This window comes from Bidens hawaiensis, unplaced genomic scaffold, assembly GCF_021521415.1.
Source record: "Bidens hawaiensis isolate Kalapana, Puna unplaced genomic scaffold, B.hawaiensis_p1.1 tig00027779_1, whole genome shotgun sequence".
NCBI lineage: Eukaryota > Viridiplantae > Streptophyta > Magnoliopsida > Asterales > Asteraceae > Bidens > Bidens hawaiensis.
In genome coordinates this window covers 151,363-223,451 of record NW_027494506.1, presented here as the reverse complement: position 1 = coordinate 223,451, position 72,089 = coordinate 151,363, and positions in this window count along the sequence as shown.

Here is a 72,089-nt window from a genome sequence, read left to right as displayed (position 1 = left end):
GATACTTGAAGGGAAGACCAGACTTAGGAATTTGGTATCCAAAGAACCACTCTTTTGATCTGATTGCATATACAGACAATGATTATGATGGCTGCAACATGAACAGAAAGTCAACCTCAGGAGGATGCCAATTTTTGGGCGAAAGGATAGTGTCATGGCAATGCAAAAAGCAGACTACAGTCTCAATCTCTACTGCTGAAGCTGAATATGTTGCCGCATCTGCCTGCTGTGCACAAGTTCTATGGATTCAAAATCAGTTGCTGGACTATGGTTTGAATTTTCTGAACACCCCTATTCTTATTGACAATACTGCTGCATATTTTACTGTTAAGAATCCAGTTCAACATTCTAAAACTAAGCACATTGAAATCAGACATCACTTCATCAGAGATTGTAGTGAAAAAGGTTTGATTGAAATGCAAAGAGTGGATACAGGTGACAATTTGGCTGACCTATTCACCAAACCACTTGATAGAACCAGGTTTAACTTTCTTCCGAAAGCCCTGGGAATGATCAACTCTAATGAAATCTGATTAAGGATGTGTGCCAAGCTGTGTGTCTCTCTGTGTTAACTGATTATGTTGTTAGAGATTACACATATTGAATGTTTAGTGAATATGCTTGGTTATGTTTCTTAATTATGTTACTTGAGTATGCTACTAAATATGTTAACTGCTTTGTGCTTTGACTGATTATGTGTGAAAAAATTTGAAATGATTAAATGAATTTATATGTTTGCATGTTTATCAGTTAATGTGCATTTGTGATGTCAGGATAAGTGTTCTTGTTATGAATTACTTGTTGAAGTAAGCTTATTTGATATCATTGCTTAATTGCTTGAATATGTACTTTATCTGATCTTCTGATATTATTAAGATAAGTTGGAATTTAATTGTTAGTACTGTCTACTTGTCTTGATGATTTCATGTTTGATTAAGATTTGAATATGTTACAACTGTTTGTGTCAAAATGTGTTTTTATGTCAAAATTAAATGTTGAAATGAAGATTTCTAACGAATTTTACATAAATACTCTATTTTGGTCAAAACATGAGCAAGTTGTTTAATGGTGTTGAGATATGATAATATTATTCTGTTCAAGCTTTAAAGAAGCCAAAAAGAAGGAGTTTTAAAGAAAAGACTCAAGTAGTTGTTTTTGCTGAAAATTATGTCATTTGCCCAGTTGGAAGGACATGCACCTGTGTATACAGATTCAAAGGATAGCCATTGACCTGAAAACTGAATGCATTTGGGGCAATTATGACTTGTTTCTTATTCCTTCACTTAAAACTATGTCAATAGCTCTGACTTTGAAAGGACATATATTCACATGTATGTTTGGTCCTGTTAACCACTTCTGGTCAAACAGGATAACCATTAACCTGACAATGAAGAGATATTAGGGTGATTGAATATTAAACTGTGTTTATATGGGAAATGATAGTACATTGACTACTTAACCAATCATATGGATTTAATAGGCTAAAAGGACCATAGTATAGTCATTAACATGTATGGTTGCTTTCCCAAGGTGATGTAAAATCTAAGGTGATATAAACATAATGAATATGCTGATCTTTATGTGGAGATACATAGTTGTCTTTGCATGTCTCAAGATAAATCTCTCCGAATGATAGGCAAAAAAGTGATTACTCAGTCATACACGAGCCTGTTGTTATTTGGTCAACCAAAAATGAAACATCTTTAAATATGACAAAGAACATGTGTTAGAAAAGTTGAGAAAATATCAAAAACAAGGGGAAGAATGAATAAATCAACCAAAAGTTGATAAGTGTTTTAAATATTTTATCAAACAAGAGGGTTACAACTAAGAACTACAAAGATGTTGGCAAAATCAGTCTCATCTTGAATGAAAGGCCTGTTATTTAACTGTAAGTCCAACGTTCAACCTCTATATATGTTTGAATCTCAAAATATACAAAAATACAATAAGTTCTGTCATACAAAAACAATTTTTGACCAGATACAGGAGGTTGGAGTCAAACTGGGGCGATCTGGGGAAAGCCAAATAAGCTTTGAGAAGAGATATGAGGCATCATAGCACAGTGTTGACCATTAATGCATTATACTTAAATTGAACCTTAATCATATCACCAAAGAAACTAAATTCATGCTAAGTTTATACCTGCTGTTAACCTATCTATGTTGTCATAATAATGCTGAGAATGAAGTATTGAGAAAGCTACTTAGTCAATATGATCCCATTCTTGAGATATTTTCAGAAAATGGAAGAAACTGTTTTGAAAAGAAATATAACTGAAATTTGATCTCTAAATGCACCATTTGCTCTTAAACTATGATCTTTAATGAAAAATATATTTTGACAAGTGGTTTAAGTCAAAAAGTGTTGCATCTTGCCTTTAATTGGCTGAATATGTAAGTTCGGGTAAGGTTTGATGTTTTATAACCTTTCCGGGCACAAAACAGTTGAATATGTTTGAATATGTTACTTCGGGTAAGGTTTGATGATTTATGACCTTTCCGGGCAAGCTTAGTCATTTTTGACTAAGTTTATGATTTTCGGGCATGCTTTGAAGTATTTACACTTTCCGGGTAGAGTACACTGTTGTACTCATTTCCCGAGCAAGCTTAAATTCTTGAGATGATTATCTGGTATAGCTAGCTTTTTAACAAGATATTCTTGTTTCGGGCAAGGTTTCATTTTATATGCTGATTGTGAGTTCAAGCAAACTTTGTGAACTTATGTTAGTACACTGAGTAAGCTTTGTGATTTATGTGAATATGCTGTTAGGAAAGGTTTGTTAATCTTTCTAGGCACACTTAGATATTATTATTTAAGTTTGTCATTTTTGGGTATGGTTTGACATGTTGAAATTCCCTCGAGTAAGGGCATACCTGATGATTGAATGTGTTTATCCTAGCAAGCTTAGTGCTAACATAGGATTTTCGGACAAGCTCTTTGAAATTTTAAACTATAGCACACTTAAATGTTTATGTGTTTTAATTTCATTCCGAGCATGCTCTGTGATATGTGTGTTTATGATTTCTTTGAAATAACAAGTGTTTTCGGGCAAACTTTGTTTTTCGGGTACACTTTATATTTCGGGTACACTTTTGTTCCCTCAATATACTTGGTAATTTCAAAACTTAACTTTCCGAGTACACTGTCTGCTAGAAATCCTTTTCCGGGCACACTTTGTACTATATGAAGGTTATTCGGGTATACTTTGCATTAGAAAGGTGTTCGGACACACTATTCTCTTGAATGGTTGCTCGGGCACACTATGTTTTCAAGTATGCTTGATTGAATATGTTATTTAGTATGATAAAATTGATTATGATTCTTATTAGGGTTTATGCTAAATAAGTTTTAATTTGAAATTGAGAAATCTATATGGGTGTCTTGATTGATTCCTAGTAAGGATGTTTATTTGATGTTTATACTTAATTATTTATCTTGTGATTAAATTCTCAAGAAATCTAGTATTTCGGGTAAGCTTTCTTCATTATGTCTTAACTTTAAATTAATTAGCTTGATCGAGCAAGGTTTATAAATAGAAGGATTCGGGCAAACTTTGTGTAACACCCCGTGACCGCAGCGGAAACGTAAACGGGATGCGACAGACACCTCTGATATCAACCACATTGTTTATAAAGAAAACTGAATGCATTAATATACTTCAAAATTACATTATCTCATCTTTCATTACCGTCTAGGTGATACACACATCATACAATACGATTTATAATTCTATCTGTTATAATGTATCCTAACGTCCAGCACGCAAACCTTACACACATCAAGCACTTAGCACGTAATCAATCACTTTATCTTAGTTGTACCTGAAAAACATGTGAGAAAACGGGTCAACTACGAATAGTTGGTGAGTTTCACAATTTTAGTAAACCATGATAAATCCATATCATAATATAATATTATCTGGGGACACTGTTAACCCATAAATACATTTAATAACCTCCGGGGACACTGTTAACCCAGAACTTCCAATAACCTCTGGGGACACTGTTAACCCAGAACACTTCCACTAACCTCTGGGGACACTGTTAACCCAGAAACTTTCAATAACCTCTGGGGACACTGTTAACCCAGAACACTGTTGCGGGACCTTACAATATTAACAACTCAAACAATTACCATTTTAATACATTACCGTACGATTCCCGTACAATAAACATTATATAAATACATTCGTTTCCATGCGTTCAGCATGTACTTAATCATTTTGATAGAAACATGCTTTCCGCCCCGGGAAAATATTTAAAACATTTCAGTAAAAAGGGGCTCGTTAAACTCACCTTAGCACATGCAAGCAGGTAACAACAATCATTATCAATTAACACGTCCAATCTGTAATATGATCCCTACGATCGTTATTATACAATTATTGTTTATATAATCTTTAACCTTATCAATCGGTACATCTGGGGACACTGTTAACCCAGGACTGTACCTGTTCCGGGGGCAATCTTAACCCAGAAATACTTCTCCGGACTCAGATTGTGATGTCGTTTAGAGTTCCATGGTCACAATTTCTATTAGTCGTTTTCTCGTTTTGCGTGCCTAGCACGAATATCCGTTTTATGTTTCAAAAATGAGTTTGGTCACACACGACTCGAAAATAGTGGTTGTCTGATAATTTAATTCAAAATGTGAAATTATAGCTCGGTTTAGACGTCCCGATTGGCCGCGGGACCCGTTTCCGTCTTTGGCGTACCGGAAACTGTTAAATCGGTTAAAAATACCAAAATCATTCGACTTATTTTCAGATGATTCATTTTTACTTGTTTAACTCAATTATATGAAAATAGTCCATTTTTAAGGTTTTTATACACCAGTCAGCTCGCTTAAGCGAACTTCACCGGTTTACGCGTTTTAACTTTAAAAGTTTGATAATTAGCACGATTAATTATCCGTTTACTCTCGGATCTTGAAATTTTGCACAAATCACTTTTTAATAGTGGGGAATTTTATAAAAATATTTCCAGAATTAATCCTTATATTTAAAATTTATTTATCTATTTTTAAACACCATTTAAACACTAAATATGTCGTAAATACCAAACGACCTTAGAAAAATCCCAAATTTTTCCTGGATATCCCCTGCCATCCACATAGTCCCCTGTAATTTTTCCAGAACCCAAATCTTCTTTTACATGCCCTTTTTCCAAAACCGAGCTAGAAATCCCTAGAACTCGTTTAACCAAAAAGCCTACTTAGACTTCTCCAACGGACCTAAAATTTTGTGTGTGACTTATAAATGATATGAAAAGCTTATCTGAAATTTTCCAGAATTTTTCATGATATTTAACTATTTTTCACCATTTTTGGCCAAAACCGAGCATTAAATTCACCAAATATTCATCCTTTATCCAAAAATTACCAAAATTTCACAGAACTCATATTTTCATGTGTTTAACACCTCTGTAAAATTTCATGACCTAACTCTAAAGCATAAACAATCTGTCCAAATTTCCCATAACCGAACATAACCGAATATACCTTTCGTTTTCCGCCACTACAAGCTACAAACTCATCTTTCCGCCTTATCTACCACTAAATACAGAGCCTACAAACAACATACCACAATACCAAGCAAGTTACACTCACGATCAAGCCATTTCTTTCATGGTTACGGTTATGATACTAAAACAAAGATTTAACCGTAAAAATTCGTTTTTGATTCGTTTAACTCCTTTCTTGGACCAAGATCCCTTGTATAACCCGTATACATCACTTGATCATGCAAGAATCGGTTTTCATCTTTGAAACCTCATTTTCTTGCAAACAAACTCAAGAAACGAAGATGGAAACGTATATAATTCGATCTTTACCTTGGTTTTTCTTGTTAAAAGTCTCGGTTTTTGATCAAGGAGTTGAGAGGATTTGATGAAGTTTGTGGATTGTTGATTGAAAAAAGAAAAAAAAAGAAAGTAAAGGCCATGGAGGCCGATCGGTCTACATGTGGGGGTGGGGTGGGACCCACAAGTTTATTTTTGGCCACTCATTTGGATATCCGCAATCCGGATAATGTTTTGGATAAACTGGTTCAGTTCGTTTTTCGTTTAAATGTTTAAGTCGGCTTAAAACGAGGCTAAAACGGTCTTTTTCGTCTTAAAAATGAAATTTATATTAAACCGATTTAAAAACTTAAACCATGACATTTATTAACTTAAAACGTCATATTATTAGTTATTACGCATCTTTTTCGGCTTGATCGATCGTCTCTTGCTCGGTTTGGTATTAAAGGTTTCGTTTAACGTACCGACGTACTATTAAATCGAAATCCTTTTTCTGTGCTTTAATCCACTTACCCCGAAGCTTTAATACTTCGTAACATCACTAAATATCATATATCTCATCTATAGTTGAACCCTCGATTCATTCGGGTTTCAATAACTATCGATCGTTTGATCGCATATTCAATACGGTGAATTATATATTCACATACAATCAATACAATGAACCATGTATTCTCGTATAATTACCATGGTAACTCATGTACCCGACATTACATATGACGTAACTAACGTCTACCGGTTAGGGTATACCTGGTTTCGTCGGAATCGTTACATTCTCCCCCCGTTAAGAAATTTCGTCCTCGAAATTTTACACGCCCACAATCTCCCTTCGAGAGAAAGGTGGGGGGTTTTTCCTTCAGAATTCACCCTCGCGTTACCAAGTATAATCTGGTCCTCGCTGTGAATTTCCACTTAATCTTAATTAATAACGCTTGGTATGTCCAAACTGTTTAGTTTTCCCGTCTACTATATTTACGGAATTAATTATGATATCAAGCATGTCCTCTATGAGTACCTCTATTACTAGTACTCTCGTTGCCTCATCGCTTAGGCACTTTTCAATCCGTATACATGGCAAAATATCATGTATAGTACTTAGCCCCTGGAGTACTTTAATTGATAGACTAAATGACCAACCATGGAGATAGTTCTCATGGGGTCCAATATATTAAGAAGCTATTTTCGGTTTTGCCAAACCTCATATCACCTCTCTCTAAGGTGATGCCTTAAAATGCCTTGTCACCTCTATTTAGTGACAATGGTTTCCTTTGAACGTTGACATAAATCCTTTGCCAATCCTCGCGCTACTTTCGACTTCTCTTAAACATTATAAACCCGATTGGTTGTTTCTCGGATCAATTCAAATCTTATGGCTCGATCGACGCTCATTTTCAATTTAACTAATTGGTGATAACTACTTCACCCATAGAAAGCTTCAAGCTCTCGATGCTTCCTTCCCCTCCTTCCAATAATGAAAGTAGGATGACTATTTCAATCTGAGATCATTGAAAATGGTACTCCACGACGAGTTACCATTTCAACATCATGAATTTGGGCGAGAATTCATTGTGGCAATCGTCATAGATTGGGATGAAATGCGAGGACTGGTTAATCGATCCACGATTACATAATTTACCTCATGCCCTTGATATATCATGGGAATTTGCGTCCCGAAATCCATTGTAATTTATTCCCACTATCATTGGCGAATTTTTCTGTCGTTGTGGCGTTCCCTAGGGTTTTCGGTGTGCAGCCTTATCTCTTGCATAACTCAGTATTCACCAACACACGTGACCATATCTTTCTCCAAACTCCACCATTAATAAAAATCCTTTCAGATACCCGTATCATCAATAGTCAAATCCGATCCCGGGTGTATGGATTATTTCGATCTATGCGCTTCGTCAATGATTAATTCACGAAGGTCATGGAGAGTCGGGATCCAAACCCAATTTTTGAAGTAGAGAATTTCGTCCACGCGTTGTTCGAAATTCTTCTCATTGCCGTAAAGTTCCTTCTTTTCCAATTGTCCCTCTTTCAACGCCTCACGTTGAGCGACTCGACTCAGATCCGAAAAGTTCGACTGGACTATCATCCCCAACGCCCTCATTCGCAATGGCTTAACCCGATCTTTCCTACTCAAGGCCTCGGTTACGACGTTAGCCTTGCCGGGTGGTAACGGATGTCACAGTCATAATTGTTTAAAAACTCAACCCATCTTCGTTGCCTCATATTTAGTTCTTTCTGATCGAATATGTGATGCAAACTTTTATGATCGGTGAAGATGGTGCACTTCGTATCGTAGAGACAATGTCTCCACATTTTAAGTGCATAGATAACCGCTCCCAGTTCTAAGTCATGAGTAGTGTAATTTTACTCGTGTACTTTTAACTGTCGGGAAGCATAGGCTATAACCTTAATATACTGCGTCAACACGCATCCTAAACCTTTACGCGATGCGTCACAATACGCGAGAAAACCATCGTCTCCATCGGGGAGACTTAAAATCGGCGCTTGACACAATTTTAATGGTTCCTATCTTATTTGGATCTTTGTGAAATCTTTGTTACTTTACAACATGACCTAGGGATTATACCTTCTTTATTCAAAATCACATTTCGAAAACTTCACGTACAACTCCTCTTGCTTTAACACTTCCTCAATTTTCCTTAACCGTCGTTCGTGCTCTTCTTTACGTTGCGAATATATCAAAATATCATCAATGAATGCCATGACACGTTTGTCAAAATAAAGTTTACAGACTCGGTTCATGAGGTCCATGAATACTGCCGGCGCATTTGTTAGCCCGAAAGGAATAACTAAGAATTCATAATGGCCGTAACGAGTCCGAAACGCTGTTGTTGCAACGTCCTCCTCTTGGATTTTTTTTTATTTGGTGATAACTATATCTAAGATCAATTTTCTAAAAATAAATCGCCCCTTGCAGTTGGTTAAATAGATCATTTACTTCGAAGAAGTGAATACCTATTCTTGATCGTCATTTTATTCAATTCTCCCTAATCAATACATATCCTAACACTTCAGTCCTTCATTTCCCAAATAACACTGATGCACCCCATGGTGACTAACTAGGTCGTATGAAACCTTATCCAATAATTCTTGCATTTTAGTTGGTGCAAGTCGGTAAGATGCTTTAGCAACAGGGCCAGCTTGAGGTATTAAATCGATTCTAAATTCGACCTGTCGGGTTGGCGGTAATCCAGGAAGTTCTTCCGGGAAAACTTGTGGAAATTCGCGTACCATAGGGATATCTTCTATATGTTTTCTTTTAAATACTTTGGCAATCGCGTTTGTTAAATACACCACGTCTTCTTGTCGTAAATATTATAACATCTCAAGATGAGATTAGAGTGGTAACATAATACCGTACACTTTTCTCTGTATCAAATCGCTTCATCGTCCGAAGGAGATCTTCTAATCATCTTCTTTTCATATTTGATTTCAGCTTCATGTTGAGTTAGCCAATCCATGCTAACTATTACGTCAAAACTTCTTTAATTTACTGGTCGTAGGTCAATAAGGAAAGGTTAATCGTTCAGAATAATTGGACAATTCCGAACAATTTAGTTAACCATTAGGGATTTACCGTTAGTGATTCTACAGTATAGGGTTCTATAGTTTCACTAATCGGTATCTTTCCAAAGGGTAGGAGATTAACAGGAATTAACTACTATCGACGACCGTAAAAATATCACTGGTGCCTATTGATTTGAAATTACAACATACTTAATACCACCTTTGGATCATGACGTGCTTCATTCGAATTACTCCCATAAGTACGGCTCCTTGCTTGATCAGAGGTTGATGCTTGTCATGAGGTTCGTCTTCCAATGACACCTTGGTTCAACCTTGGGCAATTTCTCTTGAAACATTCTGTATTGCCACATTCATAGCAAGTACCACTGTTTGGCATCCTTTGATTTCTTTGGATGGATTGTTATTGAAGCTGTTGGGTTCGGAGTGGTTGTACACGAATGGGTTGGGGTCGCCGGTTCACATGGCTTCAATTGGTTCTACAATTGGGGCATTACGTCCATCTTTACCACACCTGTGGCCTACCATCACTCGACATTCTTCTTTCTGCCGATAACCATATTTTCCACATTTAGGGAAGGACCTTTATCATTTCTCTTCTTCAACACTCGACGTCTCACCTAACGTCCTTCCAGTCCGCTTCCCATAGAGTCAAATATATCAATGCTGGCTTGTGACACAACCCTTCCGAAGGTTGTATGTTTTACAGGATTTACTATACTCGTTATCGATGGAGTTAGTCCCCGATATAGCGCTCACTTCGCTTAGTTTCAGGAGTAATTAGCCATGTTATCAGACATGACAATTCCTTCAAACGATTAGCGTGTTCTAAGTGATCAGCACACAACATTTCTATCTTCCATAGCTCAGTTTCCAACTCTGAACTCAATTACTCGAATAAAAGTGCTCTAGCACAAGAATTTTAAATTCTGACCATATCATCTGAGTAAGAATTTTCTAACTATAATTTTGTACCATCGTGTTCCATCACGATACAACATAATCTACCAACATATCTGTAGCATATTTCACTACACAATGTTCTAGACTTTTACCAAAATCCTTAACCATTTCGATCTTTTCTATCCACTCGCTAATCTATTCCTCCCTTTACTATCAGTAAACTATTAATAATTTCCTTAACACAACCAACAAACATATCATTCATACCGGATCTAATTCATTACGACTACTATTCATGTTTAGTTTATAACTAATACTTGTAGTCATAATAGCATCCGGTGGGACATTATCACTCTTAGTAATACCACTAAGAATTGAAATATTCCTATTCATGTGATTGCTCGATCTATAATTCTGCGATCACATTCGCATCAACACTAGCAGTGATCTGTGATACGACATTCAGTATCATCATCTGCTATCTTTGAGCAATCAACTGAATCATATCAATCTCCATCATTGGAGTTACTCTTTTTATGTCATTCTGCCGTACTCATCCCGTACGCAGTAATCAATACTAAACTCACCGTATAGCTTGTCACCAGCTCAATCATAACAGCAGGTACACATACACACCAAATATTATCATACATATTACACATATCAGTATCTAATATATATGTCCCACAAATATAATAACATATGGACTCAACCTGATGTCGGTTAACGTTCAAATATGTTTCATAACCCTTGTCACCAACTGACGTATAGATCTTTCTCAACAAAGATTAATGTTTAACAGGCTTGATTTCAATATCCTTCTGCATGTCATCATAACCGATACATGCTCACAGTGAGCACCAAACGATTACATACCACGGAGTTATAATATCCGTGTCCATTCGTACATTCGGCATACACGGTATACCACCTACGAACGAATAACCAACTATGCTCTAATGATTCCAACACTTCTTTGTGTATGGTTAATCATTCTATTCGAGTATACATGGGTATAGGCATCTAACGGATGTAAGGTTAACATAGGGAGTTGCAAGGTTCAAGGTAATCGCGCAACATGGGTTGCCTTCAAATATTATTAATTACTATTATGGGAATCTCTATCACTTGCTCAGTCAGTGTCCTCAGGCGTTCTAGGTTCGTTGAAATCGGTAATTCTCGATCTGGAGGTGGTATGACTCATATGTTTGAGAGTGAGAAATACATATATATTTCTATATATTATTTTTATTTGCTGATTCATTATCAAATTTATTTTTACTATTATTTTATTTATTTATTTACCTTAATGGAATAAGAATAGGTTCAGGTACGGATCCGTCCGTACGTGAGGGTCGACGGTTCGGGTGAACATCTGGGGTTATTAGGATATACGGTACCGGTGTTGGTAGGGTAAGGGATTCATCAATTTTGGTTGGGAGTGACGGTTACTAGATATTTCTGGTTAATGTCAAACGGGAGATCTAACTTGGTACTATCATGATTATGACCCGATAAGTCAAACTCCTCATCAACCGATGCTCTTAGAAATTTTGGCATCCTCGGTACTTTTATTATTTCATCCCCCGGTTCCTTATCCGGGTCCCATTTCTCAATACATGTACCCACAAAATATGCACGTATCTATATATATACACATTAGCACACATAAATAATATTATATACTTTACACATATGTTGCCATTTTTACCTATTAGTGTACCCCGTGACTTCCCCTGAATTCCCTCGTGCGGACAAGTCTGTTATTATGTTCCGGACCATAACAACTCACTTGTCCATCAAGTTCATCCAGACCTCGTCACTATAAATTATTAGTTGATATTCAGATCCTATAATACTTGAGCTACTGGTTATATTTTAGGCATCTTTTAAAGACATCCTAATTCTTTTAAAACCAATGGCTCTGATACCAAGTTCTGTAACACCCCGTGACCGCAGCGAAAACGTAAACGGGATGCGACAGACACCTCTGATATCAACCACATTGTTTATAAAGAAAACTGAATGCATTAATATACTTCAAAATTACATTATCTCATCTTTCATTACCGTCTAGGTGATACACACATCATACAATACGATTCATAATTCTATCTGTTATAATGTATCATAACGTCCAGCACACAAACCTTACACACATCAAGCACTTAGCACGTAATCAATCACTTTATCTTAGTTGTACCTGAAAAACATGTGAGAAAACGGGTCAACTACGAATAGTTGGTGAGTTTCACAATTTTAGTAAACCATGATAAATCCATATCATAATATAATATTATCTGGGGACACTGTTAACCCATAAATACATTTAATAACCTCTGGGGACACTGTTAACCCAGAACTTCCAATAACCTCTGGGGACACTGTTAACCCAGAACACTTCCACTAACCTCTGGGGACACTGTTAACCCAGAAACTTTCAATAACCTCTGGGGACACTGTTAACCCAGAACACTGTTGCGGGACCTTACAATATTAACAACTCAAACAATTACCATTTTAATACATTACCGTACGATTCCCGTACAATAAACATTATATAAATACATTCGTTTCCATGCGTTCAGCATGTACTTAATCATTTTGATAGAAACATGCTTTCCGCCCCGGGAAAATATTTAAAACATTTCAGTAAAAAGGGGCTCGTGAAACTCACCTTAGCACATGCAAGCAGGTAACAACAATCATTATCAATTAACACGTCCAATCTGTAATATGATCCCTACGATCGTTATTATACAATTATTGTTTATATAATCTTTAACCTTATCAATCGGTACATCTGGGGACACTGTTAACCCAGGACTGTACCTGTTCCGGGGGCAATCTTAACCCAGAAATACTTCTCCGGACTCAGATTGTGATGTCGTTTAGAGTTCCATGGTCACAATTTCTATTAGTCGTTTTCTCGTTTTGAGTGCCTAGCACGAATATCCGTTTTATGTTTCAAAAATGAGTTTGGTCACACACGACTCGAAAATAGTGGTTTCTGATAATTTAATTCAAAATGTGAAATTATAGCTCGGTTTAGACGTCCCGATTGGCCGCGGGACCCGTTTCCGTCTTTGGCGTACCGGAAACTGTTAAATCGGTTAAAAATACCAAAATAATTCGACTTATTTTCGGATGATTCATTTTTACTTGTTTAACTCAATTATATGAAAATAGTCCATTTTTAAGGTTTTTATACACCAGTCAGCTCGCTTAAGCGAACTTCACCGGTTTACGCGTTTTAACTTTAAAAGTTTGATAATTAGCACGATTAATTATCCGTTTACTCTCGGATCTTGAAATTTTGCACAAATCACTTTTTAATAGTGGGGAATTTTATAAAAATATTTCCAGAATTAATTCTTATATTTAAAATTTATTTATCTATTTTTAAACACCATTTAAACACTAAATATGTCGTAAATACCAAACGACCTTAGAAAAATCCCAAATTTTTCCTGGATGTCCCCTGCCATCCACATAGTCCCCTGTAATTTTTCCAGAACCAAAATCGTCTTTTACATGCCCTTTTTCCAAAACCGATCTAGAAATCCTTAGAACTCGTTTAACCAAAAACCCTACTTAGACTTCTCCAACGGACCTAAAATTTTGTGTGTGACTTATACATGATATGAAAAGCTTATCTGAAATTTTCCAGAAGTTTTCATGATATTTAACTATTTTTCACCATTTTTGGCCAAAACCGAGCATTAAATTCACCAAATATTCATCCTTTATCCAAAAATTACCAAAAATTCACAGAACTCATATTTTCATGTGTTTAACACCTCTGTAAAATTTCATGACCTAACTCTAAAGCATCAACAATCTGTCCTAATTTCCCATAACCGAACAAAACCGAATATACCTTTCGTTTTCCGCCACTACAAGCTACAAACTCATCTTTCCGCCTTATCTACCACTAAATACAGAGCCTACAAACAACATACCACAATACCAAGCAAGTTACAGTCACGATCAAGCCATTTCTTTCATGGTTACGGTTATGATACTAAAACAAAGATTTAACCGTAAAAACTCCTTTCTTGGACCAAGATCCCTTGTATAACCCGTATACATCACTTGATCATGCAAGAATCGGTTTTCATCTTTGAAACCTCATTTTCTTGTAAACAAACTCAAGAAACGAAGATGGAAACGTATATAATTCGATCTTTACCTTGGTTTTTCTTGTTAAAAGTCTCGGTTTTTGATCAAGGAGTTGAGAGGATTTGATGAAGTTTGTGGATTGTTGATTGAAAAAGGAAAAAAAAAAGAAAGTAAAGGCCATGGAGGCCGATCGGTCTACATGTGGGGGTGGGGTGGGACCCACAAGTTTATTTTTGGCCACTCATTTGGATATCCGCAATCCGGATAATGTTTTGGATAAACTGGTTCAGTTCGTTTTTCGTTTAAATGTTTAAGTCGGCTTAAAACGAGGCTAAAACGGTCTTTTTCGTCTTAAAAATGAAATTTATATTAAACCGATTTAAAAACTTAAACCATGACATTTATTAACTTAAAACGTCATATTATTAGTTATTACGCATCTTTTTCGGCTTGATCGATCGTCTCTTGCTCGGTTTGGTATTAAAGGTTTCGTTTAACGTACCGACGTACTATTAAATCGAAATCCTTTTTCTGTGCTTTAATCCACTTACCCCGAAGCTTTAATACTTCGTAACATCACTAAATATCATATATCTCGTCTATAGTTGAACCCTCGATTCATTCGGGTTTCAATAACTATCGATCGTTTGATCGCATATTCAATACGGTGAATTATATATTCACATACAATCAATACAATGAACCATGTATTCTCGTATAATTACCATGGTAACTCATGTACCCGACATTACATATGACGTAACTAACGTCTACCGGTTAGGGTATACCTGGTTTCGTCGGAATCGTTACACTTTGTATATTCAAAAATGAAAATTTTCCAAGCAAAGTTTGACCGGGTAAGCTTTGTAAGTGGATGTATACCGAGTAGACTTTGAAAAGAATAATTCCAAGTAAGGTTTTACTACCTCAAAAGATAAATATTGTTTTTAATATATCAAGTGGATAATGTTACTGTATGACAACTAATAATTCACAAAAAGACAAAGAGCATTTAAAACCCACTTTCAAAAGGTATATAACAGGGAGTTAAGCAAAATTTTCAACATTACTTTTCCCTCTCTCTCCTTCCACTTCTTACTCGCAAAGAAACCTAACCGACTTATTGCATTTTGCTTCAATCCAAACCCTAACTTGTATCAGCCCTCTAATTCCGACTCGGTAAGCAACATTAATGTGTTTTCCGGTCACGATTAGACTAGAATGGGTTTTGATTATGTATCTTATTACTAATACTCTGTTTATGTGTTTAGGTTATAAATTTGTCGAAGAACAGGTTCTTGATGAAATATCTCACTTTCTTCTTCATTTTTATACATTGAAATTATCTAAAGTACTTAACTTTATGACTAATTTCATTTTGAATATGTTTGATTGTATTGTTCAGATATGGCAGAAGAAGAAGAAGTTCAACCTAAGTATTCTTTTGAGAAGAAACACAATATGTGTGCACTTCTGCAAGTCACACCTGACAATGAGCCGGTGGAACCAATGATACATGGATGGCTTTATCAAATGTCAGCTTTGCTTTCACTGAAAGTCCTGTTATCTACAGAAATCATTCATTGGATTTCTGGAGATCTTCAAGACTAGTTGATGACGTTAATGGTCGGAGAATTGAAGCAACAGTTGCAAGACAAGAGATACAACTGAAAGAATGATTAGACTTTGCTTGCAGTTGCGCGATGATGATCATAACCATATAAACTTTAATACTGATCACCTGATGAGAATTTTTGAACAGACGATGGGATATCAGGGGACAGTACATGAGGGGCAATTTCAAAAGGGAATGTTCCCTATGTTGTACAGATTTTTATACACCATGTGATACAAGGGTTTGCTCCACGGAAGGGGTCATAGACTCTAATGAGTCGTGATCTAGCTAATGCCACAATTGGTATTGTATATGATCTGCTTTTTAACTTTTCAAAGATGATATTTGAAGGCATGGTGGGAAATTTAAAGAAGGCTGAGGTAGATAGATTTTTGCAGTATCCAAGGTTTCTACAGATAATTTTTAATCAAGTATTGCAAGATCTACCCACTATTGGCATAACCCACCTACTCCATAACCCTGACACTTACAAGAGAATTAAGAATCCGGGTGTGGCCAATCGATTCAATGCTGAAGTTCCTTTTGAGATTTTACCATGGTTGTTAGACCATAATTTAGATGTGATGCCTGTGCCTGAGGTAAGCTCAGAGGAGGAAGAAGTTGATGATGTTGAGAGTGATGATGATGACTAATGATGGAGATGATGATGATGTGAATGGAGATGATGGAGGAGCTGGGGTAGCTATGGACATTGTTGCACCTGATCAGGGGGAGCAACTTGAGCAAATTGATCAGCCTATTCCAACACCACCACAGTCACCGCCACACCTTGACCGACCAATTATACCACCAACACCACAAACATCACCAACATTTAGCCCAAGTCATTCTGATCCATTCATTTCAAGCCCACCTCATACACAATCACCACCACCATCCTTATTCCAAAATCACACCACAGAACAACCTGAGTTTGAACATTTCACCACATCACCGCCTTCAACACCACCCACTGACACTTACCTTCTAACCTTGTTGAAAGAAAATGCTAAGTTGATAAAAAGAAATGAGGAGGTGACAGATGAGAATGTGATGTTGTTAGAGAAGTTGGTGCAAGCAAACTTAAGAATTCAAGCCCTGGTGCAGGAGGTTGAGAAGACCACAGCTTCCCCAAAACAGGGGGAGAATGAATCTATACCAACTGTCTCTGGTGTAAATGTTGAAGAAACTAGAACAGTTGTTGTGACTGCAGACAGTTTAAAATTGATTATGACTGAGTATGATGATGAAGAGGAAAGTAGTGAGGAGAGGAGGATTGAGGATGAAGAGTATGATGGTGACAGATCAGATATTGGTGAACAAGACTATGATTACAATGAAGAAAGAATTGATGAGGAGAATGTTGAGAGAGTGGATGAGACTGAAAAGACATATGTTGAGGAAAATGTAGAGAATATAGTTGCAACTGATATGGCTACTGATGTTTTAACTGACATGATTGGAGTTGAGACAACTGAAGTGTTAAATGAAGGAGATACTGCTGTTGAGGAGCCCATCACTCAAATTGAACAACCAGAAAGCTCCAAGAGGGCAGAGTATGATCCTTAGTTAGAGGCTCTAGAAAAAGAAATTGATGACTATGAACAGTCTGAGGATGAAGAGGATGTAAGGAGGAGGATTGAAAAAGGTAAGGCAAAAGTTAGTGTAGAAGAGCCTGTTGAGGCATATCAAGAAAAAGATGTGTTGTTTACATATGATGATACTGCTGATGCTAATGCTCTGAGAGAACAAGAGAACATCTTAAGAGAAACAAGGGATAGGGAAATTCTAGCCCAGTCCATGACTCCTGAAGAAATTGCAGAACAGGAGATCTTGATCAAACAAGCCAAACTTGAAAAAGAAATTTCTGATGATGTGGCTGATCAAGAAGTAATTGAAGCCTTGATTAAGCTGATAGAGCAAGAGGAGGCTGAAAAATCATTGGCTATGGTGGTTAGCAAGTTTCAATCTGAAAGTCAACAATCAGAAACTGCTGAACCAACCTATCTAAATACTGGTCTGATTATTGAAGAAGAAATTGGTGAGTCCATTGCTTCAATGGCTGTCAAGAAATGGACGGAGCAAGTAAAAGAAGATCTGAAGAAGAATCCTACTGACAGCTGGTCAGAAAGGGTGAATGTTCCTGAGCCTCATGAAGAATTTACTGAGAAAGTCAATAGGTTTGCCAAGACCTACATGAGGTGAAAGAGGACATATGAGCAGTCTGAACATGAAAGAGCTGATAAAAGGGGCATGTGGGAGGATAAGAACAAGTATTTTGTTGAAACACCAGAAGATGAAGCTAGTCCTATAAGGGCTGTCCCACTACAAACCTTGCAACCAGGTGAAAGAGTTCAACGTGTCCTTGATGTGCCAAACAAAAGTGAACCAGATCATCCATCTTCTGATGAACCAAAGATTGATGCAGTGAATGATTTAACTGAAGGAGAGGATGAGTCTGAGGATTCAGATGATAATGATGATGACCCTGAGAATAATCAAGATAAAACTGTCAAAGCTGCTAATGTTGGGTCCCCACAAGTTGTGATGACTGATGAACAGAGGGCAAACATTGAGTTGAGAATGAGAGAGGCTAAGAAGAGTCATCCTTTGGTTGTAAAATTGAGAAAAAATGGAATAAGTTTTGACTCATTGGCTGACCTTGATGATGATCAATTGCAGAAAAGACTTGATAAAGAGAGAGATGCCCTGAAGAAAAAGATGGAAGAGAAAAATAGAGAGAGTCAAAAATTCAGGGATTATCTCAGAAGGCACAACTATTCTGAAAAAAATCTGTCTCATTTTAACTTTGACCAACTTCAAGATTTATACAACAGTGAGAGAGAAAAGGTTATTGAAAAATGTATAAAAGAGAATGAGAAACTTGAAAAGACAGAAGCTTTGAAGAAAAAGTTTGGAGGAATGTGTGGATACCTGCTGGAGAGAGGTATGAAGCCTGAAATTGTTGAGCATCTGTTAAGAGAATCAGTGGTAGACCAGTATAATAAATTGAAGAGAAAAGAAAAGCTGAAAAGAGCTCAAACTGAAAGGTCTACCAAACAGGCTGAAGAAACTGATGAACCTCATGCTAAGTAAAGAAGAATTCAAACCTTGAGGGAGAAGACAAAAGAACAAGTCAGATCAGTTGAAACCCCTACTGCTCAAGAAGTAAAGCCTGAACCTGAAGATGAACCATTTGTTCCTTGGGAGAATGAAGAGATGATCAACATTCTGAGGAACATAATGATCAATCAAAGAGGAATGAGTGAAGTAGACTTTAATGTCTTGGAAAAGGAGGATCTGAAAAACCTTTTCTATCTTCAAAGACTGAATGGGAAAAAGCTTTAAGAGAAGGTGAGAACCCGAGATACTATGCAGATGGAAGATTTGTGCCTGCTGGGTTGGCAAAAACTCCTGGAATGACAAAAATGTTACTACAACTTAAAGAACATGGAGTAGGTGTTGTTGAACTTGCCAATCTTCCAACTGAAATGGTAGAGGCCATCTACATAAAGTTTTTCAACTTAAGGCCTGGTAAACCAAAGAAGTCTATTCCTTTCAATCCTCCAATTTCAAGAAGATTTCCACAAGGTGGAAGAGGTCAAGGAGGAAGAGGTGAATCAAGCAGTTCTGCACAACAAAGAGCCAGACCGCAATCTGATGTGAATCTACCAAGATAAATGTACTTTGATTCTGTTACTGAGTCATTGAAGGTGATTATGTAAAGCAGACAATTGAGAGAGATTGTTATTAGGAGTAACTTCCGTGAATACAATGAAGAACAACTGAAAAGGATGGTGACTCTTAGATTGTATGATTATCGGAACAGAAACAAATTGGCAGGTAGACAGATGAATGATCTGTCAAAATTCTTGTATAAAGAAGCTGACAAATGGTTCCCATTCTTAAAAGAAAAGATAAGCTGGAGAATGATTCGGCTCCACAAGTCAAAGAGGACAGAAAAATTGAAGAGAATGGACATTGCTGAAAGAGACTTTGTGATGAATGTCAAAGATAGGAATCCCCTATCAAATATGAACACATGCATAAGTCTTGAAAGAAGAATGACACGGCCCAACTACACAGTGCAAAGAAATGGTATCATTGCTGCACTAGAATACAAAGAAAATGCCGGTCACTATGTACTGAAAAATTCTGATGGAAAGGTTCTGGCCATAATCAAGAAAGATGCAGATTTGACCTACTTGCATAATGAAGACTTGATGGATATAAGAGATTTGGTGATTCCAGAAGGGCACATTCACTACCAAATTCTCAATATCTTTAGGGAAAGAGCTGCATCTGTAATAGCAAAGAGAAGACAAGCTGCCTACAATGAATGGAAAAGACAAAATTTCTAGAATAGGTTTTCTTATGTAATGTCTAAGGACAGTTTTTGAATATGTAATTTGTTTATGTTATTTGAATATGTAATTTGACTTTTGATTTGATGTGTATTTTGACTAAGTGTAAGTAACCTTAGAAATATTTTGGGTCAGCTGAGGTGTTCCAATCTTGGGGGAGATTGTTGAGTCAAACAATTGACCTAAGGGGGAGATTATTGAGTCAAAGATTTGACCAAAATGAAGTACATGGAATATTGGAATCTTCTCAACCTCCTCAGAATTCGCTAAGTATGGATCCGGGCACACCTTAGACTTCCGAGCAAGCTTTTACTTAGCCGGGTACGATACTTTGTCTGTCGGGCAAGGTTTACTTCAAGTAGTCTTCTTTAGTGAATAACCGAGCAGGGTTTGCAAATTAGTTCATTGTCGGGCAAGGTTCACTAGTTTATGTAAATCCGAGCAAGGTTCACTTTATCAAGCAAGTCTGTTCTTCATAGCCAAGTAAGGTTCACTCCCGAGTAAGCTTTTGGCTAACCAAGTCCATGAAGCCAAGTGATTGGAAGACCTGGCAAGGTATTCTTTAATAATTATGGTCCGAGAAGCTTGATGTATAAATGGAATATCTCTAAGTAACATCGGGCAAAATTAAACTCAAGAAAGGAACAGTACTCCCGAGTACGCTTTACTAATAAGATATTGTATAGCAAGGAGTTGATTGGACCATCGAAGAACAAGGTTGCTCGTAAGGGTTTGTCGGGCAAAGTCTGGCAAAGTCAAGAAGACTGAAGTCTACCCGGTGAGTATTTTACTTGGTAAAATACTCTTCAAGTAAAGTCTACCCGGAAACTGATCCCGAGCACACTTCTATGTTACCAAGTCTAAGGCAGGCAAAGCACACAGTCTACTCGGAGAAGTTTACTTATCCAGAGCCTACCCGGAAGACTTGTTTTACACTTAGAATATTTTCTAATTATGTAATTTGAATATGTATGTACGTTTGGGATTTCTTGAAGAAATGACAGCTGTCCTATGGTGGCAGGCCTATAAATAGAATGTTTTAGGGCACGCCGCCTAGGACGGATTTTGAGCCTTTACACTTTTCGGATAAGAAAGAATATTTCTTGAAAGTGACGGCTGTCCTATCATTCGTACGGATATAACCCTCCTTCAAGAAACCCTAAATTGATTATCCTATTTGTATGAGGAATGTTATATAAATGGAAATCTTTTGAGTGAATCTTGTTTTTGTTGGTTATCATTGAATAATTATTAGGCAACCATATGTTTGTTATTGATTCCGCCTTTAACAAACGGACATCTTTCTAAATATAGCAACCCGTCATTAACTCCCTTGTCGACACATCAATCTGTGTGAGTTATGACATGATTTGAATAAGATCTAGCTGAAATCGAGGGACCAGACAAACAACCTGTCCCACGTCAATCTCATCCGCATTCACCATACTCCTTACCACCCCCGTGTTATCCATAAATAGTACAGTATTAGCCTTTATGGACTCGATTGGTTTGACATTCGATGAGTCTTGATAAACGACTATCTGTTTATGCACATCACCAGCAGCCCCACTTGTTCCCGCACAAGAGGATGAACCGTGAGCTTGTTTCGGCTCACAACCTCCATTACCTGAGGCATCAGGATCTTCATTGTCATTCTTCAGCTTCATTAATACATCTTCTTAGCACGTAAGCTGTAGAATAAGATCCTCTTGCTCCTTTATTTTCACCCCCTGAGCCGTGACAATCTCACGCAACTACTTCGTTTCCTTCTGATAGTAGGAGACGACCCCATCAGACGCCGTTGATTTAGCATCATTTTCTCTTGAGCTTGGCGATCAGCAGCCATTTGATTCTTATAAAGATGAATCAAACTCAAGAGCATGTTCATTTGATTTTCCTGGGGCTTATATGGAGGGATCGGATGCAAAGGGCCTTGAGGACGATTAAGCCTCATGAACGAAATGTCCATAGACTGTGTTGGCATCATAGTCGGTGTTGGTGAAACCACTGATGTAGCAGCAGTAGGACTTGGTATAGTAGATAGAATAGATTAAGGAATCATACCAAGCCTAGGATCCGAGGTAAGTATGGCCATCAATGTCAATTCTAGGGTGCTAGTAGTAGGCGGCACCGCCGGACATTGAGGAGCAACCGACCTTGGAACTTGAGGACCAAAAGATACACTAGCACCTTCAGTCACACAACGTTTAGATGGCTCTCCACTAGCCGCCTCTTTCCCCTTTCGTTTCGTTGAGCAGCTTGAGCAATAACTGCATCAACTTCAGCACGTCGTTGGTTATCATCCCCACCTTCATCACCATCGTCACAATCATCACCGCGGTTCCCACCTGGACCCTCTTCACGCTCGGAATCCGAATCATCATGGATCCAACGATCATTAGAAGGACATTCGTATACTGGATTAGATAGACTAATCAAGCGATCATTAGAAGGATATTCGTATGCTGGACATTCGTATATATCCCTCAAACTCGAGTAACCGACATAATTCTCAGAGAAAGAGTGCAAAAACGTTATTATTATATAAAAAAATTTGTTTTTAATTTTTTTGTCTAATACTAAGTAAAATATATTCCCATACCCACACTTAGAACGAAATCGTCCTCGATGAGAACAAGGAAAAGAAATAAAATAAAAATAAAACTTAAAGTAATCTAAGGTAAAACAGAGAACGGGTTACTCCCCTGGTTCATATGCAGAATCTTCACCAGTTGTGTATCAATCGAGCGACCGCATAGCATTTCATTCGCGGTCGCAACCTCGGGAGAACAAGTTCCTAAACGCCATCCAGAGCTAGTATGCAAAAAGTGTAACTTGTACTAAGCAAAATCGCTCGCATATAACGGCGTACAAAACTTGAAGACAAGTAAGTAATAAACATATTTTTGTAGTTTTATGATTTTAAATGTTTTTTGGATTTTTATATAATATAGAATACTCCCTAAAATCGGTCGACTCGAATGGAGATTGAGTACAAGTGGATTTTAGTAAGGAGATATTCTAAACAGAAAATAAAATTAAAGAAACAAAACTCTAAAGCTCGTGCTGCCTCTAGAGAGCGCTTAGTTTAATGGGTCCTCATCCTGACCCCAAATCTCAATTTTATCAGGTAGCTTCTCCTTTATCCGTTTCCACTCAACCCATTTCATTTTATTCGTTTACTATTAGTTGGGAAAAACTCACCAGAAAAATTTAAAGAGATTTTGAAAAAATAAAACGGGTCGGACCACCTAGACTTATACTTACCCGGACCAAACTTTATACGAGTCGTGTAATGAAGGAGGATGTCATCTTTGATGTGTGTCAACTTTTTATGTTGTTTCGTATGTCGTATTCTCACCTTCAAGTTCGTTTTATCTAAGTATATATGTGCCCTCTTCTGTGATGTCTCTCTGAGAATTAATCTTTCTATTCCTTCAATGTCACCACCCGGGTCAAATTGCATATCATCTACTTCCATAGAGGTACCCTCCACAAGCTCTTCATGACAACCCACAATATCCAAGACAACCACATTCGCCTCTTTTAATCAGTTCAGACTTTTGATGTTCTCCTTCTAAATCCTAAATCATATCATTCTCACAAGACAAGTGTGATACATCAAATGGATCTAAATAATCAATATAATTAGAAGCATTTAAAGGGTTAGAGATCTCATATTTATCATCATACTTAATTGAGCTAGTAAAAGAATACTTACATGTTTCATGGCCGGATGGATCCCCACCTTCTTCATCCAATGAGGACAAATGCTCCTCCTCTATATCTTCCCCTACTCTTGAATCCTCAATCTCACTTAGGGGTTCGATAAGCGTTTGACTCAGAGGTGGAACATATACCGAGTCATTCACAATAGCATGCAGTACATTGTCTATAATTGCCTCCAATTCTGGGGTGGGCTCTGATATATTTCCTAATGAATCTATATACCCTAAGAAGTTCCCCATCAGATCATATGCGAAACGGTATGGAGGTTCTACCCAAAGTGATTCGAAGTCAGCCTTTCATGCCTCGGTTTCTATCCTCCTTCGCTCATAAGCATCATGTACCCAGTGATCTTCGCCACACACTTTGCACCATGGCATTCCAACCTGTCGTCGGAACATATTTCCTGTAAAGAACACTCAAAAAAAAAGGATCACAGACACCAGATAAAAATAGAATAAAATACTAAAAATAAAATTAAGCTAAAACTAAACTAATTAAAATAACTAATCTAATCTAAATATACAAAAATACAATAGGTAAATCCCAACTTGGGTCGTTCTCAGTGTGCCTCAAACCGTGTCCCCGGCAATGGCGACAAAAACTTGATATGTGTCTAATGAATGCTCTTTCTAAGGAACTCACAACTAAGCTTTAAATTTATAAAACGAAACTCCTAATGAATCCACACACAACCGGCAAGTGTACCGATCACAAGTAGTATAGACCTAAGAAGTCCGAGTATCGAACACAAGGACACGTGAGAACACCTGATAACTAAACCCTAACCAAGACCTTCCTAAATATAATATTTTTTTAATTTGATTTTTTATAATTAAACTTACTTGACCTAATTTACTTTGACTAAATTAATTAAAATAACTTAAAGAAACTAGATGAGACACTTAATGAAACCTATAAGCTTAACTGATAATGGAGAAAACGTCTACCTAGGTAAGAATCATATTGATGGTCTAACAAGCTAATGGATTGAATGATCTCACGACACCGGTATCTAAGGATGACACAACTAAGGTTCGCTTAAGAAAGCTAGATCACCTCTCGGTCTCACTAACAAACCCTAACTTACACTTAATTGATTTTAAGAACAAACCGGGAAACCAATTGCTAAAGTGTTCTAATGTCGACTCTCCTCTCGGACTCACCAAAACACGACCCTAATGGAAACAAACACTACGCAACCAAGGATAGAGGAAAAATTTGGTTTAACTTAAACTAGACCAACTAATCGCTCAAAAACCCAAACCTGACAAGAACCGAACCCGCTCTCACGCGATCCTAATCCTAACAAGTAAAAGCTATGAGACGACCTTACTTCCTATCACCTTTGGGTCTCTAAGAAGGTGCCTACCCGCTGAATTCAATCAATCAACACACCCAACTAAACCCTAGGGTTGTACACCCCGGAAACAATCTCTAAACACAAAGTAAAGAATCAAACAAGCAACAATCAATCAAAACTAATTAAACCAATCGAAGCAAGAGGTTTATGAGTATAATTAATAAAATCACAGCCACTAAACACAACCTAATTCAATATTAAACCAAACTCTCAATAGCAATTCATGTCATAATGACCAAACAATCCATAAGACTCACTAAAATCTAACAATAATCATCTATCCTAGGTAGAACAAAGAAGATTAGCCACTCATGATTTTTGGACAGCCGATATAACTCAATGTAAACACCATATTAGTCATCACAAACATAGGTAAAGTCATTCAACAATCAATGATAATCAATAACAACTCAACCTCTAACTTAATTCCAAAAAATTCAAACTTTAAAGTTTAAAATAACAAGAGTATGAACCTTGAACAATAGAACAAAGTTTATGGAATGTTTACTACCAATTGGGGCTGAGTTTTATGATGAATATACCACCCTAGCTGCTATCCAAAACCTCCCTTATGGTTCTTCTTCTTCCTTCTGGCTCAACAAATGCTAACGAATTAATGTAATTCATTAAGAATAACCCATTCATTATCCATAAATAACGAATTAAAGTTATTAACATTTTCTTTTATTTAATTTTTTTAAATTAAATAATAAAATAAATAAATGAATGAATGAATGAATAAATTAATAAATAAATAATCAATAAACAAACGAAATCCCGTATCTCGATAACCTTATACTTTACAAACCATACCCGATATGGTAAGATGAAATACCTTAACGTGTGTTACGCTCAAAACACATGATATAAAAGAATTAACTAATATGTAAAAGAAAATAATAAAATATTTTTTGAAATTTTTCATTGTTGTTTCAAAATATTGACAGTTTAACATCCGAAAAGAAAACATAAAGCAGAAAATAATTTTTTTTTTGTGTTTTTGTATGTTTTTCAAAAGGAGTACATGTTTTTGTATATTTTGTGAGTTTAAGCATATAATCATATTGACCAAATTTCTCTTTCATCACAGTTTTATATTTCAGCGATATTATGACTAGTGTTAAGTCGGTCCTTGATATTGTTGTCCACTTAAATCTTACAACAAACTTTCAAGCATTTTTGTGATATGATTAAATGTTCAATTAGAGCACAGAATATCAGAAACTATCAGCCTCTAATCTCGGTTATAGTTTAATTTGATTTTTACCGTATCACCCAAACTTGACTTAAACCATTATATTGTCGATCAAAATTGAATTTATAGAAATTATTGAGCAATGCACCAAGTTTCTTTTACACCGAGTGAGTATACACGAGTCCATATGTAGGCTTACGTACATTGTATCCTTGGGGTCTGGTTCTCAATGATATTGAGATGCGCGCAAGGGAGGAACAAATGTATGACGAACAACAGATTTTGATCAAGTCAGTTGTTTAGTTTGTACGATGTAGAGCGGTGATTAAGTTTAATGACTTTGGGTTAGATCTAAAAGCGATTGAAATATTCATGCATATGAATACCCAGATGATTAAGCCGCATAAAGACTCATAGTGTCTAGAACCCTAACGCTTGTTATTTGCTTTATTTTATTTTTGGTGATCAGACAAATATAAGGCTTGAGTATGATAAACTATTACATTTCTGCCATCCTCACCGAGATTTTTTCGTTGAAATTGTTCGTTTGGAAATTTCCCGAAAAGCTAATCATAGGTTCCTCTCTCCATCGGAACAATAGGGCCGTTATGCTCATTACTAAACTTGTTGAAGAGATGAAATATAACCAAGGTATATCTTTTTGATCAGAGGTTGAATCGATCATCAGAAGAAGAATTAGGCCAAAAATTAGGATACATTCTGGGAAAATCAAACTTCCATCGAAGAGAAGCAAATGAAAGGCTTTCATAAAAATTCTCGTAGAATCGAGAATAACACCTCTTTCAATTTGGCATTTCTTTATGTTTATATCACATACTTTACTTTAATGGCTTGTTTAAGACCTATCAATGCACCAATGCAATTAAGTACTCAGTCTTTTAAGCTTATTTCTTTCTGGATATGAGACCAGATGATCAATGTACTATCATTTTCTCTTTTAGCTTCAAAACTCATTTTTGAGGAGCATAAAAATAAATTCAATCTCCACAGTCACTTTCAGTCTATAGATTAATGGATATCCTATCAATCTACAAGTAGATAACATGACCAAAATGCAAGCATGTTCCACAAACTTAAATAATGTAACATCCCGAAATTTCAAGATAATATTAACTATATTACTTAATAATAGAGGGAAAGTTTACTCGGGTTATCAGGAAATAAATAAAAGAATAGGAGTTGGTATGGGTCGGGCTAGTGTCGGGTAATGGACGTTGGTTATGGTTTGGATTAATTGAGATGGGTTAAATGGGAATGGGATTTCAGGGATATAAATACCCCCAAAATCCCAAAATATCTTCATTTTCACCAAACTCCCTAACACACTCAAAACACACACATTCTAACCGATCAAGATTCGAAGCCGAGACCCGAGATTTTGTTGATAGATCTGAGTTGGTAAGGTAAGAACAATCCAACAAAGCTAATATTACTGAAAATGGTTAGGATTGGATGGGTTAACCGGACCCGAAACCCAAACTGCCCAAATCGGACCGCTAAAACGTCGATTTTAGGCCGATTTGATGGTTGGGATTTGTAGGCGCCGATCATACGATTTCGTGGGTACCAAAATCGAGTTATTTGGCTAAGAAACGAAGGATTTATGGGCAAACAGATCTGCAGCGCGATAACTTCGCCTGCAAGATTAAGTTCGCCTGATGAACTGCGCCTTCAAGCGTAACTTCGCCTTCAAGCGTAACTTCGCCTACGGCCAAGTTCCCCTAAGGATAACTTCGCCTGAAGCCAAGTTCGCCTAAGGATAACTTCGCCTGAAGACCAAGTTCGCCTAAGGATAACTTCGCCTGAAGACCAAGTTCGCCTAAGGATAACTTCGCCTGAAGCCAAGTTCGCCTAAGGTTTAACTTCGCCTGAAGCCAAGTTCGCCTAAGGTTTAACTTCGCCTGAAGCCAAGTTCGCCTAAGGTTTAACTTCGCCTAAAGCCAAGTTCGCCCGAGGTTTAACTTCGCCTAAAGTGAAGTTCGTTTAGAAAATAAATTAAAAACCTAATGGAAAATGTGTTAAGACAGTTAATGTGTTAAGCCAAGTTCGCTCTACCCCAGCCAGGGGCTCTGCCCCTTGGACCCTGCTAGGGGATGCCGCCCCTAGACCCCGCTGCCAGGGGCGCTACCCCCGGACCCCCGTTCGTTGTGGGTAGTAATTAAGACTAGAAAGATGTTATAAGTAGTGATAGTTAAATTGATATGTATACTTGTTATACAGTCAGCCGTGCACAACTGAAGATAGGGATTACGATCAACGGAGAACGTAACCGTGTTCAGGTGAGTTTCTAGCCCCATTTATGTGTTATGTTTTCGAGGCTGTGTGCATACTCAATATGTTTGTTAATACGCTTATCCTAAGAGATAAGTGTATGCCTTATATGGATAATGTGAAATGTATGAACGATTGCTTGATGGTACGTGAACGATCTTCGGATATTGCACGTACTGTCAGGTCGCAGCATTAAGAATAAGGTAAGTATGTTATGTAAGTTTATGCGTATGACCATGATAGAGATAATAGAAGAAAGAAAATAACGTATGGTTGTATGGTTGCGAAAAGGGAACCGAGCCCTAATAATACTCGAGGAATGTAGGGCGTAATGCTCTTTATAACGTAAGATATGAAGGTAAGATAATATTAAAGACAGTAAGAAAGTATGAACGAAAGGATATAATTTTATGTGTATGCCTTATATGGATAATGTGAAATATATGAATGATTGCTTGATGGTACGTGAACGATCTTCGGATATTGCACGTATCGTCAAGGGAAGTGACTAGCTCCTTACATGGATATTAAATAATAACTTATAGATAGTGTTCCTTACGTGGATAGTAAAATGTTCCTTTTATGGAAAGTATAATGTTCCTTTTATGGAAAGCATAGTGTCCCTTTTATGGAAAGCATAGTGTTCCTTCTATGGAAAGTATAGTGTTCCTTTAATGGAAAGTATAGTGTTCCTTCTATGGAAAGTATAGGGTTCCTTCTATGGAAAGTATAGGGTTCCTTCTATGGATAGTAAAGTGTTCCTTCTATGGAAAGTATACAGAGTGTTCCTCCTATGGAAATTCTATATAGTATGGTAATGGTAGAGGTTCTTTTAATAGATATTACGTGATGATCCTCCTATGGACATTTATACGAGGTTAAGGTAGAAATATGTGTCTTCGGATACGTTAAGAAATATATGAGAATAAAATTGTATGTTGCCTGATTAACTAGAACTCACTCAGCATAGCTGACTTTTAGTATGCACGCAGGTGAGCTGATTATAGAGTTAGCATGAGGATGACACACGGCATGGATTGAACGGCTGGCATCTGAAGAAAGAAGTAAAGATGTTTTAAATATAAAGTTTTGTGTTATGGTATCAAAGAAAAGATTTAATGTTTTGTAACAAATGATTGATGTTTTATATTTCGCGAAAAGTTTTAATAAACTCTGATTTGAAGAACTGTGTTTATGAGTAAATCCGACACGAAAGTAGGGCCACCGGGTTCGGGGCCTTACAAGTTGGTATCAGAGCCAGGTTCGAGAGATTTAAGCATCCTACATGCTTAGACTCGAACAGAAAATGGGATTTAAGTAAGAAAGGAAAGAAGATGCCAGTCCAAGAATGCCATGTGTCGCTCAAGTAAGATCAGTAAAGGTAAAGTGTATGATTAAATGATATATGTTAAGGAGAAAGGAAAGATATGTGAACGATAAGGATAGAAGTAATTGATTGTTTGATGTGACTAACTGCTTAAGTAGAACCAGCACAAATAGACTCATAAAGGGAAGCGAATAGGACACGGAAAGCAACGTGATCAGCTAGTCACAGCTGGCCACTGTTATTACCTGTTAGCCTTGCTATCCTTGTACTAAATAGTTCCTTGAGTGATGATGTTTGTGTTGTCCCTTTAAGAATACTGATGGCTGGAGCTGGAGAAGTTGTGGGAACTGGGGGTCGCACTGGACGTCGTGGCAGGCCTCGTCTTGTCCGACAACCCTCGGTAGAAGAAGCTTCCCACACCGAAGATGAAGGGAGCGCCGCTGGAGGAGACCAGAACAACAACGAGGAAGTTCAACTTAGCCTTGCAGTTCAAGCAGCCATTGTTCAAGCTGTAGTTGCTGCTGTGAAGAACCTGAATCCTGAAGGATCTGCTGGAAACCGTGAACGAACCGTTGAAGGGGCAGGTGGTAATAATAGAAAGGATGACGAGAGGGAAAGGGGTGACTCGAGTGAGGTAAAGTCTGTGAAAGATGATGATAGGAAGAGGGGCCGAGGCAGTTGCAACTATAAGTCCTTCAAAGGTTGTGACCCGCCTAAGCTGACTGGTTTAGGGGACGCAATCGCTACTCTTCAGTGGATAACCGCCATGGATAAGGTTATCCGCATTAGCGAGTGCCGTCCTGACCAAGCTGTCGGTTATGCCACTCAATCTTTTGAAGATGAGGCTATGTATTGGTGGGAGAGTGTGGAGCAGAGGAAGACCCGTGAAGAGATCAAGGCGATGAGTTGGAATGACCTAAAGACATGGTGATGAAGAGGTTCTGCGCTGATACAGAAGTTGAAAGAGTGGAGATGAAGTTTCTGAATTTGAAAGCGGGAGAGATGACACAACGGGAATATACTACTGAATTCAACCGCATGTCTAGGTTGGTAGCTGACATGGTGAACACCGAAGCTAAAAGGATCAAGTGTTACGTAAGGGGACTTCCACGGAATATTCGCACTTTGGTTAAGTCTAGTAAGCCCGCAACATTTGACTCGGCCGTGGAATTGGCCGAGATGATTTATGAGGACCTTGCCAACTGTGAAGGGGAGAAGATGGAACCGAAGAAAAAGAACCCAACCCCAGAACCAGAGGAAGCCAATGAGGTGGATCCACGCAAAAAGAAGGCAAGGCAAGAGGGGTTCACTGCTTGTGAAAAATGTGGGAAGAGACACCCCGGAGAGTGCAGAAAGGGATTAGGTGTTTGCTACAGGTGTGGAAGAGCAGGACATTCCTCTTGGGAATGTGATGATTTCCATAGGTGTCACAACTGTGGAGGACGTGGGCACCTAGCAAGGGATTGTAAGAAGCCAAAGGGAGGACATGAAGGAGAAAAGAGTGCTTGAGGTTTAACAGATTCCTCCGTATGCTTAGAGAAGACATTCAAGAAGGCTAGATGCTAGCCATAAGTATTAAACCTATGTGTAACTTATTGATGACTCGATGCGTGTTGTTTTATGTTGAAATTTAGACTGGTGTTTATTAATTATGGTACGAATTGTCTGAATGCATGTTAGTTATGATAAATTGACGTGTTGTGATAGAGTGTCGACTTAGGCTTTAGCATTTAATATGATATAAGACAAAGCCTCTTAAAGATCGAAACGAGACTTGGTACATTGAGGGCCACATGGACAAGCTACCTTAAATAGCTAATACACATGACCACCATTCGATGACTGCAAAGCCGGAAGTAAGAAGGGTAACGCAGAAAACGAAGGCGATTCAATAAAGCGTGTAAATATAAGAAGTTTTCCTTTTATAGGGAATAAGTTAGGTTTCGGGGACGAAACCTCTTTAAGGAGGGAAGACTTGTAACATCCCGAAATTTCAAGATAATATTAACTATATTACTTAATAATAGAGGGAAAGTTTACTCGGGTTATCAGGAAATAAATAAAAGAATAGGAGTTGGTATGGGTCGGGCTAGTGTCGGGTAATGGACGTTGGTTATGGATTTGGATTAATTGAGATGGGTTAAATGGGAATGGGATTTCAGGGATATAAATACCCCCAAAATCCCAAAATATCTTCATTTTCACCAAACTCCCTAACACACTCAAAACACACACATTCTAACCGATCAAGATTCGAAGCCGAGACCAGAGATTTTGTTGATAGATCTGAGTTGGTAAGGTAAGAACAATCCAAAAAAGCTAATATTACTAAAAATGGTTAGGATTGGATGGGTTAACCGGACCCGAAACCCAAACTGCCCAAATCGGACCCCTAAAACTTCGATTTTAGGCCGATTTGATGGTTGGGATTTGTAGGCGCCGATCATACGATTTCGTGGGTACCAAAATCGAGTTATTTGGCAAAGAAACGAAGGATTTATGGGCAAACAGATCTGCAGCGCGATAACTTCGCCTGCAAGATTAAGTTCGCCTGATGAACTTCGTCTTCAAGCGTAACTTCGCCTTCAAGCGTAACTTCGCCTACGGCCAAGTTCGCCTAAGGATAACTTCGCCTGAAGCCAAGTTCGCCTAAGGATAACTTCGCCTGAAAACCAAGTTCGCCTAAGGATAACTTCGCCTGAAGACCAAGTTCGCCTAAGGATAACTTCGCCTGAAGCCAAGTTCGCCTAAGGTTTAACTTCGCCTGAAGCCAAGTTTGCCTAAGGTTTAACTTCGCCTGAAGCCAAGTTCGCCTAAGGTTTAACTTCGCCTAAAGCCAAGTTCGCCCGACGTTTAACTTCGCCTAAAGTGAAGTTCGTTTAGAAAATAAATTAAAAACTTAATGGAAAATGTGTTAAGACAGTTAATGGAAATAAAATTTTTCCAAGCTGACCTGGTAGCTCGACCCCAGCCAGGGGCTCTGCCCCTTGGACCATGCTAGGGGCTGCCGCCCCTAGACCCCGCTGCCAGGGGCGCTGCCCCTGGACCCCCGTTCGTTGTGGGTAGTAATTAAGACTAGAAAGATGTTATAAGTAGTGATAGTTAAATTGATATGTATACTTGTTATACAGTCAGCCGTTCACAACTGAAGAAAGGGATTACGATCAACGGAGAACGTAACCGTGTTCAGGTGAGTTTCTAGCCCCATTTATGTGTTATGTTTTCGGGGCTGTGTGCATACTCAATATGTTTGTTAATACACTTATCCTAAGAGATAAGTGTATGCCTTATATGGATAATGTGAAATGTATGAACGATTGCTTGATGGTACGTGAACGATCTTCGGATATTGCACGTACTGTCAGGTCGCAGCATTAAGAATAAGGTAAGTATGTTATGTAAGTTTATGCGTATGACCATGATAGAGATAACAGAAGAAAGAAAATAACGTGTGGTTGTATGGTTGCCAAAAGGGAACCGAGCCCTAATAATACTCGAGGAATGTAGGGCGTAATGCTCTTTATAACGTAAGATATGAAGGTAAGATAATACTAAAGAAAGTAAGAAAGTATGAACGAAAGGATATAATTTTATGTGTATGCCTTATATGGATAATGTGAAATATATGAATGATTGCTTGATGGTACGTGAACGATCTTCGGATATTGCACGTATCGTCAAGGGAAGTGACTAGCTCCTTACATGGATATTAAATAATAACTTATAGATAGTGTTCCTTACATGGATAGTAAAATGTTCCTTTTATGGAAAGTATAATGTTCCTTTTATGGAAAGCATAGTGTCCCTTTTATGGAAAGCATAGTGTTCCTTCTATGGAAAGTATAGTGTTCCTTTAATGGAAAGTATAGTGTTCCTTCTATGGAAAGTATAGGGTTCCTTCTATGGAAAGTATAGGGTTCCTTCTATGGATAGTAAAGTGTTCCTTCTATGGAAAGTATACAGAGTGTTCCTCCTATGGAAATTCTATATAGTATGGTAATGGTAGAGGTTCTTTTAATAGATATTACGTGATGATCCTCCTATGGGCATTTATACGAGGTTAAGGTAGAAATATGTGTCTTCGGATACGTTAAGAAATATATGAGAATAAAATTGTATGTTGCCTGATTAACTAGAACTCACTCAGCGTAGCTGACTTTTAGTATGCACGCAGGTGAGCTGATTATAGAGTTAGCATGAGGATGACACACGGCATGGATTGAACGGCTGGCATCTGAAGAAAGAAGTAAAGATGTTTTAAATATAAAGTTTTGTGTTATGGTATCAAAGAAAAGATTTAATGTTTTGTAACAAATGATTGATGTTTTATATTCCGCGAAAAGTTTTAATAAACTCTGATTTGAAGAACTGTGTTTATGAGTAAATCCGACACGAAAGTAGGGCCACCGGGTTCGGGGCCTTACAAATAACCGACATAATTTTCAGCGAGAGAATAAAATAAAATGCATAACAATCGCCCCAACTACTTTCCATTATCAGGTGAATGGCTATTCCAAACATTTACAAGTATATGTCCTTCAAATATGAGTAATTGACATAATTTTCAGCGAAAGTATGCAAAAATCTTTTTGGATTTTCTCTTTACATAGATAAAAACACAATCTTTTTGTCTTTTCGGATTTTTCTATACATACGAAAAATTCATAGTCTTTTTGTCTTTTCAGATTTTTCAATACATACGAAAAAATCACAATCCTTTTTTTAATGTTTTTGGTTTTTATCTATACAAACAAAAATCACATATTTTTATATTTTCTTCTTTTTACCCCCAAAATTTAAAACATAAAAATAAATGAAAGAAAATGAACAAAAAGTGAAATAAAGATAATTATCCTTGTTTAAGGACCTCAGTAAGTGTTTTAAGACCGTTTATACAAAGCAAAAACGAGTGTTGACAAATGCCTTGGTAAACAAGTCAGCGCGTTGAAAATCCGTGTGCACTTTTTCAATATCAATTAATTTCTTTTCAAAACAGTCTCGAATGAAATGATATCGAATCTTAATATGCTTTGTTTTCGAATGTTAAACAGGATTTTTGGTGATACTTATTGTTGCAGAGGTATCAATTAAAATTGTAGTAGTAAGAAACTTCAAACCATAGTCGCGCAGATGTTGTTGGATCCAAAAAACCTATGAACAGCAACTAGAGGCTGCCACGTATTCAGCTTCAGCGGTTGAAGTGGAGACCGTTGTTTGGTTCATACACTTCCAGGAAACAAGTTGGCTTCCTAAAAATTGGCAACCCGCCGTAGTCGATTTGAAATTGATCTTCCATCCTCCGTAATCAGAATCAGAAAACGCAGTGAGTTCAAAGCTATCGTCCTTAGGATACCATAACCCAATGTCGGGATTACTCCTTAGATATTGAAGTATACGTTTAACCACCGCCAGGTGAGTCACTCGGGGACTTGACTTGTACCTAGCACACAAACAAACTGCAAAACATTATGTCAGGTCGAGAAGTAGTTAAATACATTAATGAACCAATCATAGCACGATAAAGGATAGGATCAATGGTATCCTCCAATTCGTACGGTGACAAATTGTGACCCACGGGAAGAGGCGTCGAAGGAATATTTACGGCAGTTATCTTGAATCGGCTCAAGACATCGGTCACATATTTCGTCTGATGAATGAAGATTCCCTTATCAAGAAATTCATCTCCCCCATCGAGGTCATTTCAAACTTCGTCTACATTGACTTCTCGAATCCTTACACAGCTTGTCGTTTGTTGAACCAAAACTGATGTCATCAACGTAAATTTGGACAAGGAGCAGATTGTAACGATTCCGGCAAATCCAGGTATACCCTAGCCGGTATATACTATTTACGTGTCATTTAATATTGATTATATGAGTTATAGTACGTTTATACGAGTATATATGATTCATAGTACGAATCATACTCGATTATATAGTGAATCGTATTAGAATTACGATTAACCGATGATCGGTTATTGAAACCCGAACGAATCGGGAATTACATTATAGACGAAGTATATAATGTTTAGTGATGTTTACGAAGTATTAAAGCTTCGGGATAAGTGAATTATGGCACAGAAAAAGGATTTCGATTTATTAGTACGTCGGTACGATAAACGAAACCTTTAACATCAAACCAAGCAAGAGACGATCGATCAAACCGAAAAAGATGCACAAATACCGACAATACGATGTGTTAAGTCATTTAATGTCATGGGTTAAGTTTTTAAAGTTTTTAAATCAGTTTTATGTAAATTTTATTTTAACCCGAAAAACGACCATTTTAGGCTCGTTTTAAGCCGAATTACGCGTTTAAACGAGAAACGAACTGAACCAGATTATCCAAAACATTATCCGGATTACGGAAATCCGAATATGTGGCTTAGAATGGACTTGTGGGTCCCATCCCACCCCATATGGTGGACCGATCGGCCCACCCCTTCCATAATATCATTTCATTTTTTTTTTACAATATCAAACTCTCTCAAATCTCTTCATACATTTCAAGTGTTCATCCAAATTCATCACTTTTAACCAAGAACAAAAGGTATAAACATGTTATAATGCATAATCTTTGGTGTTGATTTCTTAATTTTGAGTTGTTTTGCAAGAACAAGAGGTTCCAAGTGAAATATGGGTGAAAACCCGAGATGGAACCGATCCTTGCTTGATCAAGTGATGTATACAAGTTATACACGGGATCTTGGTCCAAGAAACGAGTTAAAAGTGTCGATAACGAATTTTTACGGTTAGAATCTCTAAAAATGAATTTCCAAGTGAAAGACGGGTGAAAACCCGAGATGAAACCGACTCTTGCATGATCAAGAGATGTATACAAGTTATACAAGGGATCTTGGTCCAAGAAATGAGTAAAAAGAGTCGAGAACGGATTTTTACGGTTAAAACCTTTGTTTTTATATCAAAACCGACACTATGAAAGAAATGGTTTGATTGTTGGTGTAACTTGCTTGGTATGGTGTTATTGTGCTTGTAAGTGTTGTATCTAGTGGCTAGCAAAGGCTAGAAACCAAGATCTTTGCGATCTAACGCTAGAAAACACAAGATAGTTCGGTTTTCGTGTGGATCTATGATTTTGGACAGATTGTAGTGTGCTTTGAGTCGGGTCATGAAATTTCACAGAGATGATCTACACATGAAAATATGAGATCTGTGAATTTTTGGTAATTTTTGGATAAAGGATGAATATTTGGTGAATTTAATGCTCGGTTTTGGCCAAAAATGGTGAAAAATAGCTAAACATCATACAAAATTCTGGAAAAATTAAGATAAGCTTTTTATAACATATAAAAGTCACACACAAAATTTCAGGTTCATTGGAGAAGTCTAAGTAGGCTTTTCGGTAAAAATGAGTTCTAGGGATTTCTAGCTCGGTTTTGGTAAAAATGGCTTGAAAAATGAGTTTTGCGTTATGGAAAAATTCCAGGGAGTTATGAGGATGGCATGGATCATCCCGGAAAAATTTGGGATTTTTCTAAAGTCTTTTGGTATTTTTGACATATTTAGTGTTTTAATGATGATTAAAAATAGATAAATAAATGTAAATACAAAAATTAAATCTGGAAAATTTTTATAAAATTTCTTACTGTCAAAATAAGTTTTGTGCAAAATTTCAAGACCCGAGACTAAACGGGTAATTATTTGTGCTAAAAAGAACATAAAAACAAATTTTTAAAGCTTAAAACGTGTAAACCGGCAAAACTCGCATAAGCGAGCTGACTGGTATATAAAAACCTAAAAATGGACCATTTTCATAATACTAAGTAAATTAAATAAAAGTAAATCATCCGAAAATAATTCGGATGATTTGGGTAATTTTACCCGATTTTACTGTTTCCGGCACCTAAATGACGGAAACGGGCCCCGCGGCCAAACGGGGTGTCCAAACCGAGCTCTAATTTCATCACTTTAACTAAAATAACAGTCAAACACCATTTTTGGGTCGGGTGTGAACAAACCTATTTTTGAAACTAAAAACGGATGACCGTGCTAGGCACGCAAATCAAGAAAAACATAAAAATGATAATTTTGACCGTCAGACTCTAAGTAATGTCACAATCTGAGTCCTTAGAAGTGTCACGGGTTTAACATTGTCCCCGGATCGAGTACAGTACTGGGTTAACAATGTCCCCAGATGTACCGATTAACACGGATTTTATTTATGGGAATTATATAGTAACGACTAGATATCATATTACAGATCCAGGCTTATAGCAGTTCATTGTATCACGTCCCGACTCACAGAAAGGTGAGTTTTCACGAGCCCCTTTTACTGAACTGTTTTAAATATTTTCCCGGGGCGGAAAGCATGTCTTTATTAAAGTATTTAAGTACATACCGATCGTATGGAAACACTTGTATATTTATATATATATGGTTTGATGCACAGAATATATAAAATTGTTTATCGTGTGGGATTGTTCTGGGGTAACATAGTTCCCAGAGGTTATTATTGTTCTGGGGTAACATAGTTCCCGGAGGTTATTATTGTTCTGGGGTAACATAGTTCCCGGAGGTTATTATTGTTCTGGGATAACATAGTTCCCGGAGGTTATTATTGTTCTGGGGTAACATAGTTCCCGGAGGTTATTATTGTTCTGGGGTAACATAGTTCCCAGAAGGTTAGTGAAAAGGTACTGGGGAAACATAGTTTCCAGCGTAATTACATTGCTAATAAATGATTATTAAAATGATCTGTCAGTGTTTATTTAAATTAGTGAAACTCATCAACTATTCGTAGTTGACCCGTTTTCTTTACATGTTTTCTAGGTATGCCCAAGTTGGAATGATTGATATGTGCTTAATGATCTGTGCTACTTGTTGGAAGCTTGCTGATCTATATTTTGTAATGAATATATTAACGTCTTATCGGTAAAACTTGTGTGTAACACCTAGACGGTAACGAAACTCGCAACAATGTAAAATGATATAAATTAATGTAGTGGTATTTTCTTTATAAGCAATGCTGTTGATATCAGATGTGTCTGTTGCATCCCGTGTACGTTTCCGCTGCGGTTACGGGGTGTTACAGAACTTGGTATCAGAGCCATTGGTTATAAAGAATTAGGATGTCTTTAAAAGATACCTAAAATATAACCAGTAGCTCAAGTATTATAGGATCTGAATATCAACTAAATATATATTGTGACGAGATTGGGATGAACTTGGATGGAAAAGTGGGTTATTATGGTCCGGAACATAATAACAGACTTGTCCGCACGAGGGAATTCAGGGGAAGTCACGGGGTACACTAATAGGTAAAAATGGCAACATATGTGCAAATATGTGATAATATTGTTATGTGGTCAAGTTGTATAAGTAAGTGCATATTAATTTGATTATGATTTACACTATGGAAAGAACTATATGTTTGTTAACTTGTGTGCAGGTAAAATGTCAAGAACCCCCAGTGTGTCTATCGAGGAGGACCCGGAGGAGGTCAGCTCCGGGGACTCCGGGAGCCCACTTGTAGCATCTAGCACCGAGCCTTCCGAGGCTAGCTTTAGGAGTTCCGGCCAGTCCTCCTCAGCTAGGATGGCCAGATCCCCGACCCCACCCGCACCACAGGTCGCTCCTGCACCCCCTGGATTCGGACCCCGCCTCACGGCGCGGATCAGTATCCCACCGGTCCGACCTATCTCGCCCCCACCCAGACCTGCTACTCGTAGGGGCGAGTCATCCAGCTCTCGTCCCGAGCCTGCGACTCTACCGGTGTGGGGTCTCCCGAGACAGGAACGGGACGCTGCGGCCTGGCTCCGAACGCTCACCGAACAGGTGAACGAGCACTCCGCCGCCTTGACGGTGGGAGTCCAAAGGAGAATGTACTTGGGTGATTGCATACTGGATCATCAGTATGCAATCGCCCAGCTGAAGAGGGAGTGCTCATACTCCCAATGGATGCTTGACCGGATGGAGAGTCGGGTTCGGGTTATGATGGCGGTGTTAGTGGTGTTGGTGGCGATGTTGGTGGGGTTGGTTTACCACCGTGTTTAGTTGTTTTGGGTTGGGGATAGACAGGGACCATTTTTTTTGATACTCTGTGTAAGTTGTTAGTGGTGATGCTAACATGGAGTGAATCTTGTTTAGTTATAATACAACCACTGGCCCCTAGGGTGGGTCTCTTTTGGGGCATATCATTATAGATACTTTTGGGTATCATTCAAGCACTGACCCCTTTACGGGTTATGTCGAGATGATGCCGACATAGGGCCCTTGTATTAAAACTTAGTTATGTAATGTTGACTGGAAAGTATGTAAACTGATGTTTGTGTAATATGTATCAATGTTTACTAATGAATGAAATATGTATTGTGTTTTATGATTTGAGATGGTATTGATTATATGTATTTTCTTGATGTTGTGTAGAATGGCACCGAAACGATCAACGAAAATATCGGAAATAGATGTGAGCCGTTTGATTGCTCAACAGTTGGAGGCGGCGATACCGGATATATTATCGCGCATCGCCGCCAGTATTAACAACTCGACCAATCCAACCCCTCCGAGCAATCAAACGCCCATAAATAATGACGGGGAATAAAATGCTAATCCTCCAAGGAATGATAACACGATTCCGAGTAATGACGCACCGCCTAGGGTGGTCGTTACAGACAGTAATGGCCCTATACCTACGGTAGAGACGAACCGTACTGAACCGATTCGTGCATCCAGGGGATGTTCGATCAAGGACTTTATGTTGTGCAAGCCATTAGAGTTTAGCGGGTCTGAAGGACCGAATGGGTTAGTTAAATGGATAGAGAAAATAGAATCAGTGGTGAATATCAGCAACTGTCCCGAGGATTGTGTCGTTAAGTACGCCACCTGTACATTCACAGACCATGCCTTGACATGGTGGAACACCATAGTACAGACTCGAGGTCAGGCGGCGACAAACCACATGACCTGGACAGAGCTTAAGGCTCTTGTGTTGGAACATTTCTGCCCAAAGAATGAATTGCAGAAACTGGAAAATGAGTTGTGGAATCTGGAGATGAAGGGGGCGGACCACTTGGGTTATACCAACCGGTTTAATGAACTGTCACGATTAGTACCGTGGTTGGTCACCCCAGAGACGAAGAGGGTGGAACGTTATATTTGGGGACTTACTCCAGTAGTGAGGAGTATAGTTAACGCAGGGGGACACCAGACGTATGAAAGTGCAGTGACACAGGCTGGCATTGTCACGTATGATTTCTTACGGAGCGGATCACTAAAGGTGACAGGAGAATCCGCTGGGGGAAAACGGGGTACGCATGACCATAGGATCCAGGAAAAGCAGCAAAGCAAACGAGCTAGGCCCGCTGCCCAGAGCTATGCCACGACTAGTTCGGGCGGAAGGCAAGAACCGCAGAAGGGAACGTTTCCTAAGTGCGGGAAATGTGGTTACCACCATGGTGGCGTGTGCAAAGAGGTGGTGTGCCACCGGTGTGGCAGGATTGGACACTACGCACCAAATTGTAAGACAAATCTGAACAACCTGAACCGAAAACCGCAACCTATCCGTGCGCAGCCATTTAGGACCCAACCGGCCCGACAGCAAAACCCGCAAGGAAACCAAATGGTGACCACTAGCCGGGCTTGCTACGAATGCGGCAGCACGGATCACTTCAAAAGGAACTGCCCGAAACTGAACCAGGGAGGAAACGGGAGACAACTCACGGGTCAGGCATCGTCGTCCAATCCGGCGCGAGGCCGAGCATTCGTGATGGGGGCAAACGAGGCACGCCAGGACCCCAGCGTAGTGACAGGTACCTTCCTCGTCTCTGATCATTACGCTTCTGTATTATTTGATACAGGCGCCGATAGAAGTTTTGTCTCCGTTAGATTCCTTTCGATAGCAAACCTTCCTATTGGTGAAACCATAGAACCTTACACCGTAGAAGTCGCTAACGGTAAAACCATGATAGTTAATCAGATAGTTCGGAATTGCCCTTTTATTCTGAACGAACAATCCTTTCTGATTGACTTGTTACCGGTAGAATTGGGTAGTTTTGACGTGATAGTGGGAATGGATTGGCTAGCACGTAACAGGGTAGAAATAAACTGTGAAAAGAAAATCGTCAAGATCTGAGTGTCAGATGACGAGGAGGTATTAGTGCAAGGAGAAAAATCCGGCACCATGATACCATTTATATCCCATCTCAAGGTGTTAAAATATATACGTCAGGGATGTGTGGCGTATCTAGCGAGCCTGACGGCCACTGATTCTGAGGAAAAACGGGTGGACGATATTCCCGTGGTACGCGAATTTCCACAAGTTTTCCCAGAGGAACTGCCTGGATTACCGCCAACCCGACAAGTCGAATTCAGAATCGATCTGTTAACTCAAGCTGGCCCTGTTGCTAAGGCACCTTACCGATTTGCACCATCTGAGATGCAAGAATTATCCAACCAGTTGCAAGAATTGTTGGATAAAGGATTTATTCATCCTAGTTATTCCCCGTGGGGCGCACCGGTACTATTCGTGAAAAAGAAGGACGGGAGCCTTAGAATGTGCATTGATTACAGGGAATTGAACAAGTTGACAATCAAAAATAGGTATCCTCTCCCCCGAATCGATGATCTGTTCGACCAACTACAAGGTGCGAGCTACTTTTCAAAAATAGATCTTAGATCGGGATACCATCAGGTTAGAATTCAGGAGGAGGATATCCCAAAAACCGCATTCCGGACTCGCTACGGCCATTACGAGTTCTTAGTTATGCCTTTTGGGCTAACAAATGCGCCAGCAGTATTCATGGATCTCATGAATCGAGTCTGTAAACCCTATCTCGACAAATTCGTCATTGTATTTATTGACGATATTTTGATATACTCGAAGAGTAAAGAAGAGCACGAGCAACACTTAAAGTTAGTTTTAGAGCTCCTGGATCAGGAGAAGTTATATGCAAAATTCTCCAAGTGTGACTTCTGGTTACAAGAGGTGCAATTCCTCGGTCACGTTATAAACCACCAAGGAATACACGTTGATCCGAGTAAGGTTGAAGCAATTAAGAATTGGCAAGCGCCTAAATCTCCAAAGGAAATCCGCCAATTCTTAGGCTTAGCTGGATACTATCGTCGATTTATAGAGAACTTTTCCAGCATCGCCCAACCTTTAACCCTCCTGACTCAAAAGGATCGGAAGTATGAATGGGGTGAAGAGCAGGAAACGGCGTTTCAAACGCTAAAACAAAGATTGTGCCAAGCGCCAATCTTAAGTCTCCCCGACGGAGACGATGGTTTTGTCGTGTATTGTGACGCATCCCGGACAGGGTTGGGATGTGTGTTGATGCAGAATAATAAAGTCATAGCCTATGCTTCCCGACAGTTAAAAGTACACGAGAAAAATTACACTACCCATGACTTAGAACTGGGAGCGGTTATCTTTGCACTTAAAATCTGGAGACATTATCTCTACGGTACAAAGTGCACCATCTTCACCGATCATAAAAGTTTGCAACACATATTCGATCAGAAAGAACTGAATATGAGACAACGAAGATGGGTCGAATTATTAAGCGACTATGACTTTGACATCCGTTATCACCCCGGCAAGGCTAACGTCGTAGCCGATGCCTTTAGTAGGAAGGATCGGGTTAAGCCATTGCGAGTGCGAGCGCTGGGGATGATAGTCCAGTCGAACCTTTCGGATTTGATTCGAGTCGCTCAACGCGAGGCGTTGAAAGAGGAACAATTGGAAAAAGAGGGACTTTACGGTAACGAGAAGAATTTCGAACAGCGCGTGGACGAAATTCTCTATTTCAAAAATCGGATTTGGATCCCGACTCTCCATGACCTTCGTGAATTAATCATGGACGAAGCGCATAAATCGAAATATTCCATACATCCGGGATCGGATAAGATGTACCAGGATGTGAAGGAGTTCTACTGGTGGCCGGGTATGAAAAAGGAAATAGCCACATACGTCGGCAAGTGTACGACGTGTGCGAGGGTTAAGGCGGATCACCAGAAACCTTCGGGAATGTTACAATAACCGGAAATTCCCGAATGGAAGTGGGAGCAGATCACGATGGATTTTGTGACACACCTCCCCAAGACGTCCCGAGGACATGATGCAATTTGGGTAGTCGTGGATCGATTAACCAAATCGGCACATTTTATCCCGATTAGAAATAATTATAACACGGAGAGACTTGCGCAGATTTATATAAATGAAATTGTGTCTCGTCATGGGATACCCATCTCAATCATCTCTGATCGGGATAGCCATTTCACCTCCAAGCTTTGGCAAGCTGTGCAAGAAGCACTGGGAACGCGTATTAATTTAAGCACAGCCTACCACCCTCAGACCGACGGTCAGTCTGAGAGGACCATTCACACCCTGGAGGATTTGCTTCGTGCATGCGTACTGGATTTTAAGGGAAACTGGGATCAACATCTCCCACTAGTTGAATTTTCCTATAATAACAGTTACCATAGCAGTATAAAGGCAGCACCTTATGAAGCATTGTATGGACGGAAGTGCCTATCACCACTTTGCTGGTCTGAAGTGGGTGACTCGCAGGTCATTAGATCGGATCTGGTCCAGGAGACGACCAGCAAGATTCTTGAAATTAAAAACAATCTGAAGGCCGCGCGGGATCGGCAGAAGAGTTATGCCGATAACCATAGAAAACCGTTATCATTTGAGAAAGGTGATAAAGTGTATTTGAAAGTATCACCGTGGAAGGGTGTGGTTAGAATTGGAAAGGCGGGGAAGTTAGCCCCTAGATATATTGGACCATTCGATATTACTGCGAAAATAGGTCCTGTAGCATACAGATTAGAACTGCCTGATGAGCTGAGTGCAGTTCACAACGTGTTTCATGTGTCAAATTTGAAAAGATGTCTGGCGGATGAGACATCGGTGTTACCCTTAGAGGGTGTTCAAATAAATGATAAGCTCAACTTCGTAGAGGAGCCCATTGAAATAGTGGACGGTAAGATCAAGCAACTTAGACACAATAAGATCTCGTTGGTCAAAGTTAGATGGAATTCGCAACGAGGCCCAGAATTTACTTGGGAACGAAAGGATGAATTTCGGAAGAAATACCCCCGCCTATTTCCTCAAAAGGAAGTAGTTGACATGTAAAATTTCGAGGACGAAATTTTTATAACGGGGGGAGAATGTAACGATTCCGGCAAATCCAGGTATACCCTAGCCGGTATATACTATTTACGTGTCATTTAATATTGATTATATGAGTTATAGTACGTTTATACGAGTATATATGATTCATAGTACGAATCATACTCGATTATATAGTGAATCGTATTAGAATTACGATTAACCGATGATCGGTTATTGAAACCCGAACGAATCGGGAATTACATTATAGACGAAGTATATAATGTTTAGTGATGTTTACGAAGTATTAAAGCTTCGGGATAAGTGAATTATGGCACAGAAAAAGGATTTCGATTTATTAGTACGTCGGTACGATAAACGAAACCTTTAACATCAAACCAAGCAAGAGACGATCGATCAAACCGAAAAAGATGCACAAATACCGACAATACGATGTGTTAAGTCATTTAATGTCATGGGTTAAGTTTTTAAAGTTTTTAAATCAGTTTTATGTAAATTTTATTTTAACCCGAAAAACGACCATTTTAGGCTCGTTTTAAGCCGAATTACGCGTTTAAACGAGAAACGAACTGAACCAGATTATCCAAAACATTATCCGGATTACGGAAATCCGAATATGTGGCTTAGAATGGACTTGTGGGTCCCATCCCACCCCATATGGTGGACCGATCGGCCCACCCCTTCCATAATATCATTTCATTTTTTTTTACAATATCAAACTCTCTCAAATCTCTTCATACATTTCAAGTGTTCATCCAAATTCATCACTTTTAACCAAGAACACAAGGTATAAACATGTTATAATGCATAATCTTTGGTGTTGATTTCTTAATTTTGAGTTGTTTTGCAAGAACAAGAGGTTCCAAGTGAAATATGGGTGAAAACCCGAGATGGAACCGATCCTTGCTTGATCAAGTGATGTATACAAGTTATACACGGGATCTTGGTCCAAGAAACGAGTTAAAAGTGTCGATAACGAATTTTTACGGTTAAAATCTCTAAAAATGAATTTCCAAGTGAAAGACGGGTGAAAACCTGAGATGAAACCGACTCTTGCATGATCAAGAGATGTATACAAGTTATACAAGGGATCTTGGTCCAAGAAATGAGTAAAAAGAGTCGAGAACGGATTTTTACGGTTAAAACCTTTGTTTTTATATCAAAACCGACACTATGAAAGAAATGGTTTGATTGTTGGTTTAACTTGCTTGGTATGGTGTTATTGTGCTTGTAAGTGTTGTATCTAGTGGCTAGCAAAGGCTAGAAACCAAGATCTTTGCGATCTAACGCTAGAAAACACAAGATAGTTCGGTTTTCGTGTGGATCTATGATTTTGGACAGATTGTAGTGTGCTTAGAGTTGGGTCATGAAATTTCACAGAGATGATCTGCACATGAAAATATGAGATCTTTGAATTTTTGGTAATTTTTGGATAAAGGATGAATATTTGGTGAATTTAATGCTCGGTTTTGGCCAAAAATGGTGAAAAATAGCTAAACATCATAAAAAATTCTGGAAAATTTAAGATAAGCTTTTTATAACATATAAAAGTCACACACAAAATTTCAGGTTCATTGGAGAAGTCTAAGTAGGCTTTTCGGTAAAACGAGTTCTAGGGATTTCTAGCTCGGTTTTGGTAAAAATGGCTTGAAAAATGATTTTTGGGTTCTGGAAAAATACCAGGGAGTTATGAGGATGGCATGGATCATCCCGGAAAAATTTGGGATTTTTCTAAAGTCTTTTGGTATTTTTGACATATTTAGTGTTTTAATGATGATTAAAAATAGATAAATAAATGTAAATACAAAAATTAAATCTGGAAAATTTTTATAAAATTTCTTACTGTCAAAATAAGTTTTGTGCAAAATTTCAAGACCCGAGACTAAACGGGTAATTATTTGTGCTAAAAAGAACATAAAAACAAATTTTTAAAGCTTAAAACGTGTAAACCGGCAAAACTCGCATAAGCGAGCTGACTGGTATATAAAAACCTAAAAATGGACCATTTTCATAATACTAAGTAAATTAAATAAAAGTAAATCATCCGAAAATAATTCGGATGATTTGGGTAATTTTACCCGATTTTACTGTTTCCGGCACCTAAATGACGGAAACGGGCCCCGCGGCCAAACGGGGTGTCCAAACCGAGCTCTAATTTCATCACTTTAACTAAAATAACAGTCAAACACCATTTTTGGGTCGGGTGTGAACAAACCTATTTTTGAAACTAAAAACGGATGACCGTGCTAGGCACGCAAATCAAGGAAAACATAAAAATGATAATTTTGACCGTCAGACTCTAAGTAATGTCACAATCTGAGTCCTTAGAAGTGTCACGGGGTTAACATTGTCCCCGGATCGAGTACAGTACTGGGTTAACAATGTCCCCAGATGTACCGATTAACACGGATTTAATTTATGGGAATTATATAGTAACGACTAGATATCATATTACAGATCCAGGCTTATAGCAGTTCATTGTATCACGTCCCGACTCACAGAAAGGTGAGTTTTCACGAGCCCCTTTTACTGAACTGTTTTAAATATTTTCCCGGGGCGGAAAGCATGTCTTTATTAAAGTATTTAAGTACATACCGATCGTATGGAAACACATGTATATTTATATATATATGGTTTGATGCACAGAATATATAAAATTGTTTATCGTGTGGGATTGTTCTGGGGTAACATAGTTCCCAGAGGTTATTATTGTTCTGGGGTAACATAGTTGCCAGAGGTTATTATTGTTCTGGGGTAACATAGCTCCCGGAGGTTATTATTGTTCTGGGGTAACATAGTTCCCGGAGGTTATTATTGTTCTGGGGTAACATAGTTCCCGGAGGTTATTATTGTTCTGGGGTAACATAGTTCCCGGAGGTTATTATTGTTCTGGGGTAACATAGTTCCCTGAGGTTATTATTGTTCTGGGGTAACATAGTTCCCAGAAGGTTAGTGAAAAGGTACTGGGGAAACATAGTTTCCAGCGTAATTACATTGCTAATAAATGATTATTAAAATGATCTGTCAGTGTTTATTTAAATTAGTGAAACTCACCAACTATTCGTAGTTGACCCGTTTTCTTTACATGTTTTCTAGGTATGCCCAAGTTGGAATGATTGATATGTGCTTAATGATCTGTGCTACTTGTTGGAAGCTTGCTGATCTATATTTTGTAATGAATATATTAATGTCTTATCGGTAAAACTTGTGTGTAACACCTAGACGGTAACGAAACTCGCAACAATGTAAAATGATATAAATTAATGTAGTGGTATTTTCTTTATAAGCAATGCTGTTGATATCAGATGTGTCTGTTGCATCCCGTGTACGTTTCCGCTGCGGTTACGGGGTGTTACACAGATCATCACCAATATTATTATAAAATAGAATGCAGTTGATAGTTCATCACTTTAAGCCATTATCAGTATGATGGTCAGTAAGAGTGCCATAGCAAGCTCTCAGGGCTTGGTGTAGACCATACAGGGCCTTGTTCAATTGGTAAATTCGGTCCGGATAATCTGGACCTTCAAAACCAAGAGTCTGGAAAACAAACACTTCTTCATGCAATTCTCCATTAAGAAACGCGCTCTTCACATTCATCTGATAAACTTTGATGTTCTTGAAAGTAGCATAGGCCAAGAAAATTAGTACAGCTTCCAATCGGACGACAAGAGCATACACTTCAGTGTACTCTATTCCTTCTTGGTGATGAAAGCCTTGAACAACAAGTATTTCTTTGTTTTTGATGATCATGCCACGATCATCTTTTTTACACTTAAATACCCACTTCGTAGGAATTGATTTCTTAACTCTAACCGGTTTATCAATGAGATCCCATACACGCAGTCGATGAAACTACTGCAATTCTTCCTGCATTGCTTCTACCCAAGATGGATCAGCGAGAGCCATACGAACATTTGTTGGTTCTACCTGAGATAGAAAGAAAGTGTATTTTGCAAAATTCATGATTTCCGAAGAATGTGTTTCAGGAAGAGGAGCCGAGGAGGAATCAAAAAAATGGCCATCATCATATGAGATCAAAATCACATCAGACGTATTAGGAAGATCATCTTGTGAAGCATCAACATAAACAGAACCAGAAGATCTTGGAGGTAAGAATTGATCTTGAAAATAAGCACGCATCAAGTCTTCATCTGGTTGCTCGGTTAATTGAGTGAACGAATTAAATAAACCCTCATAATCGAACATCCAATCAGGTCCGTTACCTTGAGGAGGTGTGGTATACCTTTGAGAATCAACATGGTACCACTCCTCAACACAGCCCAAAGTAAAATTAAATTCACGTTTCTTAGGTGATGCGTAACCCAAGAAACAACCTTCAATTGCCTTTTCTTCAAATTTTCCCGCATCATTCTTCAACATAGTACAAGGACACCCGAATGGTTCCAAGTATTTTAACTCAAGCTTTCTCTTGTTCAGAAGTTCATAACTAGTCTTTTGAAGCCTCTTCACAGTTAAACACGAATAAGCGTTTAACAAGCAGTATTCACAGCCTCGTTCCATAATTGAACTGGAAGCTTAGAATCTGGAAGCATCGTTCAAGCCTCTTCAATCAATGTTCTATTCTTTCTTTCTGCCACACCATTCTGTTGAGTTACATAAGGAGCACTTTACTCCCAATGAATTCCTTTCTGAATACGAAAGAAATCGAATACATTATTTTTAAATCCGTACCATTATCACTTCAGATACATCTCATCTTCAACTTATACAGTGATTCAATCTTAGTGATTAAATTTTAAACCAGAATAGATGTTTGATCTTTTGAATTCATAAACAAAACCCACAAATATCTTGAATAGTCATCAGTGACAACTACACAGTACTAATCACCAGCGATACTCGCACAATTCACAGGACAGAACAAATCCATATGAAGTCATTCTAATGGAGTGTCAATGGTATTGATTAACTTAGATGGGTGTGACTTCTTCTTCTGTTTGCCCTTCTTACAAGCAACACAGTGCTGGGTTAACTTAAAATGTTTCAAAGAAACACCAATAACCAAATCATTTTCCATTAAATAATTTATCTTTCGAACACGAATATGACCCATCCTTCTGTGCCACAGAATCGTGTCCTTTTTAGTTGCCTTAGAAACGAAACACGTCTCGACAAAAGTAGATACCTTAGAACTCATGTTCAATACATAAATATCATTCGATCGAGGAGATCACATGACAATCATATCCTCTGGAATCACATATCCCGGTTTTAGGATTATGCACTCCTTACCATTAAATACGGTAGTGTACTTCTTATCACAAATTTGTGACACACTCAATAAGTTATTATCAACTTTGTCACAATAGTTGACTTTTTCAAACATGATATGCCCATTTGAAACATCACCTTCTTGTGTTATCATACCACTCGAATTTCCCGCGAAAGAAACATACCCTCCTTGAATATTTTTGACATTTGATAGAAGACTGATATTGCCGGTAATATGACGAGAGCATCCACTATCAATGATCTAGTTTTCACCAGACACAGTCTTGGATGAACCCTACACACACACATAAAGTGATCAGTTCAAAAAGGCAGCCCAAGCCTCAGTCTTGGGCACCTTTTGAGTTTCACATGTTGAATCAAAATTAACAGAATTCAAATGTTGTTCAGCAACTTGTGAATAAGTCACAGGCCTTCTAGATTTACGTCTTAAATAGACAGCTTGAACTACATTTGTATTCACATTTTTACAAATAGGCTCAGTTGGGAAAAATTTGGGTTTTGCAGTAAATGATTTTTCATTAGCGTAAACCACTTTTCAAGGATTCACATTAGATAGCATAATGTGAGTTTCATCATCGAAACACATTGGTCTTTTCAAAATCTCCGTTATCACAGGAACGGGTTTAGATTGTTCTTTGATAAATGGATGAAGATTTTGCGATTTCTACAATCCACAGTTTCTGACCGCGTGACCTTGTTCACCAAAGAGTAAGCAAGTTCTCATATCAACATGTTCACGTTGTGGTGGAGCAGAAACATGTGCAACCGAAGGTTGATGATAAACTCCAGCAATTGGACCTTTATCCAAGTCATTAAACGTCACAGCTTACCTTTCATGTAGAAATCCAAATTTGAACAATTTGAAAAGCTTTGTAGAGAGTTAGTTCCATTTGATTTCACAAATTGAATATTTTTAGCTTATTTTAACAATTTTTTAGCTTTTATCAAAGGATCTACAACAGTTGATGTCTTGGAATTAACAAACTTGTTTTCAAGGTCTTGTAACTTAAAAGTTTCATTGTGAAAGACACTCTCAATCAATTCAGGTTTGATTAAATTAGAGGAATGTCTTTTTCAATGAAAACTTTGCTAATTCCTTTTAGCTTAAACACTCTACCAGTTGAAGCAGGAGGATTGACAAATCACATCAAGTCCTCATTAGAAATCTTTGGTTTTTCTGATTTCTTTGCTTTTACCTTAAATTGTTTCTCCTTTTTCACTTGAGTTGTATTTGAACCGTACACATCTTCCTCAAATTCATGAGGTTCACATAAAATGTGATTAGAGCGTGGAATGACCTGATTTTTGTGTACAACATCCGGTTCAACTATGTAAGTTCCCAGCCGGATCTACACAGGAGTATCTCGTAACACGAGGGTGCGGAATCCCCACGTATACGATACGAGTGTCGAGACGATTAATATGTTGAATATATGTAAACACACGAGGATATATGATAATACTTGAAATATTGCAAGAAGTAATAGCCAAAGAACAAACACGTGATTCCAAAATCACTAAAACAATCGTCCCAAAACAGCCGAAGTTACCAGTTTATATAACTTGACAACTTCGCCTAACATACTAGGCGAAGTTGTCATAACTTCGCTGACTTCAAGTTCGCTTAAACACGGCGAACATATAAGAACACGTTTAATACAAACTAACAAAATAAACGTTTACAGACACAACTAAACACGAGATACTGAACTACTGGCATTATGCACCAACAGACTCCCCCTTGGCAGTAGCTTCATATCTCTATCTTCTTTCTCGTGTCTTGTAATCCACAAATCTCGTACCAATCGTCTTCAAGCATGAATGCCCTGTCTTACACAGACAAAGACCACCCTCTGGTACTTCTTAGCTTCATCCTTCCACGTATGAATATAGAAAATCTTCTTATCATTAAGTACCTGCAAATCAGTTTGAGACAAATTAACCACGTGCATGGGATCATATACTCTTAGGATCTCCTGCTCATCCTCATCTTCCATAACAGCTTCAGCAGTCTGGCAGTCAACGTACCACCACTTGAGATCCTTCAACACATCCTTGGGAATCATCTTCATCGAAACCTCTTTCAAGCATCGAATCGGCTTGTATTTCATCACCATCCAAGGCTTACCATCAGTCCTCATACCTCTTTCCTTGTCTTCGACTAACTTCCCTTTCTGTGGCTTCAGCAACTCAAACTTTTTCTCTTTCACACTTTCTTTCCACACAATCCTTCCAACCCACCTTGCAAAGTTGTCATCGCTTCGATTAATCAATCTCAAATGTGCCAAATCTTTCACCTCACACTCAGGTAAGGTGTTAAGCGATCTCAAAGCCTTCTTAAAATACTAAATCCCATCATAACGCTTTATCACAAACAACTTCAACTCCTCGTCATACAACCAGCAAATGATACCTTTCTTTGACTCAGCGTAGCCCTTGATATTGTAACTCTTCTTAAACATTATTGGTACCGCAGGCTTCTTTGTCTTGAAGAACCACTGAGCACAGCCTTCTTTCCATCTTGGCTGTTCTTCCCACTCAGAATCATCTGGCACATTTTCATCTTGACTCAGCTTCACCTCATCAATACTTGGAATATCATGCTCTACACCATCATCAACTATTTCCCCTTCTTCCAACTCACTAACAATCTCTATCTGTTCCCCAATCTTTTCAATCTCGCCAGCCGTTAACACATCATCAACTAACTCATCATCATCATTTCCCAAAACCCCTTCATCGTCTACAACCACCACTGTGTCACCACCTGTACTGCTTGACGGACCATCAGACTCCCCCTGTGATGTGGAAGTCCTAAGATTCTGTTTAGTTCTTGGCAACTCACCACCTGCATCTTTCGATGCATTGGGATCATCGTCTCTGTCTTGCCTCTTCTTTGTTCTCAATTCATCACCCTTGCAGCTCGTCTCCCCCTGAGATGCTAAGAACTGCTTAAGAGCATCAAAGAGTTTACCGTGTTCAACGAGGAGTGATGGTTGTATCTGATTTTCTGCCACAAGCCGCTGAATAGCTTGTGTCTGGATGAGATTGATCTGTGACTGTTCAGCAACTACCCGTTCAAGAGCCGCAATCCTTTCAGAGTCAAAATCAAACCGCATATGAGAAATATCTTGAGCATACGGCGGTGGAATTCCCAAACTAGCTGGAATATCAGAGGTAGGCTGAGAAGTAACTGTGGGTGGTATTGAGACAGGTAACCCTGCAGTAGCAACCAACGTCAACTCAACAAATCTAGCAACAACCTCCGATGGAGTAAGAGTAGGAAGCGGTAAAGAAACTATCTCCGGTGCTGTAAACTGAAAGGTGGTTGGAGGTGTACCAAATGATGACGACGTGGTCACCAAAGGAACACTTGTGGTTATCGGCAGTGTGACAGTAGGAGAAACAGGTAACATAGTCATACCGAACAACGATGGTGGAAAAAAATGAACAACCCTCGAACTTTCACCAACTCTAGAACTTTCACCAACCCTTTTCTTCTTGGATCGTCGTACCAGACGATATAGATCCTCCTCAAAATCTGATTCACTGTCATCTGAGTCTTTCTTTCGCTTGCCATGAATCTTTCTTTTCTGGAAAGGATTTGTTGTGCTTCAACGATATCATCAGTGGAGGAGTCAGAGTCAGTTCTCTCAGAATCCGCTACATATGTAGAGACCATGGAAATATTCACACCAGACACCTCAGCTACCGAGGCTTGAACTTCAGCAGCTGGATCAAGCCTTTCCATGTTAAAGAAACCTTGCCCTCCAAAGGCAGCTTCAAGAGCAACCTGTTCTTCTGGAGCGGAAACAGGATCAGCAGGCGGTGCTTGCTGCACCACGGGTGGAAGTTGAACCACAGGAGGTGGTTGAGGGATATCAGCCTGTTGCGGTGCCGGATCAAGAAATTCATATCCCGGAGGAGCAACATAAGCAGGATTCACTAAGTAACCAAACAAGGCCGTTTGCCTCGGACGTAACGCTTCCCTGCTACGTGCACTCGAAGATTTACACTGAGCAAAAATTCTCTTGGAAACACTTTCTACATAAGAAATAGGACATCGTTGGGGCATATTTGGAGCTACATGATTGAGTATCATCTGTAAGAATCTCGGATACATCAAAAACCTTTCCCGAGCCACTGCATGTCTCTGACAATTAATATTATAAAATATCATCTGGCTGAAACTATAGGGCTTGTTGTAGGTTAAAGCAGTCATAGTCGATTGCATCGTCGCACCCATACCATCTGTACCAGCCTTTTGTCCAGACATGCACACAATCATCGCATTCATCAGAAATCTCCACTGATCTAACAAAAACCCCTTCCTTCTCTGAGAGTTTGCCAATGGACCTGAATACCCCATACGAAAGAATGCACCATTACGGAAAGTGGCCGAAAAGTCAGTGGGATCGTCGGTAGTCTCAACCCCAAACTGTAAATATACCCGTATTTGATCGGCTGAGAACTGTACCACTAGATTGTTAACTGTAGCACGCATCACAGGTGGATCAACGCGACAGTCATACTCAACCGTATTCCAGAAGTCTTCAATGTTCGGTAGGGAGATCGGAAGAGTAGTAGTAATAGCATGAAATATGCGTGTGCGTATAAGAAACGAAATGATCTCACGGTAATCGTCAATTCCTCGAGCATCCGGATCTAAGGTGATGAACATATTATGACCCAGAAAAAACTGCCTCTTATCAGCTCCGCCTTCGTATCCACCAGTTCCACCAGCACCAGCCACAGCAGCCATTTCTGCAAAACAAACAAGCCAAGTTATATCATTATGACAGCAGGTGACAACTTCGCCCTGCATGAAACAGGCGAAGTTGTAAAGTTAGCGAAGTTAGGGTTTCGACGAAGTTGGGATAACTTCGCCACTTCCTTAACATCGCTATATCAACGGCGCAACAAGCAAATCCAGTAATGGCAACGAATGGCCGATCAGATAGTATTTATAGGACAATAGTAATGCGATTGACGTATCCACTAACTCATTATCACTGAAAAGGAGTTTCAAAGCGGACCGACTAAGTGGTAAGGGTTTGGTACACAAAAGAGATCATAACAGATTATTATCCTTATACAATATGAATTATGTGTATCTCCGATCGGACCAACCTGTTTTATGGATCAAAATTGATAAACAAGAGGTTCGATTCAACAAGTAAGTTCGCCGAGGGTTTAGAAGTTTAAAGGTTTGACTAATTTTAACCACCGTTTTCCCTTATATAGTTCGAAAACCCAGCAGCGAAGTTATGGTAACTTTGCCCTTTTTACAACTTCGCTATTTTGATAACTTCGCCCAGAGTCAACTACGCTTAAAAATAAGTTCGCCCATTGAGATGTTGACTAAAGTAAAGAAAATGTGATCAAAACCAAGTAACCAAGTGTTTATGAAAACATACCATAATATATAATACATAACAAAATAAGGATTAATAAACGGGATCAAATTTCAGTCTTGACGAGAACCTACATGTTTTAGAAAAGATCCGAACCGGAATCATACTGATTAAGTGGTTGTCACATAGATCCATGTTCAGCGATATTATGACATAGAGAAACAGGTTGTAGGCGGGTATAAAACTTAGTATGGTTTTCATCGCTTCTGTGATACGGATTAGGTTCAATTAAGCTCAAAATTTAGATGGATATCACATGAGAGATTGTGATGCCTCCTATCTATTCTCAAAGCGTATTTGGCTTTCCCCAAGTCACCCCGAATTGACTTCGACCCGTAGTGTCTAATCAATCAATGTGCACATGTTGACCTTCCGATTCATCTTCCCGATCTTTCTTATACTTTGAAAATATTCATTCTTGCCTCTTTCTTGATATTTGTAACGAAACTAGCTTCATAAGGCTCAACGATAATAACTAGAGTTTTTTTTTTTTGAATCAAAGACAATAATATAACTGTAAGTCTAAGAAAATTGCAAGTCCTGAATCTAGATCACTACAGATTACTTAACACTATATTCGCGGGAATCAGAACACTCACGGGCTCATGTATGACTGGGTAATCACTTTTCTGCCTATCATTCGGAAAGATGTATGTGGAGACATGCACAACTCAGAATGACTCTCCACAGTAAATCAAGAAGATTTAGTTTGTATCACTTCTACTTTTACGCACCATAGAAAGCTACCATAACATACAATGACTGTTCTAAAGTCTTTTAGGCCTAATTACTTCACCAGTTAAGCACACAAAAACAGTTTATCTATCACTTTCCAAGGTTGGATCAATTTTCATTTTAACACCGTATTGAAACTTCTTGCAAAGTTATTGACTGAAAAATTATATCATTTCCCTAAAAAAAATTTAAAATTCAAACGCCCCGAACAAGTCAAAGTCTTTAGGTAAACGGCTATCCTGAAGATCCAGTGGATCAGTCGGACCAACCACATACGAGTATGTGTCACTCTGACTAAGTATGAACGACTAATTTTAAGCGAAAGAATAAAAACCCATCATAAACCGCCCCGGTCGCTTTCAGTCATCTGGTTAATGGCTATCCTTGGGATATGTCCTTCAAACTTGAGCAACCGACATAATTTTAAGCGATAGTGATGTTTTTTTTATGATAATAGAGAAAACATGGTTACTCTGGATTAATCATCCCATTAAGCTCAACAAGATTTTGAAAACGGGAGCGGTCAAACGCTTTAGTAAAAAGTTCGGCAAAATTATCCTGTGAATCAACCTTTTCAAGCAAAATTAATTTCTTCTCAGCACAATCCCGTATAAAATGATGACGAATGTCAATATGTTTAGTTTTACTGTGTTTAACGGGATTGTTAGTTACTGAGATAGCAGCAGTGTTATCAATGCAAATAGGAGTTTGAGTGAAATTCAGACCATAATCGCGCATTTGTTGTTGTATCCATAAAACCTGGGAGCAGCAATTCGATGCTGCCATGTATTCTGCATCGCAGGTGGAAATGGCTACAGAGGTCTGCTTCTTGCACTGCCACGACACCAATCTTCCTCCGAGAAACTGACATCCACCGGTTGTTGACTTCCTGTTTTGATTGCAGTCTCGATAGTCAGAATCGGTGTATGCTACCAAATCCAGTTCTCCCCCTTTCGAGTACCATAGTCCCAACTTAGGCTTTCCTTTAAGATACCGCAAGATTCTTTTCACTCCCTTGATGTGTGATTCCTTCGGGTTTGCCTGAAAACGAGCACAAAGACAAACTACAAACATAATGTTAGGTCTAGATGCAGTTAGATACATTAAAGAACCTATGATTTCCTGATATTGAGTGGGATCCACATCTTCATCACTGTCGAAATCAGCACCCAGTTTGTGGTTGACACAGATTGGAGTGTCGAATGGGGCACTATCGTCCATCTTGAAGCGTTTAAGTACATCATGGACATACTTCATTTGATGAATAAACATTCCATCTTTCTTCTGATCTACCTGCAATCCCAAAAAGAAAGTTAATTCGCCCATGGCGCTCATCTCAAACCATTTCTTCATGACTGCTTCAAACTCCTGACACATAGTAACTCTTGAGGCAGCAAAGATGATATCGTCACCATAAACCTGAACGAGTAAAAACTCACCCCCTTTCCATTTGACAAACAAGGTAATGTCGATATTCCCTCTCTCAAACCCATTCTCTAGCAAGTAATCTGACAAAGTTGCATACCAGGCGCGAGGTGCCTGATGTAGCCCATATAATGCTTTGCTCAATTTGTACAAATGATCAGGAAAATCTGGGTCAGGGAAACCCGGAGGTTGTTCTACGTATACCATCTCATCAACATTTCCGTTAAGAAACGCACTCTTCACATCCAAATGGAAAACTTTCATCTCTTTGTGTGCAGCAAATGCTAGAAACAGTCGGATTGCCTCCAGTCTGGCCACAGGAGCAAACACTTCGTTGTAATCTATTCCTTCCTGTTGATTAAACCCTTTAACTACCAATCTTGCCTTGTTGCGTATGATTATACCCTTCTCATCTCTCTTGCATTTAAAACCCCACTTTGTACCGATAGAGTTCACTTCTTGCAGTTTTTCAACTAACTGCCATACTTCCATCTTCTCAAACTGTGCCAGTTCTTCCTGCATGGCTTCAACCCATGAGCTATCCTTCAGTGCCATTTGATAATTCTTTGGTTCAATCTGACTGATGAAGCAGGTGTACAAGCACTCATTTATAATACCCGTGTCTTTAATGTTTGCATACGCACATGTGTGTTCATCCTAACTTCTTCTGGTACGTACACCATCAGCAGGATTACCGATCACATTCTCCAAAGGATGATTCTTGTGAACTTTGGTGGTCTGTACCGGACCGACTTCCAGATCATTCTCAAGATTTGAAGAGAGTTCATCAGAGTGAGGTTGAGTGTGAAATGGATTGCAGAATTCATCTTCATTCGAAACAGCTGGAGTTTCAACCGCATTTGACGAGGTCGGTTGATTTTCATTATATTGCGGACGTTGTATAATGTCCTCCTCTTCGTCATACAGCATCTGTGAGGTAATTTTCTCATCAATGTCTGCAAAATCCAAGTAAGGTACATTAAAAGATTTGAAAAGCTTATCATAGTTGAAATCCTCTGCCGGTCCCATGCTAGGCCTTGGTGATTTGTAACTAGTAATGTCAATGTTACAGACCACCTCAACCTTGCTGTTTGATAGATTAAAGACTCTTCTGTTGGGTGTCCCAACAACATAGCCAACTAAGATACCTTCGTTGGCTTTCTCACCAAATTTAGAGTTAGTCTTTAATATCGAACAAGGGGACCCGAAAGGTTCAAGACCCTTCAAATTTGGCTTTTTACCATGCATAAGTTCATAACAGGTTTTATTTAATCTTTTAACAGTTAATACACGATTAAGGATATAACAGGCTGTAGCAACAGCCTCAGCCCAGAACACCACGGGAAGTTTAGCATCCGCCAGCATGGTCCTGGCGCCTTCGATTAGAGTTCTATTCTTCCTCTCAGCTACTCCATTTTGTTGCGGAGTATATGGAGCGATGTACTTATGCTATATCCCTTTCTATAAGAAAAACATCTCCATCTGATAGTTCTTGAACTTTGTACCATTATCACTCCTGATGTACTTAACCTTCCTCCCAACAATTATTCCACCTTGGTAATCAAGTTAATTACCAGTTGAACTGTCTCATCTTTTGCCTTCAGAAAATAGACCCAAGAGTATCGTGAGTAATCATCGGTTACCACGAAACAGTATGAAGTTCCTCCTAGACTCTTTACATTCACAGGACCAAAGAGATCCATGTGAAGCAGATCCAAGGTGCTAACAATTGAGTTAACCTTCTTGGAGTGATGAGGTTTCTTGTGATGTTTTCCTTTCTTGCAAGATACACATTGGTCTTCAAAATTGAAGTTCTTCAAAGGAACCCCTAGTACCAGCCCGTTCTTGACAATGTAATTCATCTTGCGAAGATGAATATGACCCATCTTCGGTGCCACAATTCTGACTCAGATTCTGTTGCTTTTGACAGAAGGCATGACTCTTCTATTGTCATCTCGGTTGATCTCATATCATTACATATGTGTTCTTTTATCTTAGAGCTTTCATCACAACCCAGGCCTCTGGTATCTTGAAACCAGGGTAAAGTACGAGTGCCTCATCTTTAGTAAAATGAACGGTGTATTCTTTGTCACAAATCTAAGAGACACTCAATAAGTTATGCTTCAACTCTTCCACAAAATTCACTTTTTCCAACTTTATTCTGCCATTTGTCACAGTCCCAATACCACTAATTCTTCCTCCACTCTCTCCTACGAAACTAACCCTTCCTCCTTGAACAGACTTCCAGTCACGTAACAATTTCTTGTTACCAGTCATGTGCCGGGAACAGCCACTGTCAACAACCCACATATTGTTTACGGCTCTGTTCGACTGTTCCTGCATAATTAAAGAAATAGATTAAAATCTGGGGACCCAAGACCTTCTGGTCTTGGGTTTATTAAACCTGTTATCTGGCATCTAGTACCTTGGTTGCCCAAAGTTAGTTTGAGGAGAATATTTGTAAGATCTGAAAGGAAAATTTCTAGATGACTGGCTATGAGGCCAACCAAACCTTCGTGAATTTCTAGCATTAATGGAGTTATAATTGTTGGTTTGGTAATTCACTGGGAAAAAACGAGACTGATTTCTTTGAAATCTTGGATTAGTCCAATGATTGAAATTTGGTGTGTTAGCATTCTTACCAGTATCATAATTAGTATTCGTTTTATTCTCAGTTTTAGTAGGCCTCATATTTCTAGATTTTCTCTGTTTCAGAGGACAATCAGTGACAAGGTGTCCTATCTTGTTGCATCTAAAACAACTTCTGTTCAAATTATTCTGGTTGTTTTGAACTTTCGTCGCAAAAGTTGTTGCAGATGTCGAGGTTGCGCTACTATCAGTTTGTCTCACATATGGTGGGACAAACGGATTTAGGGAAGATTTCTTTTCATCAAACTTATAGTCATCCCCACGTTTTAGTAACACAACCTCTTCTTTTATCTCACCCGATTCGGACGACTTGTACGAATTTGACGAGAAAGAGCTTGAGACAGAACTTGTGACATTAGAACTTGTCTTACTCATTTCACTCTCATTGACTTCAGAAACTTTTATTGGAACTGTCTGACTAATTTCAACATTCGCAGATTTCTGATTACTAGGATTATATGTATAAATATTGTTGTATGGTGGTGGAACTTCTGAGAATCCAATTCCCCCTTTGTTAACCGGGGAACGTTAAACACTTATGATGTGATATAACATCACATAAGAATTTCTAAATTGTTCAAGTTTTCTGTTCAGTTCCACCACTTTCACCTGGTAATCAGCTATCTGTTTATCTTTTTCAGCAATTAGTTTGGTCTTTTCTTCTAACACTTCATAACTAAGATCAATCACTTGTATTTTTTCAGCTAGGGTGGCTTTAAGGCTTCTGATGTCTTTTTCACTGGCTTTTATTTTTACCGAGTAGCTGTTTTCTTTAGTTTTAGAATAGTGATGTTCTTCCTTTAGATTTTTAAATTAAATGTCCAAACTAACAAATTGATCAGTTAATGCTTTCAAGTGATCAGACAGTTTTTCACAACGTTCACAATGAGATTCAGAACATACCTCTGAGAGTTGATCATTCACTTCTGCCATGTATGCTTGATCTTCCCCCATCTCTTTGTCACTTCCTCCAGATTCGATATTCACCGGATTTGCCTGTTCGAACACCTTCTCAACTTGTATATTCCAGTTGTATCCTCCGTTTTACTGAGATACCATAGCCTTGTTTTCACTTCCACCCCCATTCTGTTGAGCAGGCCTGTTTTGGCTTCGTTCGACCCTCTCATTTGTACACTCCTTAGAAAAGTGACCATTTTGTTGACAGTTATAACAACGAACTTTTGACTTATCAAATCCCGGTCTTTCTCCCACGAACTTTCTACCAATTTTCTTCATAAATCTCTTTACCCTTCTAACTATCATCGCCATCTGCCACTGCATATCCATTTCTTCCAGATCATCAGCGTCGATCTAATCATAGTCTTCATCCAAAGTAGCAGGGTCGACTATTTTTCCTTTGATGTAATTCTCATAAGATGCAATGAAGGAGGCATAAAGAGCAAACTGTTGTTCAGCTGATTTCACACTCATAGGCATATGTGAGTAGTTCTTACTAGAAGCATTGGTTGAGAAATTACCGGCTGTGGTTTGAGGTTTAGAGAAACTACTACCTCCTGCTAAAAAACAAACGTCACCATCCATATTGAGAATCACATGACCATATGGAGTGGAGTTTGGTTGCCCCTTTGAGTAATAGGCAGTGGATTAAGTTTTTGAACTTGAGTTTGGAGTGACTTAAGCACCATACATTCCCGGATCCTGAACCTGATCAGTAGGTGTCTCCTTTCGAGCCATGTTAAGTTCAAAATTCCGTAACTTATTTACCACCGTCTCCAAATCAATCTTATCAAAGTCCTTATCTTCTCTCATCAGAACAGTGTGCATCTCCCATTTTGGTGGGAGAGCATCAAGAAGCTTTTCCACTATCTCTTCTTCCTTGTATTCAATGGAGTAGTTATTTAGCTCGGTCATCAGATGATAATATCGTGTTATAATGTCATCAAGTGATTCGTTTTTTAGATACTTGAATACTGAGAATTGGGTTTTCAACAGCATTGTTTTGGAGGTTCGTATCCCAAACTTTCCTTCGTATTGAATCTCTAGTTCTTCCCATAGCTCTCTAGCAGTTTTGTATTTCTTAAAAGTATGAAGAATCTCTTGTGGAAGAGCCATTGTTATAGCTGCATGCGTTTTACTTTCTGCCTCATACATTTTCTTTTCATCATCTTCCATCTTACTATACTTCTTAATCTGTTCACGACCCTCAAACATGGATGTTGGTGGAATGTACCCGTTTTGAAAGCAGACCCACATCTTTGCGTCCTGATACTTCACATATTGTTCAAATCTATCTTTCCATGCAACGAAATCAGTACCCTTAAGCAGTTTTGGAGCTTTAGTTGCTGAACCGGCTTCAACCTCCATCTTTACAAGTTCAGTGATATTTATCGAAGTCATACTTGAACGAAACGAGGCTTAGAACTTAAAATAAGATTCTGTGTGCAGTAAGCAGCGAAGTTACTACAACTTCGCTTGTAACTTCGCCTAAGACAACTTCGCAGACTCTTAGCTTCGCTACTTAAACAACTTCGCTGAACATATAACTTTGCTAGTTATAACTTCGCTGAAACCCTATATGTTCGCTAAAACCCTAGTATGGGAGATGGAAACTTCGCCAGAAGAACATGGGAGTTTTGCAGGTAAGGTTGGTCGATTTCGAGGGACGCGAGGGTGACTTGAAGATGTATTTGATGAGTGATGAGGAGCAATTGACAAAAACGAGGTATTTCAACGTAAACTCGTTCCACGAATGGTCTAACGGAACGATCTTGACACCCGTGTGATAATCCCGAACCACACAATCATGAGCAAAACGCTCTAATACCAATTGTAAGTTCCCATCCGGATCTACACAGGAGTATCTCGTAACATGAGGGTGCGGAATCCCCACGTATACGATACGAGTGTCGAGACGATTAATACGTTGAATATATGTAAACACACGGGGATATATGATAATACTTGAAATATTGCAAGAAATAATAGCCAAAGAACAAACACGTGATTCCAAAATCACTAAAACAATCGTCCCAAAAACTTTCCCAAAACAGCCGAAGTTACCAGTTTATATAACTTGACAACTTCGCCTAACATACTAGGCGAAGTTGTCATAACTTCGATGACTTCAAGTTCGCTTAAACACGGCGAACATATAAGAACACGTTTAATACAAACTAACAAAATAAATGATTACAGACACAACTAAACAGGAGATACTGAACTACTGGCATTATGCACCAACAAACTACATCCTCAATAGTTACTCTCTCAACATTATTTTCAACAAAGACCTTTTTGCTTTGAATATGAGGTTTTTGTGATGAATATTAAACATTCACATTATCAATTTTAGAAACTTTAGATTTTGTTTCAACAACCGGTTCATTAACTATAATTTCCTCTTTTCCAGCAAAAGGATTTGCAGTGTAATCAATATAAAATGGTGGTAGTACTTCAAAAAAAACCTACACCTTTCTTTGAATCTTTTTGCTTACTTGATACTTCAATAATTCCATTTAGCATAAATGATGAATTTATAAATTTGCCCAATTTTTTCTTCAATTCAAGAACCTCATTTTCAAGATCTGCTATCTTAAATCGATGTTTCAAGATTTGTTGAAATTTCTGATCATTAATTGTCATTTTGACAGACAATTCAGCCTAGAGGTCATGATTTCTAACAGGCAATGCTTCAATATTCTCCCTAGATTTCATATGAGATTCTAATGATTGACTCTAAGTATCCTTAAGTGAAGCAATTTTTTTCATCAAACTATCATTGTGTGCTTTCAAAGATTCTAAGTTAGGCTTATTAGATACACAATCAACACAAGGCACATTAGCAGACAAATTAATAGAGTTAAAGGATGAAGAACTAAGCTCATCGATTTTGGCTATACAAGCAAATGTGGTTGGCTTCACTTGGCAAGAATCATCAGAATCTGATTCAGTGTCGTTGTCAGATGACAACTCATTTCCACTTGCATCTTGAAAGCTTTCATGTTTTTCAAACATATCCAAGTTTGCTTGATTTTCGTTGCACAATAACAGTTGAGACCAATCATTTCCATCATTAGTAGAAAGCAAGGCTTGTGATCCCGAAGAAGATGGTTTACTACCAGACGGTTTGTCAACATTATCAACCTTTTTCACGTAACTTCTTTCAAAATTTCGCATATTCTCTAGCTTCTTTTGATGACTTTTGACACTTTAAATCATATTCTCTAGCTTCAATCTTTTGCATAAATTCTGAAGCAGTCAAATCTTCGTTTTTGAAATAATTATTTTCTTTTAACACCACAAAAAATGTAGAATATGAAGCAGGTAAAGCGTTCTTCACAGTGTCAATCTTATCAGTTTCACTTGGTTCCATTTTTAACTTAAACATCTCAACGATAAGATGACTGAATATTGTAGTCATTTATTCTACTGTCTCTCCCTTCAACAAGTTAAAGTTTTGGAATCGAAACTTCAGCATTACCTTTTGGCTTTATTCGGTGTTTCCCATACTTCTCATTTTAACATGTTGAAATAATGAATCATAGATCTTAATACTCCCAACTTGATGAAAAATATTATCAGGTAAAGCTATGATAAGAGTTGAATATGCTTTAGTTTCAATCTCTAGAGCCTTCTTTTCTTCTTAGGAATATTATGAAAAGGCTTTAGGAGTAAATCCAGTAGTCTAATCACCAATCATTGGTACAGTATAAACTTCATCAAAACAATAAGAACAATCAGAATGAACAGATGCAAGATGTGCACGAAAACGTGGTTCCCATTTTGCAAAATCACTGAACTTCATCAGTCGAGGACATTTGGAGTGACATCCAATTTCAGCATCAAGGTGTAACATTTGTTGCATGAGTGCATTCTGAGATGCCAAAGCATAAAAACCAGCCATTGTAAATAAACAAATACAAATTTGACCAAAAAGTCAAACTCAAGGGTCAATATGGAAACTTTTGTAACGAACCAGACTTAGATAACGAATCAGATAAGATAAGAAATCAAGATTTATAACAAACTGGTAACAAATTAGATTATAACAAATTAAAGACGAATCAAAGAAACGTCATAACGAATCGGTAACAGATGGTTGACGAATCGTTGACTAATTGAAATGACGAATCAAATTGACGAATCTATCACGAATTCAAAGAGCAATTGATAACGAATCAACTACAGTTAATAACGAATCACGTTGTTAGACGGATATAACAAACTCTGACACGTGGCACGAATTTGTTCAGAATAGGTAACGAAACTGTTCAGAAAAAGGTAACAAATGAGGACACATATGTAACGAATCAAATTTAACGAATTAACTTGTGTAGAGAATCACCCATAATTAATTAACTCCATTGTAGAATCTTCAAACCTTCAAACTTTTTTTCCAAAAATATGGAAAATTTCCAGAATCAAGAACAACAAACCAATATCAAAATTTGTAACACACGCTCAATACTCAACCAAATCGTTCATATTATGGTTCAAAATACTCATAACTAGATCGTGAATTCAATTATCACAATCCCGTAACACTTAATCAAACAAACAATCACCAATTCTCACAAATCATATACCCTTTTCCGTACACATATTCATCCAACTCAAAACCAATCCAAATTCAATCCAAATCCTTTCCAATTCACAATTCAATCCTTACAGACACTCCTTAAACCTTCCCGAACATAAATCAAACCAAAATCAATCCATAATTAATAGATCCGACTATTAATTCTATCAAATTCAATAAAAATTTAGTCAAACGGAAAACGATCAAAATAATACTTATTAATCCATAATCAAGAGCAATCAAACACCTGAAAGCTCTGATACTAGTTGATAAACACGATTCAGATCTAGACGATATTGATTATCAATCGTAGATCTAATATACCTTAATAGGATCTAGTTCATTGTTATACATGTAATCAGTATCAATATATATATAAGCATTAATTGTATTAAGTAATAGCTTAGATGAAGGATTGATCGAGAGAACATTTGGACAGGGGTTCGTTACTTTATAATCAAAACTTAAATTAACAGGGGTAGGAACACCCCTATATATAGACGATGGAACCAATTCGTTACACATCCCGTAACGAATTGGTGTCCAGTTCGTTAACATACACACTCAATAAAGGAAACATTCGTTATGCCCCATTCGTCAACATTCCATGTCGAATGGGAACATACATAATGAACTTTCAGCCCATTTGTTAAACACCTTAACGAATAGGGGTTACATTAAACGAATTGGCTAACTCGTTAAACATCCTTAACTAATTAGTCTTACATTAACGAACAAACTATTAATGATATATATCTTTTCATTATAATAATAAATACAAGACGATAAATACAAAGACTCGAGACAACAAAACCGTGCACTAACATGGGGCCCTGTTTTCAGTATATAAACATCCCTAACCATAACCTGAACATACCCTGCTACCACCAGACGAATTTGGAGTTTACGAGAGCTATTATTCGAGTTTCGTGGAGGTTTGGAAGGCACGAGAACTACCGGTGAAGAGTTAGACGTTCGCGAGTGAAGATTATGGGTTTAATCATCTCTGATTTCTCATTCTTTATGTTTTCACCATGTTTTAGGTTTTATCTGTTTTGTTTCATATAGATTACACGATGCTAGGCTAAACTTCATAAACTACCTAGGTTGTGATGAACCTTCATTTGGTTTGATTTTGATTGGGATTTCATTCGTTATGGATTTTATGTTTTAAGTAAAGTGTTGACTTTGAGTTAATTGATGCACATGATTGCTTGGTTTTATATACTTGGATTTATTGTTTCACATTGCCCTTGTTGATTTTTTCATAGGATAGGGCTTTGTTAAATCATTTATTGTGTGTTATTTACTAGTTTATGATTGATATTCATTAAGATCATAGAAACAATAAAACTAATTAAATGGATAAAAGTGAGCTGCTAGCCTAGAAAGTTGTAAGGTGATAGGTTATTGATAGATCTTTGTTGGTTAGGATTACTATATTTAGTTCTTCGTAAGGAGTCCATCTAGGTTTAATTGTCAGCTTAGTCTATTAATTCAAATAAGTCTTCTTAGCTATCTTTGATTTCCTCGTTGTAAGGTAGGATTTCGCCATAAAGATGCTTAGATATAAATAATTAAATAACCATAAGGAAGTTTAATATATAAAACTGGTGAGTCTTAAAACTTGTTAGAAATCGATAGGCGTCTTCTTTAAGATAAGGGTCATGTTCGTGTTTTCTGTTGAAGGTTTATCTTACGATCCCAGTTCCATAACTTAAGTTTCCCAGTTAATTGATTTCCATAACTTAGGGATTCTAGCCTAGGTAGTTGATTCCATCATTTGAATTAATTTAAGTGTTTTAATAGTTTATTATATTTTAACTAATTAGATTTAAGTTTAATAATATAATAATTAATTAGGTTTAAGTAATCATTACACTTTATTATTATTTAATTAATTAGGGTTTAGTTTATAGTTTATTATATTTTAGTCTAACCCCCCCCCCCCCCTAAACAATACTATTAAGTCGTCGCATCTTTTAGTCGAATCTAATTTGCTAGTTTCGTAATTTAAAGAGTCTCGTGGGTTCGATATTGGGACTTACTTAGCTATACTAGAGTCGATCGGTTCACTTGCCTGGCAGTCGTTTAGTCGAGTTTAAAGAGTCTAGAGTATTAATTAGTGTCTAGATTAGCGTAATTTAGTTAATAATTATTTGACTACTATTAGCACGTCATGTTTTTGGCGCCGTTGTCGGGGACTCTGGAGATTGCGTTATTAGCTTTTATTATACTTACTTGCTACATGCGTGCCATTTGTTTTATTTCCGTTTGATTCGTAGGAGTCTAATTAAATTTTAGTTTATTTTTGTTTTAGCTTTTAGTTTTTAGTCTACTTACTTGGTCTGTTGCGCTGTTCAGGTATATGCCACATCTTCGTTCGCAAGGACCACCACTGCTAATCTTGAATTTTCTCTGTTGAAGACCGAGGCTAGTTCGTCAGGAGAAAAACACTCGTCAGAAGCTGATTCGACACTAAATTCATCACCAAATAGTTCACCACCAGAAAGTCCGAGAAGTTAACCAGAAGTCCAAATGGCCGACGATAGAACAGTTGCTGCTCAAGCCTTCGAAGGCCTAACCGGAAACCAATCATGCATCATCATTCCTAAGATCAACAATCCCAACTCGTGGAAAATTCCGTCATACGTCATGAACAATCTCGTTCAAACTAATCAGTTTCATGGGCGTGATGACGAGGATTCACTGGCACACATTAACCGGCTCTACCGCGTTTTAAAAATTTTTTAATTTACAAGGTGCTACTCAAGATGCTATTTCTTACATCTTTTTCCTTTTTTACTTGCAGGAAAAGCAGCTCTTTGGCTTGACACTCAGACACCTGGCACGTTCACTACTTGGGAAGCACTACATTCAGTTTTTATCAAGAAATACTCCCCAACTGCTAAAGCAGCTATTCTTCGTGAGTAGATTCACTCCTTTCACATGGAGCCGGATGAACCATATTGCCATGCTAAAGTGGCTATTATTTGTTGTTCACTGTTATGGTTTAACGCCATGGGCTCTCGTGGAGAAATTTTACAATGGGCTAACTTACGAAACCCAAGTTCTTTTCGACACAGCTGCAGGAGGAAATCTAATGGCAAGGAAGAATGTCACTGAATATAACGAGATGTTTGAAAGTTTGCTCAATCGGACTACACCAGAGGGCCACAACTTGGGAATTCCACTCTCATCACTAGTACATCTTCATCTGCTCGAGGTGTACACCATGTTAATATGGATACTAGTGTGGCTGCTGCTTTTTAATCATTAACTAGAGAGGTTAATGAACTTAAGACGAAGGTGGACAAGTGTGAGTTTTGTAGGGGTGGACATGGTAAATTGGAGTGACCGGTGTTGAATCAAGAGGTCAATTTTGTTGTTGGTCAGAATAGGTTTCCCAACAATTACAACAACAACAACAACAACAACAACAACAATCAGAATTGGAGCACCTACAAGAAAATAAATCAGAACAACTCCAACTGGCATCCGGCGGGCGCCAGACCCGGCTTTCAAAATTCTTATGATCAAGGACAAGGTCAGAACTTCAATAATAATAATAACAATGTTACTAATGTTCAAAGTAATATGCAGGATTTGAATGGAGGTTTGGGACGGCTAGAGGATATGATGAAGCAAATCCTAGAGAGAGATCAAGCCACACAGAAAACGTTTTCCGAGCACGACTTACTCTTCAAGAATCAACAATCATCGTTGCTTGACTTTCTTAGGTCCATGGGGACAGTTTTCTGGTACTACTTAGCCGAATCTGGGTGCTCAATTGAAACCCATTACTACTCGTAGCGGAAGGGTTTTGGGTCTCAAGTTCTTTAAAGAAAGGGTTGGGGTTGAAGAAGAGGAATTGGTAGATGAACAGATTGAGATTGAGGCTCCGGGTTAGCCACAAGGTAAAACACCAATTATTGAGCCACAAGTTGAGGAAAAGCTGGTCGAATTCCGCCCACCACCCGATATTGATCTTGCCCATGTTTCGTATCCCGCTCGTCTCAAGAATCAAAAGTACACGAGGGAATACAAGCATTTTCTAGATATGTTCCGACAATTAAAGATCAATTTTCCGTTTATTGAAGCTCTCCAACACATTCCAAAGTATGCGATATTTTTGAAAGATTTTCTCAAGAGAAAAGATCGGTTGGGAGAGGTTTCGTCAATTCCACTTAGTGGGAATTGTTCAATGGTAGTGTTGAATCGGGTTCCGGAAAAGTTTTCGGATCCGAGTGTGTTGACGATCCCGTGTATGTTTGGAAGTGATATGATGAGTCAAGCGTTGGCGGATTTGGGTGCGAGTATTAATCTTATGTCATATTCGTTGCATGAGAAGTTGGAATTAGGCAAGATTACACCGACTCGCGTGTCGTTGTCATTGGCGGATCGTTCGGTTAAATATCCGCAAGGTATTATTGAGAATTTGCTAATGAAAGTATATAAGTTTGTGTTTGCGGTAGATTTTGTGATACTTGACATGGAAGCCGACAAAAGGGTTCCCATTATTCTTAGTCGCCCGTTTTATAGAACGGCGAAGGCTTTTATTGATGTGTATGATGGGAGGATCATGCTTCTGGTCGGTGATGAGAATGTTACTTGTTGGGATGAGAAAATGCTTAAAGGAAGATTGGAATCTTCTCAACCTCTCAAGAAAAGGCTATGTATTGACATCGGGCACAATTAGGCCTCCGAGCAAGCTTTTTGCTTATCCTAGCAAGATATTTTTCCTTTCAGGCAAAGTTATCTTCTTGAAGTCTTCTTATGTGATAATCCGAGCAGGGTTCACTTTGTCTACCAAAGTTGTTCTTCAAGTCAAGCATGGTTTGCTTACCAGCAAACTCTTGACTAAACCAAGTATAAAAATAGGTCTTCGATTAGACTTTGTGTCTTTTGTCTTCTTCGAGCAGACCTGGTAACCTTAAAGTGTGATGGTGAATAGTTATCCGGGTAGAAGTTACTTAAAGTATTTTCCTTAGAAAATACTCACCTAGCAAACTTCAATCTTCCTTACCATAGCAAACTTTGCTTGATATGATCCTACGAGCAAACTGTTCCTCATGAATCCCTTCAACTCTTTGTTAATGATTAACTTATTAAGCAAACTAAAGTGTGCTGGTAACACTGTTTGACTAGGGTTCCTTACCATGTGTGTTGCTTTATTCGGTCCAGATTCATTAGATCTGAGTATTATACTTCAGATCTGATAATTTTTCAAAAAGGTTTAAATTGAGTTTTTAGTCTAAATTTTTATGTTCTTGTTTTCACCTAAAAATATTTCACAAAAATATCTAGATTCGAAGAGCAGGAAGTCTCAACTAACAAGATTCCAAGGTTGTATGGACATGAAAACTTCATAAATTGGAAATTTCTCTTTGAGGCTGCAGTTTGTTACAATGACGTAGACATGTGGAACTCCATCAAGAATGGACCATATGTACCTGATGGAACAAATGCAAACCAAGCAGTGGAAGTGAGAATGAGACAAGTAGATGATAGAGCACTTGCCATGATAAAATTGGGTTTGTCTTGGGAAATTCTGATAAAGGTTTCACATCATACCACTGCCAAGGCCATGTATGATGCAATTATTGAAATGTTTGAAGGCAACTCAAAGTTGAAGAAAACCAAAAATGAGAGGCTCAAGCAACAGCTTGAAAGATTCAAATACAAAGATGGTGAGAGGCTGAAATCAATACTTGAAAG